The sequence below is a fragment of the Trichosurus vulpecula genome, chromosome 4, assembly GCF_011100635.1.
Source record: "Trichosurus vulpecula isolate mTriVul1 chromosome 4, mTriVul1.pri, whole genome shotgun sequence".
Lineage (NCBI taxonomy): Eukaryota > Metazoa > Chordata > Mammalia > Diprotodontia > Phalangeridae > Trichosurus > Trichosurus vulpecula.
The window spans coordinates 156,523,906-156,595,994 of NC_050576.1; the positions used below are offsets into that span (position 1 = coordinate 156,523,906).

General features: G+C 43.8%; 2 protein-coding genes across 2 annotated transcripts; both read left to right on the plus strand.

Annotated features, from left to right (window-relative positions):
* The first annotated feature begins 1,226 nt into the window (after positions 1–1,226).
* KCNJ10 (potassium inwardly rectifying channel subfamily J member 10) lies at positions 1,227–28,324 on the plus strand. Its single transcript, XM_036758256.1, has 2 exons — positions 1,227–1,492; positions 22,933–28,324. Exon 2 carries the CDS (start codon positions 22,933–22,935, stop codon positions 24,070–24,072), a length of 1,140 nt encoding a protein of 379 aa, XP_036614151.1. The 5' UTR covers positions 1,227–1,492; the 3' UTR covers positions 24,073–28,324.
* A 9,448-nt stretch (positions 28,325–37,772) lies between these two features.
* PIGM (phosphatidylinositol glycan anchor biosynthesis class M) lies at positions 37,773–40,151 on the plus strand. Its single transcript, XM_036753717.1, has one exon. It carries the CDS (start codon positions 37,902–37,904, stop codon positions 39,141–39,143), a length of 1,242 nt encoding a protein of 413 aa, XP_036609612.1. The 5' UTR covers positions 37,773–37,901; the 3' UTR covers positions 39,144–40,151.
* Positions 40,152–72,089: the final 31,938 nt, after the last annotated feature.

The window sequence follows — 72,089 nt, forward strand, 5'->3', positions numbered from 1 at the left end:
ACAGAGAGGTGCAAAACAAGACTTTGTGAGATAGAGGGGAAGGTCTCTACCACATGAGACTACCTGGAAGTCAGGGTATTTGAGTTTGGCTGTAAAGAATGCATAAGAGTTCAGCAAGCAAAAAGGGGGAAGGAGGACATTCTAGGCTTAGGAAGTGCTGTGAGCAAGATACAGGATGGAAGAGTTCAATGTATATTTGGGGCTGTGAGAGGGGCAGGGACTAAGGAGTACAGTTTAGCTGAAGCCAATGGTATGGGCGAGTATGGGATAAGGGTTGGGAAAATAGGGTGCCACCAGACTGTGGAGGGCCTTGAATGCAGGCAAACGAGTTTGAATGGAAGGAACAAGGCAATCAGGAGTCATTAAAGATTCTTAAATAGAGTAACAAAACCACATCTTAGTTTACATCAACTTTATGGCACTTTTTACGGTACAGGAAGTACCGTATTTATTTGTGCCAGTGTCCTATCTTCCCTACTGGAATGAATCACCGGATTGTAGAGCTGGAAGGCACCTTAGACATCAGCTGGTCAAACTCCCTGCCTAGTGGATGACCGCACTGCCCAGTGGCTTAACAACATCCCCGACTAGCGGTCTAAACCCCACCAGGTCAGGGATTCTGGCATATTAATTTTATTTTTTAATCTTCACACAGCCTAGCACATAGTAGGCTCTCAATGAATGAAGGAATGCCTGTCATTCTATCATATTCCCAAGGCCAGACACAAGCCCAAGCCCTGTTTCACTCCCAAGAGCTGTTCTCAGTGGAGCCTTCGGCATAACTTGGGCCCTTCCTGAATTTATTTCCACCTCATTAACTCTACCTCAATTCCACTCCTCCACACCCACATTCCCTCCCCCCCCCCCACCCCCGGCCAGCTCTGGCTTCACACCCTCCTCCGATATTCTTGCTTCCTCTTTGCTTTGATTCTCTCTACCTCTTATTGTCTCTTCATCTTTGCACTTCCCCTGTGTATTTCCCTGACTCTGTGTCTGGCAGTCTGTCTGTGCTCTCCCTCTCACTTGTCTTGTATGTGTCTCTCCGGGTCTGTTTCTCCCACTTCTGGCCCACTCACCCCACCCCCCGGCTCATCCCCCTCCAATCCCGGCAACAGGTCCTCAGCGCTCGACTCTCTTATTGGTCACTGGGGAACACCCCCCCCCCCTCCGCCTCCGCCCATTCCCCCCCACCATCCCTCAGCCGCCCCCCACCCCTTGGCCCCTCCATTCACACAAAGTTTGGCTCCATCGCTGCGGAGGGAGGGGGCGGCTCGGCCCGGCCCAGCTCTGCCCCCGGCCCGGCCCGACCTTGGCTCCGGCCCCCGGCCCCGGCCCAGCCCTTATCTGATCGACTCGTCTAGTTTAAGAGCCCGGCCCCGCCCGTCACACAGCTCCGCTCCCCTCCTCACCCTCCAGCCCGCCCCGTCAGTCAAGCCTTCAGTCCATTCTCTCGGCCACCCGGTCCGAGGTGCCTCCCTGCCCAGAACCCAAGGTAAGGGATGCGGCGACTGTGCCCCTGGGGTATCGGGGGGTGACAAACAGAAGCTGGTGTTTCCAACAGGAATCGTAGAGAGCTGCCCACCCCAACCCAGAGACTTTCAACCAGCCCTCCGCGGACTTCGGCGTCCCGTTCCTTAGCTTCGCCCTCTATAGAAGTCCTTACAAGGATCACTGAGAAGTAGTGGCTCCCCCACCACCTAGGATTGAGGTGGGGGAATCTCTGGTCCCTTGTCTCCTTTCTCCCCACCCTACCACTTCCACGGGAGCTTCAGGCGGTCCCAAACTGACGACACAGCTCCTCAGTCCGTGACAGTGACCCCCAGATGTAGCCCTCACATACATGCTCCCTGAATGACAAAGGCAGTGCCTCCCTCCTCCCAGAAACACTTAGAAGCCTCCATCCCGCTCCCCACATAGTAAAATTCGAATAGTGACAGGCACTCGGCACTCGCGCTGGACCACACACTAGGAGAAACACGGCTCTCGTTCGGGAATGAGTTAAAGTGATGACAATCTCTGCCTGGTCCAATTGCCCCATTCCTAGCTTGGGGGCTTTTCCCTAGCACGTGCACCCACTCCCCTGTGACCTCCTCTACTCCACCTCCCCATCCCCACCCGCCTCTCAGCTGCTTAGGACTGAGCTCCCCACCTGCAACCAGCGACTGCAGGCAGCTGTCTGTGTGAGGGGAGCAGTGGGACCATTTGAAGACTCCAAAAACAAGCAGGGAGAAATGGTCCACTGAGGGAGACAAGGTAGGGGGCAATTACCTCCCCTTCCCCATTATACTTCTCTTTCCTCACCTCCACCCCTTGCCAGGGACTGATCAAAGACCCTTTGGTTAACCCCTCAGTGACTGACGGAGATCAGAACTTTCAGGCTAGAGTAGGGGGAGTGAATTCAGATTGTTCCTGGCCTTTCCTTAGTTGGGATTTCAGCTCCGGTGTGGACTGGGAAGAGATTGTTCTTCCCAGAGGTGGAGAGAGGAGTGGGATCATCATAGCATCACAGATCAGGAACCGAACCTGAAGGGACTTTATAGATCCTCTAGCCTTATTGTACAGATGAGAAACTGAAGTGGTGACTCCACCACAGGTAATAAATAATGGAGCCAGCATTAGGAGCCCAGTTTCCCTGAGCTCAGATTCAGTGCCCTTTCCCACATCATATTTCTTCTCTGGGAAGGTATCCTCCTAGGAAGTCAGAGAGGAAAAATACTCCAGGAGGGGCTGAAGGGGTATTGTTTCAGAGGGTGGGCTCCAAGTCCAACCAGGACCAGGACTAGCCACAAAAATCTCAACCCTAGGTCCTAGGTATTCTGGATGGTCCAGCAAAAGCAGGGGTATAGGATCTCTAAGCACATTCCCAGCCTAACTGTGGTCACCATACTGTATTTTCGTTCAGAGGTCAGCACTGATGATCTCTGGATTTAGGTTGGGGGTTAGATAGGGGTGAAGCTCAGGGGACCTGGAAGAAAACAGGTATCTTGGCTTCCAGCAAATTCTTCAGAATTGTAGTGGGGGGGAAGTATCATGATGGGAAGAGGGGCAAGGGATAGTCTACAGAGGTAGTAGGCATAGTCTTGAGTGATGTCAGTTTCTCTTCTTCCATGTCCTCTCCCTAGCCCCTTTGGTGACCAGGGTGAAGGTAGGGAGAAAGGGGGGGCTCCAGGCCTTTCTGGCCTCCAGAAGCCCCTGCCAACCTGGGCCCTGAAAGGAGCTGCTGTTTTCAGATTCATCCCTCCTCCTCCCTCTCCCCCCCCCCTCGCCACCCTGCCTGAGCAGCCAGTTCGTCTCTGTGGATATCAAATGGCAATGACTCCACTAATGGGGAGGGGAGGGAATGGTCCAGATTCCTTATAGTAGCTTTGGCACAAAGCCTGACCCCCCACTCCTCACCCTGAGCAAAAGCCACTACTGTTTTGCCATTTATATCCTGCTCTGTCTCCACTCTTCTGAACCCCATCTGCCCCCTTGCTATGTCTGATGTGATTCCACCCACACTGCTGCACATGGTGGGTGTATATTTGGTGTGCAGGGGCAGAATTATCCTCCTCTGCTCCCCCTGCAATTACCTTATACCCTCTTGTATCACTCCCTACTCATGAAGTCAGTTCTATCATCAATTTAAGATTAAGAGCTTGGGAGTGAGAGAGAGAAGAGGCTGGCAAATTTATTCAGATGTCCATGATGCCAGTATTACTGCATCCTTTCTACTTGTTTCCCTGGCTCAAAGAATCTAAGATTTGAGGGTCAGGGCACATCAGGTCTCTCTCCCAACCTCTCCCAATTCTGTGCAGTCCTGAGATTGATGATCTTGGGGGTGGGTGGGTAAGGTAATGCAGAGTGACCATAGAGGGACCCTCCAGAATCAAGTTGGGAAGATGCCTGGATCTTAGACACAGGGCAGAGCAGGGCAGTGACCCTTTGGCATTGGCTACGAGGCTGGAGAGAATAGAACTGGGTAGTGGAGCCCCCAAAGCCTGTTGCCAAAAGTTATTTAGGACAGAAGGAAAAAACCAGCTTTTGGAACCCATTCCTCCCCCGGCCTAGATTCTCCTTCTGCCTGACTGGTTCATGGTCCTGCCAAGACAAGGGCAAGTGTTTGAGATGGCAGGGTGAGGCTGAGGACCTAGATAGAGGAAAGAGAGTATAGGAAACCAAGATACAGTGCTAAGATGGGACCACAAGAAGGTTGAGGAAGGGGATCCAAAACCCCAGTAGTGATAGGTGTGTAGACAGAGAGTAGGAAGATGTGTTCATCTGGGTCTTAGATAAATGCAAAGGAGAGGCTGAAACTAGAGTTGGTTAGGTTCTCTTGACATCATCTTGTCCATTCCCTTGTCTCTGGACCAACTCGACAGCCCCTCTCATTGGGGGATCACAGAGAGGAGGGGTGGTTTCTTCATGCTTGGAGATACCAATTTTTGCCAGACTTAGCATTCATTGTTCAGGTTGAAGCGCTCCTCCCTTTACCTTTAACTAACCCTCTCCCTGAAGTGTCTCTGTCCTAGGATGCCCTCTCTTCCTGGTCCCCTCCTGGAGCCTTTAAAAAGCACAAGGGAAAAACACTGTAGGGAAAACCTATTCCCATCAGTGAGTTCCTCTAGGAGCCTCTATTTTGTGGAGGGATTCAGACCAGCTTGCATTCATTCCCCTCCTGGTTCTGATTCTGATTTTCTCTGGATTTCAGAACCATCCTCCCTCTCCAGCCAATTCTGCTTCTGAGCTCCTTTTGGGTGTCATCTTACCTTTTAAAATGGAAGGTCCTCAAGAGCAAGGGCTCTTTCTTTTTGCTTGTATGTATATCCCCAATGCTTAGCACTGTGCATGGCACAAAGCAAATGCTAAATAAATGGGTGTTTCCTTCCTTCCTTCTTTCCATCTCTTCCCTCCCCCCTTTCTCCCTTCTCTCCCTTTCTTCCTTTCTCCTTCCCTTCCCTCCCTCCCCTCCCCTCCCATCCCTCCTTCCCTTCCTCCCTCTCTCCTTCCTCCTTTTCTTCCTTCCTCTCTCCCTCTTCCTTTCCTTCCTTCCTCCCTCCTTTCCCTCCTTCTTTCCTTTCCTTTCCTTTCCTTTCTCTTCTCTTTCCCTTCCTTCCTTCCTTCCTTCCTTCCTTCCTTCCTTCCTTCCTTCCTTCCTTCCTTCCTTCCTTTTCATGTCAAATCCATAACCCAGGCTGAGAATTACAGGTGGTTAGGAAAAGGAAGCAAATACTTAATAGAGTATTGGATCTAGAAAGGGCTTTAGACTTAATTTAACACAAAGCCTATATTTTACAGATGGGGAGACAGAGGTGCATAGAGGTAAAGTAATTTCTTTAAATTCTTTTCTACTGGGTGGGAAATAAGAGATTATAGGGCTGCTCAGTCTGGAAAGTAGAAAGTTGGGGAACCTGGAGTGAGGCAGGAAGGCTGAATGGTGGTCTTCAAAGCACTTAGAGGTTAGTGTGTGTACAATGCATAATAATTATTATTTTATATACATATGCACATATACACAAATATTTATGTATATATACATATGTGTATATATGTATATGTGTGTGAGCATGTGTGTGTGTATAACCTGAACTTTCCTTTCTCCACTGAGGACAGTAGAGTTGAGGAAATAGGAGGATGATGCATAAGAAAAAGGTATCTGAAATAGAGAGTGTAGAGAAGAGAAAAGGAAAGGGAGGCTGTGACCTCTTTGTCCCAGGTGACCTCCTGGGGAAGAAGTCATATCATCTGGCTCTGCCTCAGAGACAAAGGGATAGATGTGACCGTGGAGGACCAGCCAGTCTAGAATTATCTTAGAGACTAAAGTTCCACAGTGGTGCCCTAGGCATCCTTTCTCCTCCAGGTTTCAGGGGCCCCAATCTTTACCAGGTTCTCTTTCAGTCTCTCTAGATGTTCCTTTATCTCCTCCTCCTGACCTCTTAAAGTGGGTTTTACCCTAGACTTACTTCTCAGAGCCTTGTCTCATGGAGCACAATGCCTTGCACCCAATGGGTACATAATAAACTTTGTCTAATTCAATCACCAACTATTCAATTAGTACCTACTGTGTGCTAAGTATATGTCTGATAGATAAAGAGGTCTCATTCCTCAGTTCCACAGCTCCATTCACCTTTTCCACATCTCTGGTTCCAAATCTCCTACTGCCCACAGGGCAACGCTGTAGGTCCAAAATTAAGCACTTCAATTCCCCACCTCCCCTGCCAAAGTCCCTTATTCCATCTTCTCCATTTTGGCCAATGACATTAATCCCTGGGCTCACCATAAGATTTTAGGGCTAGATGAAACCACCAGAAAACACTTCAGCCATCATCTAGGTCACCCCCCTCATTTGACAGATGAGATAGTGCTCAAGAAATTAAGTGACTTCCCCAAGGTCACACAGATAATAAGTAGCAGATTCAGGATTCAAACCCAGGTGTCCTTGGTTCATTCCTCTACATTGCTTATCATGGAACTTTTGTGTCCTCCCTCTCTTGCCTTCCCCCAAACTTGTCAATCATTCTGCTTTTCCTGAACATGGCTTTTTGTCCTTCTATACCTTTCCATCTTCATCTAGGCCCACATTCCCTTTCTGCTTGGACACCTCAAACAACCTTCACCCAGTCTCTCTCTACTCCTCTCTACTTTATACCCCACACAGAGAATTGCCTTCCTTATTCCTTATTTAGATCCTCACAGTGACACAATCATCTCATACCCAATGAAAACTTTCTAATCATAGGTTTTCCACTGAAGGCATCATGATGTACAGAAGGAGAAAAAAAAAGCATTGCATTTGGAGCCAAGAGATCTGGTTCAAATCTCAGCTCTTCTACCTTGAGTCTTGGGATTGTAGATTTGAAGCTGGAGAGGACCTTGGAGGCCACCTACTTCAACCTCCCCATTTCACAGATGAAGAAACTGAAAATCAGAGAAGTTAAATGATTTGCCCAAAGTCATGCAGATATCCAGTGCCAAGATTTGAACCAAGGTCATCTGACTTTTCAGAGCCAGTACTCATTCCATTGTCCCATGCTGCCTCAGGGTCTGGTCTAGAGGTTACAATCACAGAATTTTAGACCCTTTAGAATCTTATGGAGCATTAGTCCAACCCCCTCCTTTTAGAGATGAGGTAATCATTTTTGAGCCTCTATTTCCTGATCTATAAAATGGAACCCCACTTTATAATGTCTGCCCCCACCTATGTGACAGTTATTGTGAAGGTCACATGTTATAATGTACCTGGAAGAGCTTCGTAAATTGTACAGGAGTACCGAATGAAGCTGTTGCTGTGTACTTGGGACCCTCTTCCCCCCTGCACTGACCTACTAGGATTTCCTCCATTTATAGACTTTTCTAGGCAAACAAACTAGACCTTTCCATTGTTCACCCATACCTCACCTTCTCCCACCCCTGAGCCTTGACAGATTCCATCACCGCTCCCCCACCCTTTCTAGGTAAGGACCCCCACCTTCCCCTTCTCTTGGCTGACCACTGACCTATTTCCTGGCAAACTGTTCCTGACTCACCTTATCCAGGAAGGCCTCCCAGACTGTTTCCACCCAAATATGTGAGTCTCTATAGCATCCCTCTTCATGCTCAGGCCCAGCTATCTTTCAGGATGTCATATGTACTAATTACGGTGTTAACATTTTAAATTATTTATATTGGGTATATGTCCCATTTTTCTCCCATGGAGTTAGCTGAGTATAACTTCTGACTGAGATAATCTCCAAGTGCCCAGCATGGACATGGGAGTAGATAAGCAGAAAGTTATAGGTTGCAGCTAGGAGCTGGGCCTGGAGTCAGGAAGATCTGAGTTCAAATGCAGCCTCAGACACTTACTAGTTGTGTGACCCTGAGCAAGTCACTTAACCCTGTTTACCTCAGTTTCCTCATCTATAAAATGAACTAGAGAAGGAAATGGCAAACCATTCCAGTATCTTTGCCAAGAAAACCCCAAATGGGGTCATGGAGAGTTGGACACGACTGAAACAATATAGGTTGCAATGTGGAAAAATGTTGGACTCCCAATCATTTTCACTGTTCATCATTCATTCATTGAACAGATATTAGTTAAACATTTTACACTGTACAAGACATTATACAAAGCTCTGGAAACGGTACAAAACTCCATAAAATGTGGTCTCTACATTCAAGGAGCTAATAATTTAGTAGTAGAAGAAGCTATAGTAAATGCATGGAGATGTGGGTTTGAAGCCCAGCTCTGCAACTTACTATTTCTGTGTCTTTAGGTGAGTCATTTCCCCCTCTCTGGGCCTCAGTTTCTTCCTCAGAAGTAAGTGGTGCATGGGAAAAGTGGGGGACTTTGAGTCGGGAAGACTAGAGTTTCAGTCCTGCCTCAGACATCAGCTGTATGATCCTGGGCAAGCTCGTGGCATCTCTTAGCTTTCCTTTTCTCGGCTGTAAATAATAGCACTTACCCCTCAGAGTTGTGGTAAAGATGAAGCGAGATAACCTAGGCGAAGGGTTTTCAAATCTTTAAGTTCTATGTAAATGTGCACTGTTGCTATTATCTTGAAATGGAGAAGTTAGACTAGATAATCTCTAACGTCCTTCCACTTCTAAATCCAATGAGTATAAAGTACAATCAGGTTATAGATTTAGAGCTGGGAGGAACCTCAGAGGTCATTTAGTCCAACCCTTTCATTTTATTGATAAAGACACTAAGGCCCAGAGAGACCACGTGGACAAAATTGATTTATCCAAGGTCACACAGAGAGTAACAGACTAAAGATCTGAACTGACTCCAAATCCAAATTGAAGGAAGAATCACTTCTAATGCCAGAAAGTAGGATCTGAGGCTCCTGGGCATCCTGGGTCTTAGGCAGGGGAGGAAGCGGTCCCTCAGGACCTCCTGGAGTAAACCTTTCTCTTCTCCCTTCTTCTTCCCACACTCCTACACTGTTTTAGTATGGGGACCTGAAATGGGGACCCTGTTACTTTTGTCATGTTGGGTCAAAATGCTGCATGTCCTTGCCCAACACCAGTCTGGTTCTAGCCTGACTTTGGAGTTCAGGACTCACTAGGCTGCTGTAATGTAGGGACAGTGAGACAGTGAAGTGGGGTCATGTTGGGACAGGTCCCCTCAAGGGCCTAGAGTTATGAAGTGGTTTGCTTGAAGTCACAGGAGGGTAATAAGGTTTTCAAGGAGCATCTCAGGATGACAGTGTGGAAAGTAATAACAATAACTTACATTTCTCTGGTGCTTCGCAGTATACAGTCTCCCCAAATATACTACTTTATTTAATCCTCAAAATAGTCCTGTGAGGTTTGTATCCCAAGTATTATCAGTCTCATTTTAAAGCATAGTAAACTGAAGCTCAGACAGGTTAGATAACTTGCCAGACACCACCAAGCTGCTAAGGAGCAGAACTGGAAATCAAGCAGGTTCGTCTTTTGTCTCCCATTCTAATGTTCTTTCCACACTGATCTGAAAAATAGCCAACCTGGTGTTTCTGGCTGGTCTGTCCCCCACCTGATATTCTTCTATTAACTTCCAAAGCCCATGCCCTTCCTTGACCTCATAGTCTGTGTAGTGCCCTGGGCTGGGGGTGATGGGAGTTTGCATTTCTTGCAACACAGCTGCCCACCTGGTTGTGCATCCTGTTTGTATGCCCTGTTTCTATGACTCAGTGCCATTCCTGGCCCCCCGTCACCTTTTCCCAGATAGTTTCCCTTAATTCTGTTCCTGGCCTTCTAGCTGTCTCACCCTTTACTGTGCCCTGCTCCATGCCAGCTGTCCCCAGTAACTACCCCTGGGTTCCCTCCCTGATTTGTGTCCTGGTGCCTGGGGTCGGGATGGAGCTGGAGGTGGGGTTGGGGATGAAGGGGCTTGTTGAATGGATGAATGGGGACAGGCCTGGACACTGACACTGCTTGCTGCTCACACAGGGTGGTTGTGGTGGATACAGAAAAAGAGAGACAGACACAGAGCATGAGCACTGATCCCCCTGGCTAAAAGCCTGGGCTCAGGTACTCTCTCTACCTTGGTCTGTCCTCATGAAGCATGTGAGAAGGGCCAACTGGGGTATGTGGGAAGGGAGACTTCTGTGGCTGTAGCGCCCTCCTTCAGGATCCCACCCTCAGACCTGACTCTGGCATTTTTAGCTTCATCTGAAGAGCTCTATTTCTCTAGCTTCTACCACCCCCTTAAAAACTGTCAGGGAAACTAAGGCAGAGAGTGGGTGGGCCCAGCTCCCCTCCCTTCCCCCATTCTAGAGGCATGCCTGGATGCTATATTTCCAAGCCCATTCCTCCCTTCCCCCCTCATCCCTAAGGGGTTTCTGTGGCATTTTTTCATTTGGAAAATCCTTTCTTGGGGCTTTTGGGGGGTTTGGATCATGAATAGCAGACTCTGTCAAGGGGTTCAACCCTTTCCTCTTTCTCTTTCCTGTTTAGTGCCTTTAAGGGAGCTCTCAAGGATCCAAGGCTTCTCATCTCTGTCCTTAGCTCTGACCCAGTCCTCCCCCACCAAGGCCCTGCATCCTCCTCCCCCCGACAACTCCCCCACAACCATACACACACATACCCTCCCAGACTGTGGGACAGGGAGCCAGAGGAGGGGCCAGCCCTGCATACTAATGCAGGGCCCATTGTCAAAGCCGCTTTGTGCCCCAGCTCTCCATTGAGGCGGCTCTGAGGCAGGCACAATGGGGGCTCTGTCCCTGAGTTCCCCCCAAACAGTCACCTGCTTTCAGAGCCTCTCCTCCCCCCCCAACAGTGTCCGGAGGGGCTGGGGAGAGTGGAGGAGTGGGCTCTGAGCCAGGGGCCTTGGGGGTGGGGGAGAATGGGCAGGGGGCACTGCCACCCCTGGGTCAGGCATGAAAGATGGGCAGTTGGCAAGTCCAGACTTCACTGGGCACAGATGCAGGCAAAGCACTGAATTCCCAGTGGGAGTTGAATTGGGGGGGGCAGCCACTCCTGCTTGGAATGTGGGTTCTCTGGGGTTGGAGGAAGGAGACACTTCCAGAGGTGCCCACCTCCATGGTCACAAATACCCAGCATGGTCTCATAACTATCATTCCTCTGTTCTCCCAAACCCCTGACATAGGATGAAAACAGACACACCACCCCCTGCCCATTTACATCCAGACACTTATATATGCACACACACACACTGGCACACACTCATACATGCAGACATGTATCCCCATATACACAAAGACATTCTCATATATGCAGACACATACACAGATATGCTTATTGAGACACCGCATGGTGTAGTGTAAAGACCTCTGACTGTGGAGTCAGAAGACTTGAGTATGAATCCTAGTTGTAAAACATCTTGGCTGTGTGACCCTGGGCAACAGACTTAACCTCTCTGAGCCTCAGTTTCCCCCTATGTCAAATAGGAATAAAAGTATTTGCATTACCTACCTCCTGGGGTTGTTGTGAGGAAAGCACTTTGTAAATCTCACAGCACTATAGAAATGTGAGTTCTTATTACACATGCCTGCTCATACATACATATACATCTGTAGGTACACACAAGACCCCACCTACAGACACAACGACATTCACATCTCTTGCCATCATTGATGGCCACACACAAACACACCTGCACATATACTCTGACACCTACTCAAATATACACACATGTCCTTTACCTCCTCCACCCCCTGACCCATCCTAACCATGTTCTTGGGTTTGGAGGCCTTGGCACCCCCTTTCTCTTCCATGGGCACTCCAGCTCCCCCCCACCCATGCCCTTGCCTGCCACCTGCTGCTCTGACACAGGTTGTAACAAGTTTGCACTTGTTGTGACCTCGAGAATGTGGCCCTGGGGCTGAGAATGTCCCACTACTCCAAGAGCCGCTTAAACTTTAACTAGAGCACACTCCCTGCGGCTCCTGAGCAAGGCATAGCAACCTCTTCCAGAATCCTCCCCCCCCCAGAAAGGGCATGGGCCCCCCTCAGCAGCAAGCCAACTCCCCACTGTGTGGTCGCTGCACCTCTCATCTGTTTCAGTCCCCAAAGCTATGTTTCAAATGAGGATTCCTCTCTCCCTTACCTGCCCCATCAACCTAGGAAGATGTGAGAGGGAATGAGAGGATGAAGGGAGACCTATTAGAGAACCCTGGAAAGGTCACCTCATCCTTGTTCTGCCTGGCCAGATGGAGAGGCTCTCCAACCCCCCAGGTTGCCCATCCCACTATCCCCGATGCTTTTGTGCTAGGAAGTCTTTTCTCATATCCAATCTCCATCCCTTCTGATGCTGGAGCTCATACAGGGCTAGGCTTCACAACCTCTCAAAGATGAAGCACCTTTTGGTGTCAAGGTTCTGGTAGTGCACACCCTCGAAGGACAGGGAGGGAAACCATAGGGGTACTCCCACCACAAGATGAGCGTCCTAGGGACTAGAGCGAGGTATCAGGGAAGGGATTCTGGCTTGGGGTAACACCCTCTAAAACACTAATGACAGTAACACCTGAACTGGAGTTCATTCGCTTGTTTGCATATTTTATACACTGCCAATGTTCCCTGTGTGGCAAAATGAAGAATGCATGGAAAGCTCCTAGGCCCAGCCCCTTCCTCAGTGTCCTCCAGGCCCTCCTCTCTCTCCTAAAGCCCCAGCCCCTTATCTCTCCCTCATTAACTCCTAGCCTTAGTCCCTTTCTCCCTCCCTGCCTTCTCCTTCTGTCTTCTCTCAGGATGGGTCTTCCCCCCAAAAATCTAATCATTGCTCCAGTCCAAAACCACTGGGGATAGTGAGGTGGTTGTGTTCTTGCTTCCACAGCTTTCTAGGCAAAAGTCTCCATTGCTTCTCTGTTCCAGGATTCCGAGCAAGGGACAATTGTGTCTGGAAGCTAAAATAAGCTTTCCAGAGATCGTTGGCTGTGGAATTTTCTGAAACTTTCTGAATTTTCTGACAGATTTTCAATATGTCCCACTATGAGATCATTTTGCCCCATTCCCCTCACTCCTGCCAACCACCCTGCCCTCAAAAGAATCAAATCTAGGTTGAGGTGGAAGGGTAGTAATATTGGACTTGCCCTCATCTTCAGTCTGGTGTGTACACTTGTAATTGTCCTTGCCATCCCCCCTAACTCCATTTGTTTTCATCTTCCCTAGTGTTGGTCCCAATCAGACAGATTCCTAATTCTTTCTCTTACCCCACTTACCTGAAATGTAGTAGAGGGAGAACATGAGATGAACCCAACCAGATGTTTTTATAGGCTGGGACAGCATAACTGGGCTCTGCAGGACCTGGGAGCCTACTCAGGGACAGAGGCCTGTGGAAAGAACAGGAAGAGAAATGGCAGCTTTGGGGGAAAGGGCAGGGATATTCCTGCCATCTTTATGTTAAAAATGAAGCAACTGAGGTGAAAAGTGGTTATTTATTGAGTTATTCCATTAGGTTGAACCAGTCTAGGAAAAGTAGCCATAGAATTCCACTTTGGAGTTTTCAGACAGGCCCCTTCTGACCCAGTTTCTTGACATGAACAATCCAGCCAAGTCGGACAATTTATTGTTCTCTATCTTGTGCTTTTCCACAACCAATCAAGCTGTTGCTACTGCCTTATTCTCCCTTCTCTCCCTCATTTTTGCCTGTGGAAAAATTCACCCATCTTTCAAAGTCCACTTATGTATACATCTGGAGGGAAAAAAAATGTAGAAACTTTGTAATCCCCAGGGACTAAGGGCTGGTCCTTCTCCCTCTCTCACCTTCCCAATCTTTCTCCCTAGGCCTCAGTTTCCCTTTCTATTGATCAAAGGGTAGGATCGTATATTTAGAATTGAAAGGAACATTAGAGATTATCTAGTCCAACACTTTCATTTTATGGATCAGGAAACAGGGGTTCAGAGGTTACAAGACTTGCCTGACGTCACACAAGTACATAAATGGCAGAGGTAGGTTGAACTTGGACCTTTACTGCCTCTCAGCTGTAGCCAGGAATCTGTATCATGGGACCACGGGCAGCCAGGGGGGTCAGGAATGCTTCCTAGGGATGCCTTCTGGGTCTGGAGGACATCTCTTGGGTCCATAGCTCTCTGGCTTTGACCTCCAGGTCCTGTAATCTGCTCATTCCCCTAAGTCCTAGCAGAGGAACCCAGGGGTCCTGCTACTGGGCCTCTTGGCTCCAGATTTGTGACTTTCTGTTTTTCAGTTTCCCCTGCAGGACTGTGACTCCTCCAGAAGCCTGGGTTCCCCAGTGACAGAGAGCTCACAAGTGTGTTGGAGAGGAGTCACTAAGAACAGATACAGAAAAAGGGAGAGAGCCAGGAGGATAGGCTCTAGGAGCAAGTGTTAAATTCAATCTGGAGGAAAGAGAGATTGAAGAGAGACTGAATTAGAATCCCCAAGTCCTTGAAAGGTTAGGCTGCAGCTGCAATAAGGGTGACTGAGGGCAGACAGAAGGAGGAACTTTCAAACAATAGGGAGTATCAGATCCTAGCATGGGTGACTGAATATGAGGGAGGAGTATATATGTAATCGTTTGCTCTCGCATAACCTCTTTCAATAAAGAAGAGGTTTTCTTGTTTGAAAGAGGTAAGGCAGGAGGATGAATGAAATGACCTCTAGAGGTCTCAGCCTGTTCTAAAAAACTTAATAAAGGAACTGATCCCACATGTACTCCTACTGGAGTGTGATCCTGCCTGCCCCTCCGCCACCCAGAAACACTCCATTCCTTAGGGTTTTCCTTCAATCTTCTATTCTTTCTCTGAAACCCCCCCACCAAGGATTTTCAAACACTTTCCTCTTACTACTTCCTTATACCCCAGAGGGTAGTTACCCAGTAGGCAGGGAAACTGAGGCATAGAATTAGGAAAACAGGGATGAGACATAGGCCAGTGCCCCTGCCCTTCTTCCCTTTTCCCTGCTGGAGGACAGTATGGCCTCATTCTGGGCCCAGGGGGCCAGGAACCCCTGAGGAGCCGGTCCGACAAGCTCAGGCCCCTCTCCGGTTTCCTGGCTCCTCCATAGGGCCATGGCCCAAGATGCTGGTGGCAGATCTGGTGACAGCTCAATAGTGCTTTGGACTCCATTCCCCTAGGCCTTATCTCCTGGGGCCTGGCCATCTCCATGCCACAGACCAGCATTCAGGGCCTGCCAGCTTCTTGGAGCTGGGAGCCTGGGGAAGGTGAAGGGTGCATGACCTGATTGGGGGTGGTGGTGACAAAAATTGGGAAGTTCAGCTCTACTTAGTATCTTAATAACTAAAAAATATACCCCTCCAATGACCCCCATGACAATTTGCAGGAGCCCCTCTTGCTAGGGAGTTATATGGGAGGAGGCACCCAGGGAAGTGAGGGAGAGGTAAAAGTAGATTGGGGATCCCTGACCTCATCAGTCTTTGTTCATCTAAGAGAATAATGTACTCTGGTCTCTTAGCCCTCTGCCCACCAGCCCCTTCTTGGGCTTGGAGATTGGTGATTCTGTGGCAGAGAAACAAGGGCTACTTGGCATAGCCCTGAGTTTCCTGGGAGCATCTGGAAATTAGATTAGGTGCTGTTTTGGGGGAGGGTTCAGGGAAGGAGAGGAGTCTGCTTGGGGCCAATGACAGTTCAAACAGCACTTATGGTGACCCCCCCCTCCCCAATCCCACGAGCCAGAGAGTCCTGCCCTCTGCTGGTGGGACACTGCTTCTCCAACAAGGAGTTCTAGTGTACTGACATCAAGGTGTCTTCTTCCTGCTCCATCCTCCAGTCCAGGCTGTCAGATCTGGGGAGAAGGAGGTTGGGGGCAAATCTCTGCAAGGGAGCTGAAATGGTAAGTGAAGCCATTAGAAAAGGCTGCTGGGTGGATGGCTGGACCTGGAATCAGGAAGACCTGAGTTCAGATTTGGCCTCAGACATTTCCTAGCTATGCGACAGAATCTGGGCAAGTCACTTAACCTCTGGCTACCTCAGTTTCTTCATCTGTAAGATGGTGATAGTAATAGCACCTCCCTCCCTAGTGTTGTGGTGGAGATAACATTTGCAAAGTGCTTTGTAAGCCTTAAAGCAGTGTTTCAATGCTAGTTATTACAGTGTCCCTGCCCTCTGTGTAGGACATCTTCTCTCTCTGTTGGTACCCTCTGCCATTTCTCTTGAAGCCTCCTCCACGCGGTCCTCCCTATGGAGAACCTCTGGAACACAGAGAGGGATGTGCTGAAGCTTAGAGAAGACTCGTCATCCCTCAGAGTATGGCTGAGAGAGAGAGAGAGGAGGCCATCTTGTCTATTCCCTTGCCTCAACCTTATTCCAGGAAGAGAATTCCTCCAGGATTCCTCCAGGAAAGGGACTCTATAATCTCCCTTTATCCAATTCAACTCAATTCAACTACTCTTAGGTCCTTCATACTGTCTATTATGTGCTTACCCCAATGACTAACTTCAGTCTTTTCTGTTTGGGATTAATCTCATTTCCTCTGACTCCTCAGTAAGAGGGACTGGAAAGGTGAGAGGCGGCAAGAACTGGAATACCATCCTCTGGGCTGCACGTGACTTCAGCCCTTTCTTTAATGAGAATGACTGATGGGACTCAAGGCTGAGAAGTTTTGTTTCCAACTTTTCCTCCTGGGCAACTGTAGCTGAGTCCTCAGTCACCCTTTAAGCCCAGGTCCACAAAAAGAACCCCAGCTGTTGCCAGGACACATAGCACTGCCGCCCTGGTATAGGGCAGATTCCTTGGTGCGGTCCCCACTGTGGCCTGGTGATCCTGGAGGGTGGGGAGGGGGTGCATAGAACCAGTATCCATCTGCTGAGTGCCCCAGGGAGCCTGCCCTCCTGGTGCCCTCAATTTACAAACTGAGAGAGGGAAGCCCTGGAGTGCCAACCTCCGGGCAACTCTCTGCAGGAACATTGTGCCCTCTTTCCAGAGGACAGAGGGCATGACCTAAAAATTGGGAATTATTGGGCTTGGGAGGGGGAAGGGGGGAAAGAGGGAGCGGCCAAGATCAGCCCATCAGACAGAGGAGCTGGATGGTTTGAGAAGAGCCTCTAGTATGGTCCCATCTCTCCTTCCCTCCTTCCCCTAACCGGAAAGCACATGGGGGAACTGAAGGGGCCAAGCAGAGGTCTCTGGCTCCCAGGAAACACTTTGAAGCCTTTTCTCTTTTTTGTTCGGGCAATGAAAACTTTCCAAACATTGACACAAGGGAAGAAAAGCCTATTCTTCTGCCATGGGCCCAGGGCCTATGTGCCAGGCTGAGGCCAAAGGATGGGAGGGAAAAGGGAGAAGGGCAGAGGATGGGGATAGAGGCAATTTTGACTCAGCCAGAAATAAGCATGAACACACACGCATACACATAACCCTCATCCTGTCCCCTCCACCCTCCCCCACTCCAAGTTTTGTTGTTCATATAATTCCATTTTTACTTCTCTATATTTCTAGAAATTAATGAAAAATGAAGCTGCCTCAAGATAATAAATCCCAAATCCAACCCCATTCTTCCCCCGAGCTGACCTAACCCACAATGCTTCTCCCTCTCCTCCCTCTCTCTCTCTCTCTCTCTCTCTCTCTCTGTATCTCCTCTCATCTGTCCATTCCCCCTTCCCAAACTTGGATGTCTTTGCAAGATCCTGCTTCACTGTACTTAATCTACTTTGGGAGCCTTTTAGGCCAGACTGATGTTTGAGTTGGAATTGGTAATCCATTAAAGATATAAAGCCAAGCCTGGCAAGATGAGATTGTGGAATGATTTCCCATTTCCCTGGATGGCAAAACAAATGGGAATGGGCTAAAATTGCACCAGACGGGATAGCCTCCCTGACCTCTGGTCTGGTCAGCCCACCCCTGGAGAAATGGGGACACATTTCAGAAAGGAAAAACTCTAGTGAGTTTGAAGCAGAGCAGGATGGTGGGAAGACTGGAAAGCGTACCATTTCTAAGATCTACTGAAAGAACTTAAGGTGTTTAGTCTGGAGAAGACAAGGGATGAGGGGGAAGACATAACCTAGTTGTTTTCATGTATTTGATGGGCTGCTGCATAGATGAGGGAACAGATTTGTGCTGATTGGCCCCAGAGGAAATAAGGAGGAGGAAAGGGTAGAAGTTGAAGAAAGGCAGATTTTAGCTCAAAATAGGGGAAAACTTTCATAATTAGAGATTTCCAAAAGTGGAACAGATACTGCCATTCAGTTTTTCCAAAATTTTCTGAAATGATATCTTTCCTATAGAGACATCATAGGGGTAGAGGATGGAGAGCTGGCCTTGAAGTCAGAAAGACCCAAGTTCAAGTTCTGCCTCTGACACATACTGACTTTGTGAATCTGGGCAGGTCAATTAACCTCTTGATGCCCAGTGAATTTTCTAAAACTCTAAGTGTAGAACTGCCAATTTACATTGTTAGTGGGAGTTAGATCCCTCACAATGAATTCCCTTCACCAAAAAAAATCACAGATATAAAGAAAAAATAGTATTATTAGCTGACATCTATACAGTACATTAAAGTTTGCAAAGAGCTTTACATAGATTGCCTCCTGTGATCCTCATAACAACCATAAACAAACATACATATATACATATATGAATATATATGTATATGAATGAGAGAGGAAGGGAAGGGAAAGAGTATGTGGGAGTATGCGTATGTGAGAAAGGATAGAAATAGAGAGGGGGGGAGAGAGAGAGAGAGAGAGAGAGAGGGAGAGAGAGAGGGGTGAGGGGGGAAGAGAGAGAGAGAGAGAGAGAGAGAGAGAGAGAGAGAGAGAGTTATTATGTAAGTTCCTTTAGGGCAAGGACTATTTCATTTTTAATTTTTATTAGTATTTCTCCAGTACCTAACATATTCTTGTCACGTAGTAGGCACTTAATAAATGCTTGTTGAATAGAACTGAGGTGCCATTTAAATTCAGGTGTTCCTGACTCCAAATCCAACACAAGAAACCGGGGAGCCCCCATGAGGAGAGGGAGGTGTAACAACAACGCCACTTGCAGCTGCTGTGGGGGTGTAAGACCAATAACACTAGCACACAGGAGGGCTGCTAGCACAGATTCTTTGATCTAAAGGAAAGCAACTTAAAAGGGGTCAGCAATTTTACTTTAATCAAACATACATATATATGTGTGTATATATATATATATATGTATATATATATATATGTATCATTCAATTAGTTGAGGGGAAAAGTTAGCACCCTGAACTTCAGAGGAAACACAAACAGAAATTACAAGCAGAAATATATAAACAGAGCAAACAGAAACAGCAAAGACCAACGGACAGGATTTCCAACTGTCTGACCAAAAGCAATGCATACATAGTCACCAGAGAAAGAAGCACCACCATCTGGGTTTTTCAAAGCTGGGGGGCTCCTTAATGGCTACCCAGAGTCTCATCTGGCTAAGTCATAGGAACACTTCCAATGAGTGAGCCCCAAAGCAAAATGCTAACCTCAGAGTATATATCTACACTTCTTCAGGGTCAGGGGACATCACAACCCTAGTGACCCAGGCTTATGTGACTCGGATTCATGTGACTTAGGCTTCCACGTGACTTAAGAAGGTCACATGGGCCTATTAATGGATGGGAAAGATCTTCCCATTAAGCAAAAATACATTAACAATACAGGAGGGGAAGACAGAGACAAAGGAGGAGAGAGACAAAGAAGAAGGAGAAACTAGGAAAGGGGAGAAAACATACCCAAGGAGATGACAGGATGGATGAGAAACAAAGGACACAACACAAAAATCAGAAAATAAGGGGGGGTAAGTGGACTCATAGAAGAAAAGTGGGGAGAATAAAGAAGACTGAAAAAACAATAGAAGAAAGCTGGAGAACACTGAGCATAGGAAACAAAAAAGAATGCTGTCACATCTAATTACCCATGTCATTCATCCAGGGCATTAGCCCTGAGTAAAGTCTTCCTACCAACCTGGCTCCCACTGGTCTCTCAGCATGCTTTGATCAAGAACTCCCCTGGTTGTCAGGGTGGGAAGAGGAGGTAACCTAATTTTAATAGGAGTTTCAACAAAATAGCATTAAGAAGGCAAATCCATTGCTAAAAAATATAATTGTGATAAATGCATTCTGTGGCTGGCTTACATAGCTGGTTAGAACACGAAGCTTTTAGTTCTTGACCTTGTGTTTGATTCCCCTGTGTATGGAGGTATGTGGAATTCGTTCACAGGTACAGATTGCTTCCTTAATCCTGTCCATTCACTTTTAGAGGTCCAATGGTTAGTGAAAAAGAGTCAGGAAAACTAGGTTCAAATCATGATTTCAAAACTTATGATCCCTGGTAGATTAGCTCCTGGAAGGCTGGGACTAATTTGATCTTTGTCTCTGTAGAGGGACGCTTAAGCCATGTTTGTTGCATTGACTTGGACAGCTGTGTGATAACAGTAAAGTTATTTTACTCCACTGACCCTCAGTTTCCTCTTCTGTAAAATGGAGACAAAAACGGATTTGAAAACGTACTAGCTGAATGACCAAGGGGGAAAATTCCCTTTACGACTCTGAGCCAGAGCTTTATAGATTAAGATATCTGGGTAAATTAGAGGACCCTCCCTAGTATAGTTAAGGGTGTGAGGAATTTGGAGGTGAGCGTTGTGGTTAAGACTAGCTGTTTTATTCCACCTCACAGGAAGGGGGGGGGAGGAGCATTGAGAAGCACCTGTGCAGAATCTGGTTATGACCACCCACTATAGCCTGGGACAAGAGTCAGCTGCCCTACATTCAAGTGCCAGCTCTTTCACTTCCTGTGTGACCTTGGCCTGGTTCTTTCATCTTTCTGGGCCTCATTGTTCTCATCTGTATGACAAGGGGAGTTAGAATATATAACATCTAAAGCTCCTTGCAGCTCGAAATCTATGATCCTGTGATCTCTGTGGTCCCTTCCCAGCTCTAAAGTCCTGTGATTCTTCTGATGTTGATCTCTCTTAGCCTTCTCTGAGCTTGACTTTGGTTTGAGTCCTGAAGAGTAGGACAACATCACCCTCTGGTGGTAGAAGTGGGAGCAAAGTGGGGACAGAGCCTCTATGTCATTGGAGCTTTGGCCTGCTTGCCTTGCCACATGTCTGGGTCCAGTTTGAAGGTGGAGGGGATGAGAGGGAGATCCTTTCGCAGCCACTCTTGGCCCTGGCTCTCCATGAGGAGCCAAGTCACTGGGGTGTGGGAGGTGGCAGACACAACAGCTGGGGGCATCAGATAACAGATGAAGGAGGCAGATAAAACAGCTGGCACCAGCAGATACAACAACTGGAGGTGGCAGACACAACAGGCGGAGGTGGCAAAAAGGCCAGCTAGAAGCCAAGGGCCCTAGTGCCCATGAGGATGAAGCTGAGTGAGATGGGCTATTGAGGCTGTGTTTGTCCTGGTTTTTCTAGGGTCACTACACATGCAGCAGAGATATTTCCCCTTGGAAGCTTGAGACCAATGAGAAAAACCCTCCTAGGAAGTTTGGGCATAATTGTCATTACTTTGATTATGCTCCAGGAGGAATCATCCTTAATCTCTCTTTAAAATTTTTTTCAAACAAGGGAAGGCAAAAGCAGCAGCAATCTAGACCCCTGGGTGCTCTGAAAGTCTTAGTGACTTGTCTTCCTGGGAGTACTGCTTCTCAAGATGAAATTATCTCCCCAGGGCAGGGCCAGGACATCCCCAGGAGGCCAGGCCCCCAGGCAGAATGTAGAGGCTCAGTTCACCAATGCTTCTTTACCCCTGGAAAAGTACAAGTTACTCCACAGGTAGGCAGGGGTGCCACATATCCAATCTAGAGGAGATGGTCTCCTATTTCAGTGCTTTGTTCACTTTTCTACTGGCAGGATGCACAGCAGTCCCGAACTTAAGTCTGGTCAGACACCATCAGTAGTTAGCACTCAATCCCTCTTCCACCTTCCTCCCTGGGCCAGAACAATTCTTCAGTTTGAAATCTACCAGTCTTACCCAGGGGCCCCTTAAGAAATTGCCCCACCACCTTCAGAAGAGCTCCTTCCTTCATTGTTGCTTCCTTTGTCCTATGTGCATCTGTGAATCCTGTCCATACCTTTACCTGTTACATGCGGAGTCCCTCAGGCACGAGATTAACCACCAAGCATTATTTGGGGACAAGCGGAACAGAGGAGAGGGAGACCAGCTTCTGAGATGTTGTGATGTAGTAGACCAAGGGCTGGACTTTGGGTCAGGAGGGACTTGGGTTTAAAAGCCACCTCTGAGCCTCAGTTTCTTCAGCTATCAAACAGGGATAATGAAATCTGCAGTATCTACGTGGGTTTTGTAAAGCTCAAGTGACACAACCTAAAAAAAGGCACAGGGACAGGACCTGATATATGAGGAACTCCTAGATGGAAAAATTCCTTATGCTAATGCAGGTCAGCACCTTCTCTACAATTTATAGTCTTTTAAAACCACCCACAGCACTGAGAAGCTAAGTGACTTGTCCAGGATCACACATCCAGCATGATTTGGATGTGGACCTTAAAGTACTATATAAATGTCAGCTGTTATTATTTTTTAGACAGCTAAATATCTCTGTGTCTTCACTAGGTTTAGGAATGGGGACAATCATAGACATAGACTGAGAGCTGGAAGGGATCTTAGAGACATCTCCATTTGACAGGGGAGGAGATTGAGGCCCAGAGAGATTGTGAATTTGCCCTAAGTCATGCCAGGAGTGGCAGGGGCAGAATTCAAGCCCCGGTGCTGATACAAAATCAGTGTTCTCTGTACTGGGGTAGTGGGCAGGCCTGGAGATGCTCTCATAGGATTGCCTTTCTTGCTCATGACATACACCAGCATAGGCAGAATCCTACCTTAGAAGCAAAAGCTCCAGAGGATTTGTTATGGGGCCTAATGGAGATTAGGGCTATTTAGAAGCAGTGGGTCCCATTTCAGTCTCTCCTCACTCCCATATGGGGATGGTGGGATGAGACTGTGGTCAAATCTGAGGCCAGGCTGATGGTAGCATCACCCTCAGAAAAGTATAGAATTTTCAGAGACCCTCTTGGCGTGGCTGCCAGAGGATGGCCAGAGTCTTATATAAATCTCTGTCATGCTGTCTTCCTCTCCAGATGACTTCAGTTGCAAAGGTGTACTACAGCCAGACCACCCAGACAGAGAGCCGGCCCCTGATGGGTCCGGGGTTGCGCCGCCGGCGGGTACTGACCAAGGATGGCCGCAGTAACATCCGCATGGAACACATTGCTGACAAGCGCTTCCTCTACCTCAAGGACCTATGGACCACCTTCATTGACATGCAGTGGCGCTACAAGCTGCTATTGTTCTCTGCCACCTTTGCAGGAACCTGGTTTCTGTTTGGTGTGGTATGGTACCTGGTAGCTGTGGTCCATGGAGACCTGCTGGAGCTAGGGCCTCCTGCTAACCACACACCCTGTGTGGTACAAGTACACACGCTCACAGGTGCCTTTCTCTTCTCTCTCGAGTCACAGACCACCATTGGCTACGGGTTCCGCTATATTAGTGAAGAGTGTCCACTGGCCATTGTCCTCCTCATTGCCCAGCTGGTGCTCACTACCATCCTGGAGATCTTTATCACAGGCACTTTCCTGGCCAAAATTGCCCGGCCCAAGAAGAGGGCTGAGACCATCCGTTTCAGCCAGCATGCTGTGGTGGCCACTCATGATGGCAAACCCTGCCTTATGATCCGTGTTGCCAACATGCGCAAAAGCCTTCTCATTGGCTGCCAGGTGACAGGTAAGCTGCTCCAGACCCATTTAACCAAGGAAGGGGAGAGCATCCGGCTCAATCAAGTCAATGTGGCTTTCCAGGTGGATACAGCCTCTGACAGCCCATTCCTCATCCTACCCCTTACTTTCTACCATGTGGTGGATGAATCCAGCCCTCTGCGTGACCTGCCCCTGCGAAGTGGTGAGGGGGACTTTGAGTTGGTTCTGATCCTCAGTGGGACAGTGGAATCCACCAGTGCCACCTGCCAAGTGCGCACATCCTATTTGCCGGAGGAGATCCTCTGGGGTTATGAATTCACACCTGCCATCTCACTCTCTGCTAGTGGCAAGTACGTGGCTGATTTCAGCCTCTTTGACCAGGTTGTGAAGGTGACGCCCCCCGGCAGCCTCCGAGATACCACTGTCCGTTATGGGGACCCTGAAAAGCTCAAGCTAGAGGAATCTTTCCGGGAACAGGAAGGGAAGGAGGGCAGTGCCCTCAGTGTACGAATCAGCAATGTCTGACTGCTTTGACTCCCACTTCCCTCACCCCTTCTGGCCAGAGGAGATATTCTCTGGTTCGACCCTACCCCCTGACTCATGCCTGTTCTCTCTCTCCCAGCTCCCAGGTGGGGTGACCTGCCCAGGCTCATTGGAGAGAGCCCCAGAATCACCCTTCTCCCAATCCCATCTCCCTATACCCAGTGGCCTATAATTTGCCTAGGCCAGCCTGAGGGAACAGTCCCTCTTTGGACTGAGTACCACCTCCAAGCCAAGGTTTGGGGTATTTGGGACAGAGTAGATTGGGCTGAAGAGGATTAGAAAATCTCAGCCATTACTGGAGACTCCATAAGAGAACTGTGCAGTTGGATGGATGGACTCTGCTCCATTTATGAAACTTGGTGCCTTGAGGATGGAGGACTTCTTTTCTACCTTCCTACCCAGCTAGTTCCCTGAGCCCAGGCTCTCTCTGCTGGTCACTCTGGGAACTACACTCTTAGATATGCCTGATACTGGGACCTGGCAGTGGATAAAGCATCAACCTGTCCTAGTATCCCTGCTATACCCCAACAGAGTACACTACTTCCTCTTCTGATGAGACTGATTCCCCTTCTGGCCCAAACCTATGGGCTTGATCACCACCATTTGCTCCTTCACAATTCCCCAAGTGGACCCTCCCCACTATGTCCCAGATCTGACTTGTCCTTCCTTTGATGCCTATATCCCCAAAGATTGGGATTGATCATAATAAATGACCACAACATATAGTCATACCACAATCACACACTCACAGAGTTTAAAAGTCTTCAAATTGAGGATCCAGGTGCTTATCTCCCTAGGCTATTCAAGGAAGGGTTCTCCAAGGAAGGGTTCAGGTGTCTGAAGCCTCAGGAGAGGGTCTGAGATGATGTTTCAGACAGAAGCTGCACCTAGGTATCCCTCCCTTCCAACCAGTTTGTTCAATGTCCCTTTTCCCTTACCATACTGGCTCTATTTCCCAAGGTGAATGGGAAGTGGAGAGGACTTTTCTTTATTCTTTGCTACATTGAAGACAAGATCTCAGGGCCGAGAAACTCTAGTGAAAATTGGACCAATTTCACCAAGTGGGAAGTTCTCCATATGACAGGCCTTTGGGTAAAGCAGCTTGGGTATACGTTCAAGGAACTGGTGATATGCTGTTGAGGACTGGATAGAAATCAAGATCTATGGTTGGAAGTCACTATTACCACCCCCACTCACCCTGTACTCCTCTGAAAAGCACAAGTTATTTCCTGGGTCATTAGGTAAACACCTGAATGCTCTCAGAAAGAAGAACATGACATTCCTGGGGCCCAGAGGAAAGTGAAGAGGATCCACTTTGTCCCAACCCTCCTGTTCTCCTAGAACTCAGTCCCAGATGCTTAGTGGGCAAGTCTTCTCAAAGAAACAGGACTGGATTACAGCCCACCCAAGGAAGGCAGTGTGATGCAATAGAAAGAATGCTGGATTTGGAGTCAGAGAACCTGAGTTCAAATGCTGGTTCTGTCACTTACTACCTGTGTGACCTAGAGCAAATCACTTAAACTCTCTGGGTCTCACTTCCTTGATCTGCAAATCAGGTGGGCTAACTGGCCTCTCAAGTCTTTTCTAGCTCCGAATCTGTGATTCATTCCCTGGTTAGAGAGCCACCGAAGAAAGCCTCCATATCCATGGAGGGTAGCCCTATTGGCAGGTAATGGACAAGTTTTGCAGAGTTCTTGTGGAATGTCATTAAATGAGGTACCTGAGAGAAGACCCTGTCTCTACATCAGGAGAGAGTAGGCTATAGCAGAAGCAACTATCTGGTGGTTTATATAAGCCTATGCCCAGCTAATCACATTCCAACCTATAGTTTTACCAAAAATGTGTTTGCATCCAACTGTCCTATGTACACTCATCCTGTAGCCCTGTAGACAGGCTCCCAGTAGCTCCAGGCTGGCCCCAGAATCACAAAATGACCACACCTCCATAAGCTCCACCCATGAAGAGCCTTTTGGACTTGGCTAATCACAACCGTTAAGTGGAGCCTGATACCACCTCTCCATCGATCTCTACCTATAATAAACCCCTCTAGAGGTCCCTGGCCTAGGTGGAGTTTAGACAGAGTTGAAGCTTGCAGATACTTGAAAGACTTCCACAGGGACCAGAAGGGAGGGGGCCATCTTCTGGCCAATCAGACTTTCCTGATTTCTTCTGTACGTGTGTCTATATACAGAAAGGGACACTTACACACTGACATATAATGTCCTTACCTATATGTTATTCCTAATCAGTCCCCATCCATCTGGTTTCTTCTGCACATAGCTGCCACCCCCTTACATGAGTCATTCCTCCTCCCTCCCTCCACTCCCTTAGTCTTAGTCCCAACTCTTTGGACAGTAAGCAAACTTGAGAAATTGACTGGAACCCAATTCACTGGTTTCCCTCAGTGGCCCTTTCCCTACTTTCGTCCTGTCCCTAGCTCCAGGCCTCCATGTAACTTGCACTTTATTTGGCATGTTCTCCTTTGGTCTGATCTGGCACTCATCCCCTCACCCACATGCCAGGGATCCCACTCTCCTACCCAACCCTGAATGCCTTCAACAGAGGGCAGTCTCTCCCCAGATGAGTCTTATTTCTCTTCTAAACTGTGAGATGTGCCTCCAGATATGGGCAGTTCTTAAGAAAATGGATCATATCTCCACTAACCATATCTGGGAATTTGGGGAAAAAGGAAGAGTTAGGGATACAGATGGGGAATGCTTCAGAGGATGGTCTGGTAACTCCCGCAAGGGGTGGGGTCCTTGAGGTGGCTGGGGTGAGAAAACAGAAGAAGGTGGTGGTAATGAGGGAACCCACTGAAACCATGAAAAAAACCACCAAACTTGTATGCCTTACATTCACCTCCTTACAACACTAGACACCTTAGATAAGGGGGGAAAGGTCATATGACATGTATAGAAGGTTTACCTATGGAAGAGAGATAGAATAAATAATATATAATATATACATATCTGCATGTGTAAATATGTATACAGAAAAGTGCACAAAGAACTTACAGTGAGGGGCAGGACACAGGGCAGGTTGGGAGAGGGATGGGTGGGATGCCCCGGACTCCCTGTCTCATGATGGCCACTGCTTCTGGTCACAGTCTAAAGTTGGGGGATTGGCTCTGAGGTCACTGGAGATTGAGAAAGGGTGGAATGGGCTGATCTTGTGGGAAATAGAGGCATCTATTGTGAGCTTGTGATATTCAGAAAACTAATCATTCCCCACAGCCCAGTGCTGCTGCTAGGGCCTGAAGGGGGCCTACTGGTGGGTAGGGGAAGAAGCAGAGAAAGTAAGAAAGGAGAGCTCTTGGGGAGGAGGCTTTTTGGGTTCTCACTCTTAGTGTAGAGGCTAAGTGTGGAAAATGTCTTATCTCTGTTTCTGAATCCTAGCAGTTGGCTCCTGGCCCACATGCACTATTTTTTTAAGTATAGTCCAATCCAATTTGTCCCTCTTAGTAGTCCATATTCTTTTCTATTCACAGAGGTGATGGCAACTACAACCTGAGCTGTTAGGGGTAATGACCATCATCACCGAGATTCTATCATGGCCTCCCTATCATGTAAGCTGGGGGTGGGGGCAGGGGAGCTGGGGTAGGAAGATTCTGCCTTGCCCTTGTGGCTCCCTCATCTCAACCCTCCAATGGAGGGTACCAGTGGTACTCCTAAGATAGATGCTTAAGCATCTAAGTGCTGGTTGAAAGCAGCACTTAGGAGGATGATGCCTCCAAAGGCAGGTAGACCCTAATCCTGTCATGAGTGAAGATAGGTTGCTTCTGTATAGCTAGGAGAAGAGGGTACAATTGCTCTGGGGAAGAGCCAGCTGCATCTTTCACACTATGCTTAGTCCCTCAGCGTCTCCCAAATCTAATGAGACTACCTGGGGATTTCATATGTGGCCTGAAGGAAAGGAAGAGGTTACCTACAACTCCCCTACCCTGCGTGGCAGGAATATTATTCCCTTCCCCAGGCTGTTACCCTAGTCCTTCTCCCTCACTTGGCTTATCTAGTTTGTTTTTAAAGTAACATGCTGCTGCCTTCACTATAAAGCTAGCTTGGGCCTCTGGCCCAGTAATGGCCCATTCTACTGAATCAGAAGTATTTAGGAAAAGGTGTTTCCATTCATTACGCTAAAAACTAAACCAGGTCAGATTTATCCAGGAAAAAGATGCTTGAGTATTTTTTTTTTCTGTACAGAATAAGCTACTAAATAAAATACTTCATCACCATAATTTGTATCCAGGTTGTCCTTGGAAAACAAGCCTCTTAGCAGTAATAAAAAAATTTTAATGGGGGCAGTTGTCGGGGGTGGGGTATGGAGAGAAAGAGATAGAGAAGCCTGGGAGTGGTTAGGATTTGACCAGATTAACAAACACTAACGGTTTTCTGGTTTCTTGGTCTGACCGCGCCTCCCCCCCCCCCCCCCCCCCGCCCCCCATCTCCACTAAGCCTTTGGCCAAGGCCACTCACTCTTTCACCTACCCTCCCACTTTTAACACCTTCAACAACCTATTGAGATACCCCATATGACTTGGGTGGGGAAAAGGGGAAGTCACTGGTTTTCTCAGAAAAGATAAAAGAAGTATTTCCTACACCCTTTGAAGTCCTCTCTGGCATCATGCTCCCAAAGGTCATTTCACCTTTGATACTAGGTACTCTTTTCATCCAGCAATTAGCACAAAACCATTTTTTCCCTCTTCTAAACCAATCAGTTGGCCTGTTGCCTGCATTTGTGGATGAATCTTCACAGAATCACAGAGTTGGAAAGGAGATCAAAGGTCCATGGTCCTATTTCCCTGGCTTAGACTAGGGATCTGCCTCAGATCTCAGAGAGATTGATCTCTTTTCTGCTTTCACAATTGAAGTGCTGAGATAGAGCTGTATATTCCCAGCCAGCAAAAGAAGGTTTCTTTTACCAAGAGAAGAAATAGATTGAAGAGCCCCTGTTCCACACAACAGGTACGGAAGGAAGAGAGGGAAAATGGAGTCTCATAAATAAACATTTAACAATAACAATAAACATTTATTGAGTACCTATTATGTATGTATAAAGCACTGCAGTTATAATAATACATAAAGCCCAGTTTCTGCCCTCAAGGTACTTATAAAGTAGGTGGGGGGGAAGGGAAATATAGGTAAAATAATAAATACTGGAAATTAAGTACCAAATGAATGATACTCCCATTTCTATTGTGTTCTAGGGTTTACAAAGCATTTTGCTCACAACAATCTTGTGAGGTAGGGAAAGAAAGTATTACTATCTCTATTTTACGTATGGTAAAACTGAGGCTCAAAAAAGTTAAGTGATTTGCCCAGAGTAATAAAGCTAGGAAGTATTGGAGTTGGGACTTGGCCCCGAGTCTTCTGACTCCAAGTCTTTGTTCTTTCCATGAAGAGATAATTATGCTTAGGAGGTTTCAAGGACAGAGATGTCACTTTGGAAAAGGCTTCATAAAGCAGGTGATGCCTGAGCAGGCCTTTGAAAACGGATAGAATTTAGATAAGTGGAAGGGAATAGGGAGTGCATTCTGAGTGGAAAAATAGCATGAGCAAAGACTGGAGGATAAAAATGTACAAAGGTGTATTTAGAAGTGGGCAGCTAGGTAGAGCAGTGGATAGAGTACAAGGCCTTGAGTCAGCAAGACTCATCTTCGTGAGTTCAAATCTGGCCTCAGATACTTACTAGCTGTGTGACCCTGGGCAAATCATTTAACCCCATTGTCCTCAGTTTCTTCATCTGTCAAATGAGCTGGAGAAGGAAATGGCAAACCACTCCAGTATCTTTGCCAAGAAAAATGCCAAATGAGGTCATGAAGAGTAGGAAACAACTGAACAACAAAAATATTTAGGAGTCACTAAAAAGATGAACTTGGATGGAGAAGAGAATTTTTTTGGGAGAGAGGAGTGGAATATAAGCCTAAAAGAATATTTGAGGTTGGATTGTAGAGTCCTGAATGTTGAATGCCCAGTTAATGAACGAATGAAAAAAGCATTTATGAACTGTGTGCAAAGTGGAGTGCTAAGTACTGAAATTACACATAGGAAAACATCACAGTCCTTGATCTCAAGTAACTCACATTCTAATAAGGGAAGGCAGCATATATAGGAGATTTCAGCTTCAAGTAGTCCTTAAGGAATGTGGATTTTATTCTGTAGGCCAAGGATCTTTAACCAAGAAACCAGAGTCTACCAGCGAACCTCTAAATATCCCCATCATTGGGATTTCCACCTGTGGGCACAAAACTTGGCCTTTCCTTGTCCTAGTTAAAGATTTAGCATGACAGGTTACTCCCAGTGATCTTGACACTTTGGGACAAATTCATTAAATAAACATTTATTGAAGCCTACTAGGCACAAGATGCTGCACTGGGTACTTTGGGGTTGGGGGCAGGGGCCATCGAGATTATTTAGATGCAACTTCTGCCCTCATGAAGAGTGCCATGTGGATGGTCCAGATTATAAGTGATGTACAATTAATGATAGAACAAAGACCAACTACAATTCCAGAGGACTTGTGATGAAACATGTGCCAGAGTACCAGAGTGAGTACACATTTTTTATAACAGGGGTACTGGTTTTCTTCCTTTATCAACTGGAAGGGAAGAAGTGGACAGGAATCAGAGAACGTGGATCTGAAAATAAAATAAAATTTAATTAGTTTTTTAAAAATAAAGTAGTGGCTTAGTAGAAAAAGCATTGGTCTGGGAGTTAGGACATCTGTTTTCTGGTTCCTGCTTTGCCATTTTTATCTGGGCCCACAAAGATTAGACAATTCAGGTTGAGACAAATGACACTGCTCCAAGTATGAGATTTAGAGTATATAACATTGTCGTGGCTTCTGGTAGGTTATTTTGTCAAAGTCTGGACAACCCTGGAACAGCTAAGTGGTGTAGTAGATAGAGTGCTAGGCCTGAAGTCAGGAAGACTCATTTCCTGAGTTCAAATCTGGCCTCAGACATTTATTGTGTGACCCTGGGCAAGTTACTTAACCTCATTTGCCTCAGTTTTCTCATCTGTCAGATGAGCTGGAGAAGGAAATGGCAAACCACGCCAGTATCTTTGCCATTTCTGTTGTTCAGTTGTGTCCAACTTTGTGACCCCATTTGGGGTTTTCTTGGCAAAGATACTAGAGTAGTTTGTCATCCCCTTCTCCAATTCATTTTACAGATGGGAAAACTGAGGCAAATGGGGTTAAGTGACTTGCCCAGGGTCACATGGTCTGAAGCCACATTTGAACTCAAGAAGATGAGTCCTTCTGACTCCAGGCTCAGAACTCTATCCACTGTGCCACCCAGCTTTGCCAAGAAAACCTCATATGGGGTCACGAAGAGTCAGAATTGAAATAACTTTGCAAGAACAATAACTTCCTGAATCCAGGCCTGGTGCTCTAACCACTGTGCCACCTACCTACCCCAAAAGGGCTCACAGAGAATCAGAAAGGAGTGAAAAACCACTGAGCAACAGCAAAGAGAACTCTGGCTCAATATATTAGCTTAAGGAGGGCCTCCAAGTCTGAGACTAGGTAGATTTCTCTTTGTAGTAACACTCTATACCCACTCACCTTGGCATAGTTTTCATAGTTTCCATTCATAGTTTTATGTTTCAAGAATCCATGGTTTTGTTGATAAAGATTCTCTCTCTAATGCTGCAGATCACAACCCCTCTTTGACTTGGTTGGCTGTCTTTGAGAGTTCTTGGTATTCAAAAACCCATCACCTTGCTGCCAACCTGGTGATGAGCCCTGCAAAGTTAACTAGGCTGTTCTTTGAAAACAGGTATACAGTCTATCACCTTCAAAGCCTTGATTGCTCTGCTGGCGGAGCTTCTAAGAGTCCCTCCATGACAAGATCACCTCCATGACAAGAGGCATCAGAAAAAGACTTAACTGGTCTGGGAAAAACCATGATCAGAGAGACAGCTTTCCCAGGGTGAATGAAGCTCATGCACTGCATTCTGGGTATGCTTAGTCCTGCTGTACAGTTTAGAAAACACACTCTTATGGTCTAGAACACTGGTGTCAAACTAAAAATGGAGGGTTCACTAAATATGTATACACACAGGAAGTTATATACAGGATAAATAGGAAATAATTAAAAGAGGGAAGGCACTGGAATTAAAAGTGATTGGGGAAGCCTTCCTCAAAGAGGTGGAATTTTAGTTGGGACTTAAAGGAAATCGGGGGATTCGTAGTCAGAGGTGAGGAGGGAGAGCTTTCTAGGAATGGGGGACAGTCAGAAAAAATGTGTGGAAAGATGGAGTGTCTTGTTTGCTCAACACTCAGCAGACCAGTGTCACTGAATTGGGGAGTAAGGTTTAAGAAGACTGGAAAGGCAGGAGGGGGCTAGGTTATAAAGGGCTTTGAATACCAAACAGAGCATTTTGTATTGGGTCCTGGAGGCAATAGGAAGCCACTGAAGTTTATTGAGTAGGGGGGATGACGTGATCACACCTGGGTTATGTACCTATTATGTGTCAGCCACTATGCAGAGTATTAGACCTAGAAAGACAAAAAAATAATGAAAATCTCTGCTTTCATGGAGTTTAAAATTCAACTGGGAAAAAAACAAAAACATGTACAAGAACAAATAGATACAAACTATATCCAAAATATAAGGACGATATATTTGGTTCTTCCCCTCCATTTCTCTAGCTGATGCAATCTCAGAAAGCAATAAATAGATAACAGACATAGAGGATTTGACAGGTTAATACTCAATGACCCTTTGAAAATCTGAGTATCTTTTTCTGAGTGAATTAGATGAGGCCACATGATTTTCAGGGCTGAAAATGAGCCACATGCCTGGTGGCTTTAAATAGCTAAAAGAATTGACCAGTTTGGTTAAATGAAGACTGCACATTACTTTTGAAGGAGACCCCCCTCCTTGGAGAAGACTTCTCTTTCCATACCATCCCATTCTATTGGCTAAGGAGTATAGCCTCAGAGCTATTTGTCCAAAAAGATTCACCCATAATGCAGTAGGAGAATTAGTTCAGGAAAATTCAACGCATAGTAGAGGCAGCAGAACCACATACTCTATAGCATGTGGCCTCGAGGCCGAAGGTCCCCTATTCCTGCTCTAGACAGAAATAAATCCTGAGAGAAGTCACAATTGAGGAATTGGACCCCAAGCAGCGGAAAAGTGAAGCATCTATGGAGTCAAGAAATTTGAGAGTTGATATGTGGAGAAAAGCAGACCTTGGAAGCCTAACCAGCAGACATACTGCATCCAGGGGACTGCTGTGAGGACTCCACGGGAGAGAAAAGACTTCCAGGCCCTGCCATTCTGTAGCTATGAATTGCTCTGGCCACATGTTTAATACACATCTGGCACACTACCAGAATACTCTGTTCATGGCCACTCTTCCATAGACACTGTGTATTTCTGAGAGAATATGTTCCTGGGGTTATGGGGAGAAGGTTTTGTAGCCACTGTTTTATACTATTCAGTCTTGGTAAATAAATGCCTTTGCTAAGAGTTGACCATGTATACTGGCTGATTGTTCATGGGAAGGATACCACAACCAAGTGGTGACTTGGGTTTTATAGTTTTAGAAATGAGTATCCACAGGATAATCCTAGATAACCTGAAGTGGTAGGTGTTTGGGGGGAACCAAACTCAAACTGAGTGCAGGTTAAATGAGTATCCCATGAGATGACCGAGAAATAAATATGAAGTAATTTCAAAGGGGAAAAAGGAGGTGCTAAAATCTTGAAAAATCATGAAAGGCTTTTTTTAAGAGATGGTACTTGAGCTGAACTTTAGAGAGAGCTAAGGATTCCTGGAGTTGGAAGTACAGAAGCAAAGCATAGAGGACATAGGGGACAGCCTATGGAAAAACATGGAGGTAGGAGATGTAATGTCATGCATGTAGGGGTGTTTTAAGGCTCAAATGAGATAAGAGATGTAAAATATTTTCCAAACCTCAAAGCACTTTATAAATGCGAATCGTTGTTGTTAGCTTATGGTCATCTCTCTCCATTTCCTGAGCCTCTACTGCACTTCTCTTGAGTTCAAGAATGTTTATACAGCAATACAGCTATACGATGGTAAAGGTTTAACAACCAGGCTCTTTGGGGGGAGAAAGTATTCATATACACTTTTACTTTAATCCATATTATTAATATTTCCCCCATCACTTTCTTAAATCTAGAAATCAACACAATAATTAATCAAGGACTGATTCCTAGCAATTGATAATTTCTAAGGTGTTAATGCTCAAATGAATAATTAACAATAAGCTCTTGCAAACTGGTTAGAGCTGGCTCCAGTCATAGTCCATGCATAGAAAACAGCAAAAAGGACAATTTAACTGGCATGTAAAGTATGTGAAAACAATCAGGAAAAGTAGATTGGAACTAGATTGTAAAAGGTTTTGATTTTGGGGGTGTTTTTTTTTAATGCCAAAAAGGGAGCTTGTATTTCATCCTAGAGGCAATAGGGAGTTAATAAGAATAGCTAACATTTATATAATGCTTACTATGTGCCAGGCACTGTGCTAAGTGCTTTACAATGAAGAACCCGGGGAGGTAGATGATATTATTATCCCCATTTCACAGGTGAGGAAACTGAGGCAAACAGAAGTTAAGTGACTTGCCCAGAGTCACACAGCTAGTAAGGGTCTAAGGACACATTTGAACTCTGGTCTTTCTGATTTCCAGACCAGGAACTCTATTGTGTCACCTAGCTGTCTAGGAGCCATGGAAACTTCCTGAGTAGGAGAATGGCATCATAAGACATCATAAGACTTTCTGAATATCCATATTGTAGCTTTGTGGGGGTGCTTTGAAGAGGGTAGAGACGGGAGACAGCAAGAATTTTGATAGCTCCAGTGAGACATCAATAGTGGAAGTAGAGAATCTAGCAAGTAGGAGTTTTGGTCAATAGTTTGGTCAGGCAATAGCCAGGATGTTTAACTTAGAAAAGAGAAGATTGAGGGGAAAGACATGGAAAGCCTAATTGAAGGCTGTTCCACGGAAGAAGGATTAAACTTGGGCTACTTGGCCCTAAAGAGCAGAACTAGGAACAGATAGAAGTTACAGGGAGGCTGACTGAGGCTCAAAGAAAAACGTACTACCTGTAACCAGGGATGCTCCAACTCTTATATCTATTTGAACTTGAAGAGCCAGGAAACTGTGATTGAAAGCTCACATCCCCCTGTCCCTAAAGGAGAAGAGAAGATCAGGAGCTATCTGCACAGACAAAATGTAAGTGTGTGGTGAGGGTGGCCATAAGGCCCTCGAGGATCACCAAAACTTGGACAGAAGAGATTGTAGCCTCTGCAGTGTGAGGAAGCAGGGGTCTGTCCCCAGCCCCCAAAAGGAGACTATCAGCTATTCTGGTTACCCTCTGGAAGTCCCCAGCTCATCAATGTCCTTCTTAAAATGTGTGGCACTCAGGTTAATAAAAGCTGACAATTATATGGCACTTTAAGGTTTGGGAAGTACTTTTGAACTATGCTCTCTCTCCGTTAGCCAACAACTTCTTCCCCTCCCCCTCCCCACTGACTCCTTTTCTATCTCCCACATTGAAGCTGTGCCTTTCCTCATCAGAATGTAAGTAGAGGGGACCCTTTTGTTTGTAGTTGTAATCCCAGCACTTACAACAGTGCGTTGAACTTGGTGGGCACTTAACAAGTACTTACTAAGAATGTCTGATCATTCATCATCATCATTCATTCATGTTACCTTTTTTTTACTGGGTAAAAGAGGCCATTCTTTGCCTCACCTCTCACCGAGCCGAAGTCACTGAATGGACATTGTCTCAGTCAAACAGACCTGTTAAAGACTTTAGCTTAAAAAGGCCATGTTCTAACCCTGCACCTGGGGCCATCTCCCTTGCCCTAATCTATGTCTGGCCACTGGACCCAGAAGGTTCTGGGAGAGAAAGTCAGGCTGGTGACTTTGCACAGGCCTCCCTCACTTAAATCCAATTCACTCGCAAGTCACGACATCACCTTTCTGAGGTCACAGTCCTCTTTGAGAACAAAGGACAAACAACAGCAATCTGAACACAATGCTCCAGATATCTGAAAAAGCTAGAGCAGTGAAAACACCACCTCCCTCCCTCTGGGCATTATGATATTTGTAACGTGTTTAGAACAATGCCTGGCATATAGTAGGTGCTCTAAGTTAGCCATATATAAATGTAATAATAGCTACCGCATTTATATAGTGTCTATTATGTACCAAGTTCTTCACAAATAGTATCTCATTTAATCCTCACAACTCTGTGAGGTAGGGGCTATTGTTATCTCCATTTTTACAATGAAAGAAACTGAGGCAAACAGGTTAAGTGATCTGCCCAGGGTCTTATTGCTCCAACACTCATTTCACTATGCCACCTAGCTGTCCCATGATAGGTATACTATCTGTCTTTTTGTCCATGTCCCTCATAAAAATGTTAAAATCACAGGTCAAGCACAGATCCTAAGGGCTACTGCTCTGGAAACCTTGAAAGTTGATCTCCAGTCATTCAAGCACTTTGGAAACTACCCAATTCTTCTAACGTTTAGCCTACATTTAAAAAAATTTTTTTTTAATTTTTAAAAAATTTTTATGCAGAAAATAGTATGAGATTTTTTTATCCAGTGACTTGCTAAATAAAGCTAGCTGGTAATAGTAGAAAGAGCAGTGGATTCTGAACCAGAGGATCTGGGTTCTAATGCGGTGTCCTACATGTTCTACTTGTGAGACCCTGGCAAGTCTCTTAACCTTTGAGCTTCAGTTTCCTTACCTGTAAAAGGGGTTTTTCAGGGGTTCTTAACCTGGGATCCATGAATTTTAAAAACATGTATTTTGGTAATTATTTCAATATAATCGGTTTCCTCTGTAATCCTCTATTTTATTTTGTGTACTTAAAAAACGTTATTCTGAGAAGGGGTTCATAGGCTTCATCAGCCTGCCAAAGGCGACTATGACACACACACAAAAGGATAAGAACCCCTGAAGTAAAAGCCCTTTAAGGTCTAAATTAATAAGTCTGTGATTCTGTGACTGCAGGTAATCCGGTAACTGCAGTATTCCCCCATTTCCCCGGTTTGGTAAGCTAGATGCGCGAGGATCAAATAAGATAATACTGTAAAACGCTTTGTAAGCTTTAGAATTCCACTTAAATGCTAGCTGTCATTCGTTACCTAGATTAAATGAGGAATGAGGTTAGATCTGCATGGTCTGTTCCTTGAGGAAGCCACGCTGGATCTTAGGGAGTCACAGCTCCTCTTTGGATGCTCACTAATCATCCTTTTTATAATTCAATTCAGAAGTCTAGCGCGCTAGCCCCTAGTTTGCAGAGTACAGAGCATCTCTTCCACTTTTTTTAAAATCACGACATCTGCCCTCCTCCAATCCTGTTTTTCACCATCTTTCAAAGTTAGAGGCTCACCAATCTCAGGCGGCGGGCGGTTCTAATCAGGGCCTACCAGCAGCAGGAATTCAAGCTTCATCTTGCTTCACCACGCCCACACGCAGGCCACGCCCCTTCTTGCTTCTGCGGGCCAGTGGAAGGGCTTCTCACCTTGCTCCTTTGAACGCGGCACACTCGCGAGACAGGAAGTCCTGCCCTTTCCCTGGAAAGTGGCCGGGGCGCGAGAGGCCTATGAACCAATCAACAACGCTAGACTGGTACCGGAAGTAGGTCCTAGGGGCGGGACTATCTTCCCGGAAGCTTCCGTTGTGGGTGCTCTGCTTTACTGTGCTCCGCTGTGATATGCGGCAAGGAGAACCATGTCCGGGGTGCGAGGCCGGTATCCAAACGAGCGCCGCTACAAAGGTCGGGTGAGGGGCTGCGGGAGGCGCCGGGGCTGCCGAGGATGAAGGCGAGGCTCTTCGCTGGGCCCGCCGCGGTGTTCGGCGTCGCGTTGGTGGTCCGCGTCGCCCTGGTCTTCTACGGTCTCTACCAGGACCGGACCCTGGTGGTGAAGTTCACGGACATCGACTACCGGGTGTTCACGGACGCGGCGCGCTTGGTGACGGAGGGCCGCTCCCCCTACCAGAGAGCCACGTACCGCTACACGCCGCTGCTGGCCTGGCTCCTCACGCCCAACGTCTGGCTCAGCGAGCTCTTCGGCAAGTTTCTCTTCGTCAGCTGCGACCTGCTCGCTGGCTTCCTAATGCTCCGTCTGCTGCTCCTCGCCGGCCTGAGCCCTCGCCAGGCCTGCCGCTCCTGCGCCTGGTGGCTGCTCAACCCGCTGCCCCTGGTGGTGTCCAGCCGGGGCAACGCCGAGTCGGTCATCGCCGCCCTGGTGCTGACCGCCCTGTACCTCTTGGAGCGGAGGCGCGTGGCCTGGGCTGCGGCGGTCTACGGGCTGGCGGTGCACATGAAAGTGTACCCGGGCACCTACATCCTTCCCATAGCCCTGTCTCTGCAGATTGCGCCCGACCGGGCCGAGGAAGACAGCTCCCAGAAGAGCCTCCGGACCCGGCTCTGGGCGCTGGCTCGGAGGCTCTGGAATCGGGATGTGCTGCTCTTTGCAGGGGTGGCCGGACTCACGTTTTTAGCGCTGGCCTTAGGGTTTTATTACAAATACGGCTGGGAGTTTTTGGAGCACACTTATCTCTACCACCTGACCAGACGTGACATCCGGCACAATTTTTCCCCTTACTTCTACATGCTCTATCTGACGGCAGAAAGCAAATGGAGTTTTTCACTGGGACTGGCGGCGTTTCTTCCGCAGTTGTTGTTACTTGTGGTTGTATCTTTTGCTTACTATAGGGACCTTCCCTTCTGTTGTTTCCTTCACACTGCCATTTTTGTGAGTTTTAATAAGGTCTGCACTTCCCAGTATTTTTTATGGTACCTCTGCTTACTACCTCTTGTGATGCCACAAATAAGGATGTCCTGGAAGAGAGCTGTGCTCCTCCTTGGGCTGTGGTTTATGGGACAGGCCTTATGGCTGGCTCCTGCATATTTCCTTGAGTTCCAAGGGAAAAACACCTTTCTGCTCATTTGGTTAGCTGGTTTACTCTTTCTTTTTATTAACTGTTATATACTGGTTCAGATTATTTCTCATTATCACTTGAGACATTTGGCCAACAAAATCAAATCCCAGTAATGGGTAATATTGATGATGGGTTTCTGTGATTTATGCCCATTATATGGGCCACTAAAGTGCTTTTAAAATGTTTTAAGCTTTGAGCATTTATATCACTCCCAAAGAGGCCCAGTTTGGGTCACCCTCAGTTTAAGCCAGAGATCTCAAGTAGAATGGAAGGAGAAACTTGGAGAAATTGTTGCTTCTTGTGGATGCAGTTCCTTTGGAGAATACTTGCAAAGGAAAATTACACATTTGAATACAGGATGTCCTCAAAGTCTTAGTGCAGTGTCGATCTTTAATATATTAACCCCACACTAAGACTTTGGGGGCACTTTGTATTGTAAAGGATGAATGAATGTGTATTCAGTTGCCAAAGAAATTCTTGGTAGAAAAAATAGGAATCCTTTACTACAAGATTCATGCCAATTGGAATTTGGCCCACTTTAACCTCCAAGTATTCTCATTTGTAAAATGGAATTAGCCTTCACCGGCCTGACAGACTTGTGATAACAAGTGCTAAATAAAACAGTAGTTAGGTAAAATATTTTTCCTTTTAAGTAAAGTTGAGTGGGAATTTGTGGGGCATAGGTGATGAGTAAAACATTTAAACTTTTGATCAGAGACCTTTCCATTTGACTTGAAGCTGCGTTGCTAAAGCCTCATATATGTGTTCTCTTTCCTTATTAGAATGTGAACTCCTTGAGAGCTAGGACTGTTGTGTTTTTCTTTTTGTATGTCTGAGCTCAGCACAATGTAAGTGCTTAATGAATGCTTTTTCATTTGTTAATCATGTTATTTCAGTGCTTGTTTGGCTTGGTTTGTTTTGTCACTGGGTCTTTTCTGCATCTTAACACTAGTGTTATTGACATGCAATTGATTTTTTACGAACAAAGAAAAATTATTGCGTATTTAAATTGTGAAAAAACTTATATTTTTGTAATACATCTTTATAGTTTCAGATTGTGTGTGTGTGTTTCTGGAGAAGGGAAGTGGTAAATAAACTCTTTTAGGGGTATTTTAAAACAATCCTGTAGCACATTTTTAGTTCCTTATTGTTAAAAAATGCTTTCTCTTTTAAAAGTTAATCTCTAAAGTGTTTATAGTTTGAATGGTCAAAACAACTGCATAGTTTTAAATGAGCTTTACAAATATGAGCACAATTCTACTTAAGACCTTTCTTTAGTTTATATGGTTGAAAATGAACTGACTGACCAGTAGGGGGCAGGCTTCCACAAGAGAGTAGAAAGTATTCTCTGAGTCACCCTGTTACCTTTTTATTGAGTGCCAGAAAATTCATTTCCCCATTTGAATTCTGTTAGGAATGATTCTTTGGGTCCCAGGCTAGTGAATTAAAAATCTGTTGAAGCCATAGTTTAGATAAAATTTTTCTCTAGTATTAAGATTTCAAGATAGCACATACATTATTTTCAACACTAATCTGGGCTATCAACTTGCTGCAATAGGCAGGCATATTTATTTCCTTGAATAAGATCAGACTACACACGAGCATATCTAGAAGTTTAGGCTCTCTAATTACCATGCCCTTTATATAAAAGAAGCCACACTTTTTATAATGTTAATTTTCAAAATGCCTTGTAGCATTTCTAAGGAGTGTTTAAAGCTCAGTTCATCCACAAAAGGATTTTCAACCTTTCTACCCATCAAATTATTCTGTCAGTCTGCCAAATATTCCTAAATCTCAATACATCATCATAATAATCCATTCAGAGTGAACATAAAGAATCTAAAGTAGAACCCACATGGGGTCAAATTTTTGATTTGTAATAAAATTCTTCCCTACAATTCAAGAGATTTTAGGTCCAGTCCAATTTATTTAGGCTTCTGAGCAACGAATTTGAATGTGTAATATTATGGATGAAAAAAAAAACATTGCTAAGCATTTAATTTTAGTGGTCTCCTTGGTTTCTTTGAGGCTGGGGATTAGGAGATCACCAGCAAACTGGAAGCTAATAAAGCAAGTGCACCTGGAATGTGGTTATTAGAAATGATGCTTTCACATGTATGCCTTGTGCATACTAAACACAATAAATGTTTATTGAATTGGATTAATTGCCATGATTTCAAATTGTTCAAAATCACAGCCTCTGGAGTAACCCTAGAGGAGCTTTGGAACGAGGCTGCAACATTGTTAGAAATTTGTAGTGTCATGATGCTGATAAAATTCAGCAAAAAAAAAATCCTAGGATTTATTGCTGCAAGGGATCTTAGAGGTCCTCCAGCCCAATCCCCTCATTTTATAGATGATAGGATAGTCTTAGAGCAGGGTTGGGGAACCTACAACCTCAAGACCACATGTGGCCCTCTAGGTCCTCAAGTATAACCCTTTGAATCCAAACTTCACCGAACAAGTCCTTTTATTAAGGGTATTTGCTCTGTGAAGTTTGGGTTCAAAGGGCTGCACTTGAGGACCTAGAGGGCCACGTGTGACCTCTCAAGGCCTCAGGTTCCCTAACCCTGGGCTAGAAAAATCAAGTAATTTACTGAAATTCATATAGCAAGTAAGTCGCAGAGCTGAAATTGTGGATATCAGAGATACAACCAATATGAGCCACCAAGGTAACATGGCATCGCACCCATAAAAGCAAATTTCAATCAGCTGCTTTAAAAAGGTCATAGTGCTTAAAACAAGGGAGATGGTACTGTAGTTCCCCCATACCTGGTAACTGTTCTGGCCACCACATTTTAAGAAGGGCTTTAATAAACTGAAGAACATTGAGAGGAGGACAGCCAAGATAGTGGGTAGATGCAATGTAATATACGTTCCAATTGAAGGAACCGCATGTTTCAGTCCTGCAGAAGAGAAATTTTGGGAGAGTGATAATGACAATTCATATATTCGAAGGCTGTGATGGGAAAGAGGAAAATGATAAAGATATTAAAGGCTCTATTCTGAATTGTGCAGCAAGTGTTATCTTGAAAAGGAAGCAGAGTGACTTCAACAACTTGCAATGTTATTTTAAACTCAAAATAAGACTTTTAACAGTATACATCTGGATTATCAGCAAGGAGCGTGCTGCATCTTTGAAGTTCCTTGAGTTTGTTGGGTTTTCCCCTCAAGCTGTTAATGGTGGTAATAAATAGCCTTTGTTCTCTTTGGAATGTATAAAAACATCTCTGAGAATCTCATGGGGGAGAGAAGCTGAGTGTCTAAATTCTGGCCACATTCTTTCTCTGCAGTTGTAGACTAACATTATCCTTGAGCTAATTCACTTTGTTAGGAGAATTATTTGTATTTTTTAGAGGGGTTCTCTTTGGTTCCAGAGGCAGAATTAGAAGCAAGAGGAGGAAGTTGCAAGAAGTAGATGGAGTGAGTAGGAACAGAACAGCCCAGCTTTTTCACAACTGATCAAGTGCCCAGTAGGGGCATAACTGAATTTACCCTCACAACCCTGCAAGGCAGATATTATAATCCTCATTTTGCAAATGAGGAAACTGGTTTTAAGAGGCCAAATAACTTGTTCAGTGCTATTCACTTAATATGTAGTAGAGGGAAGACTCAGCCAGACTTCTCTGGTATCAAGTCTAATATTCTTTCTAGTATAGCATACTACTGATCCTAACAAGCCTTTCAGAGGAGCAATCCTGAAGGAATTGGGGGTGGGAGACAGGGGGACAATGTCCTTTAGCTCCTTAAAAATACGCTGGGGACTTTCAGTCTGATATTACCAACTATGGGAGCTGGGATATCTAGAGTCATGAAGGCCAGGTAGGTCAGAACACATGGATTCAGGACTCGGTTTCACCATTTGCTAGCTTGGCCAAGTCTCAATCTCTTTCCTCGTTGGTAAAATGGAGATAGATACCTGCCTTCTTTACTTTATGTTAAAGTACTTCGTGATTGTAAAGCATTATGACAATAGAAGAATTCGTTAATGTTAGTATCTTTAAAACATTATTCTCCAGGCTATGAATCATACAATACCATGATGTCAGAAGGATATCAAAGATACAAATACCTCAAAGGAAAATGGAAAGATTCATGGTTGGTAAAAGCTGGCTATAAAATATTATCAGTGGACAAGTTGCATACAATTAATATTAACTAAGCACCTACTATGTGCCAGTCACCCCGCTAAGCTTGGGGGATATAAAAAGAGACAAAAGAGAGTACCCACTTTTGAGGAGCTCATGCTGTGATTGAGACAACAAGCAAACAAATATGTACAAACAAGCTATATTTGTAGGATAAGTAGGAAAGAAGAGGAAAGGCACTGGAATTGAGGGGTTGAGAAAGGCTTCCTGCAAAAGATGGGGTTTTTAACTGGGTCTTGGAGACCGAGACCAGGGAAGTCAGAGATGAGGAGGGAGAACATTCTAGGCATGGGGGACGGTCAGAGAAAATTCTGGGAGGCAGGAAAGAGATGGAGTGTCTTGTTTATGAAATAGCCCGGAAGCCAGTATCACTGGATCAAGAAGTAGGTGACTGCTAGTAAGGTGTAAGAAGGTCGGAAAGGTAGGGGGGGTTTAGGTTGTAAAGGTCTTAGAACTTCAAACAGTGAATTTTGTGTTTGATCCTGGTTGTGATAGGGAGCCTGTGGGGGAAAGTGGGGAGGTGACATGGTCAGACCTGGGCTTTATATAATATAAAATACATGTGTATATATATAATCACTTTACTAGCTGAATGGAGGATGGATTGGAATAGGGAGAGACTTGAGGCAGGCTGGCCCACCAGTAAGTAATTGCAATATTGAAAACCCCTGTCTTATGAAGAATTTTACAAAGGTTTACATCCTCAGATACTTTAAATATGGAAAAGATTTCATCTTTCTCTTCATACCTCCTACTTAATAATTCACGTTTCTTTGCATTTTTAATAGCATCTTGTAAATATCTTTAACATCTTTGTTTCTTAGATTAGGTGGTATTCCTTTGGTAGAAGACTGTCTGCATTGCTAAGTGCCAGTACTCTAAACATACTATATCATTATTACTGATATTAACATTCATACTTAGTAGGTTAATAAATCAAAAGACAGAAGTAACTAATTATTAAATCAAAATTATATCAAATAAACTGGTTTGTCTTATAGAGAAAAACTTCAAAAAATTCCAATATTTTATTTTTCTAGTAGATTCTTGGGAAATTATTTAATAAATCCTCTCTCCGGTGGGTCTCTGCCCATGTAAATGGTGGCATAATAAATCCCAGATGAACTCTGCAGCATACACTAGATGCGGCACTGACCACAATCCTCCTCAGGGCTGGGTGGGGCTTGCTTGTTCACCCCTTATTTTGTGGTTCCTCAGAGGGGTGACCATATAGCTATTATTCACTCTCGGAGTCCTAGGGATAACTACTCATTGCTGCGTGTAGCTTTTGAGCCCCACCGGTGTGCTTTCCATTTATACAAAATTAGTTCCAATGACACCATTGACTTTGAGACATGAAACATTTACTAAATGATCAGATACAAATAACAACCAAAGCATTTACTCAGTAAAAGGCAAGAGAAAGAATAATCAAACCATAGTGGTCTACCTAGAAATCTGGGTTTCTATCACCTAAGCATGAGGTGCGTGTGTGAAGGGGGAAGATAGGGGAGGCAGAGTGGATACAAGTATATACTTATACAGAAACCTAGCAATGAGGCACATGAGAAGGAAATTCCATGTGTGCAGGACAAATCATGAATTTGGACTATTAGAGCGAAGGCTTAGAAGTTGGTGATCCTTTTCAGGGAATAGTCTGCTGGATAAAGTCACTTGTCTGGCCTGGCACTGTCAGGCCACTGTGTGTGTGTGTGTGTGTGTGTGTGTGAATAAAGCAGAAGCACTATATTCTTTCAGTGAGGCTGTAGCCTGGGGTTTGCAGCTTTCCAAATATGATGTTTCTTTGGTTAGGCACTGAAGCAGTATTAAGCTATTTCAGTGATAAGCAGTCCCCCTTAAGCTAGAGGACTGCAAAGCTCCTCACGTCTGCTCTCTGGGCCTCTGAGGAATTTGCTCATTATCAAGTCTGCAAGGGCAGTAAGTAGGCAATGCAGCCAACCACCTGACACGTTTTCCCTGTCTCAGCCTGTAGATGGTGCTAGAAGTCAATAAGCCAGCTACAGCAGTCTCAGCAGCAGCACGTGTCCCGCTTCAGTCTAACGCGGCTCAAAGCCACTGCTCTCATCTTTCATTTCTTCCATTCAGATTCTCTCAAGCATCAAGGGACAGTCAGCCCTCTTAAGGCAGCTGCTCTGTCTTCTCGTTTCTCTGATCATTGGCTTTCTCATTTCTTGGGCTTCTAATGACCATAAATAGTGACCCATCTCTAATTCAGGTTGATAAACCCCAAATTCACAGTTGAATCAGATATAATACAAATAAATAAAATACGATTTTCCCATAGTCCCCAAACAGTTCTTCTATTTATAGTTTTTCAGCTATATTTGGAAACCAGATTGTCACATGTAAATTAGCTGATGGACAATGTCCTGCGGCCATTTCCACCTTCAGTCAATATTTGTGCCTTTAAGCTGCTTTCAGACAGGTCTTTTCAGTACACTTATCTGAGAGGTAATTTTCTCTCCTGTACTCAGAGCTGTCTCAAGCTGCTTGCTTTTGTCACAGGAATGCCCCCCCCCCCACCCTTTTTCCTCCTTTCAGCAAACTAAATGTCCACATTTAGAGGGTGAAGCACCTTAGATAAGATTTTTCCATAACAATGGAGGACTAGTATCACTGGTGGGAGGACTTGCCAAGCCCTTTTTGGGACTGCTTATCCAACTTTGGGGTCCACTTGTCATCTAACTCTCCAAGAAGCTGTAGCATGCACAATGGCCACACCGCTGTAAAATCGTCTCAACAGACTGGCTAAACCAGGTTGAGGATAAGCAACAAGCCTCAAACCACCAGTGAGGTAGGGGGATGTCTATCTCGAGCATGTGAAGACATCCCTCAGTGGAATGAGTGGATGAAAACAATTTGTTCCATTGGCCATGAAGGTGGTTGGAAGCAGGCTCTGTGGAGAATTTAGAGCTCGATCAGACATCGAAGATTCCAAATAATCCACTGCATCCCAGGCCCTCACCAGTCATCCTAACTTTTGTCTTGCCACTAGACTTCAATAACTAGGAGAGTGAAACTGACGACTTTGTGCGACTCTGCCTCACTTAAATCCAATTCACATGCTAGTCAGGACTCGAAAATGAAGAACGAACAATAACCCAGCCCAAAACCTTTGGGGCCTTCCTTTCTCCCCTCCCTTCTTTCCTCCATCTCTTCTTTTTTCCCCTTTCTCTTTCCCCTCTCCCTCCCTCCCTTCCTCCCTTCTTTCCTTCCTTCCTTCCTCCCTCCCTCCCTTCCTTCTTTCCTCCCTTCCTTCCTTCCTTCCTTCTTTCCTTCCTTCCTCCCTCCCTCCCTTCCTTCTTTCCTCCCTTCCTTCCTTCCTTCCTTCTTTCCTTCCTTCCTCCCTCCCTCCCTTCCTTCCTCCCTTCCTTCCTTCCTCCCTCCCTCCCTCCCTTCCTTCCTTCCTTCCTCCCTCCCTCCCTCCCTTCCCTTCTCTCTTCCTTCCTCTATCCTATCCCAAGTCACCCCAGTTCAGTTCCCATCATCTTCCATGGATATCTTCAAGCTTAGGACTCCAATTTAACTCTCCAGCTCATTATTGGATTAAAAAATGGCACTCAGGACAAGAATCAAACTAAACCTACTAGGTACATGTGAAAAATAATACCAATGATTGTCTGCATTAAGGTATTATACAGGCTAGATTTGGAGGAAGTTTGCTTGCAAACTTATTATAAGATCTACAAAAGGAAGGAATATTGAATTATTTTAAAATCACACAAAATATATGGTAGTTTAAAGTTAATTACTAAGATGATCATTATCAGTCTTATTCCTCATAAGTCTTCTTGATAATTGTTTAATTCCTTTTGCTAAACTACTAGCTTTCTGCATTCAGTTAATAAATATTTATTAAATGTCTCCTATGTGCTGGACACTGTGCTTAGCACTTGGGATATAAAGGCAAAAGGGAGATAGTCTCTGTCCCCAAGTTTACATTCTACTGGGGAGAGACAACATGTTCATGCTGTTGTTCAGTTGTTTCCAACTCTTTGTGACTCCATTTGGGGTTTTCTTGGTAGAGATACTGGGGTAGTTTTCCATTTCTTTCTCCAGCTCAGTTGACACATGAAGAAATGGAGGCAAGCAAGGTTAAGTGACTTGTTCAGGGTCAACCAGCTAGTAAGTGTCTGAGGCCACATTTGAACTCAGGTCTTCCTGACTCCAAGGCCAGCACTCCATCTGCTATGCCACTTAGTTGCAAATACACAGATCATCCTATCATCACATGCTTTTTATCATACTACTTTCCTTATGTTTACATATGTATTTGAGATAATTTGTTTTCCTTTTTTTATTTTTGTAGCTGAAGGTACCAAAGTGCTATTCCATTTTACCGGCATCTAGGATGCTTGCCTTTCCTTAACCTGAAGTACTTCCTTTTTCAGCATGGCAAATACAGCTTCTGAAATGCCATTTTCTGCGTAATCCTATATGAAAGGGGCAGGAGCAATCATAAAAAGGGTTGCTCATAGCTTGTCTGTTAGGGGAGTATGATTTTTTTTAGGTGGCTTAAATGAAGTGCATGACATAATGAGTGACAGGTCTAATCTAGAAGAGGAAGCTTTTTGGACAAGCTCTATACAGCAAAGCGAAACGACTTTAGGTGGATATTGTTTAATCAGGATTTGAGTGGCAAGGAAGGAAGATCCAATTTCTGACTTGAAGATGAAGAGTAGGCCTGGAACCAAAATAAGAAGGCAGTTTCATTCTTTTTTAGTGACCAAAGGCCTTGAAATAATTGACAAATAAAATGTTGGAGAAAGGGGCAGGTTAAACATACTGACCAGGAAGAACAGAATGAACTAAGACTTAAACTGTAATAAGACATTATTTGTTTAATTCATCTAATCTGTATAGCTTTGTCTGTATAGGGAGTCTCCTAGTTAAGAGGTTAGGTAACTATTTCATCAGGCAATGCAGAGAGTACCAGGAACTCTTCCTGAGTTCAAATGTGGCCTCAGACACTAGCTGTGTGACTCTAGGCAAGTCACTTAACCCTGTTTGCTTCAGTTTCCACATCTGAAAATGAATTGGAGGAGGAAATGGCAAACCACTCCAGTGTCTTTGTCAAGAAAACCCCAAATGGGGTCATGAAGAATTGGACGTGACTAAAAAATGACTGAATAAATATGCATATATAGGTATAATAGACTTTGTAGTGACTATGTGTGCATGAGTCAGACAGCCACATTAATCCTCAGTCCGTCTAGTCCTGCTACCAGCTTGCATTTCCATATTAATTCTCTACTTGAATTCTAAGGCAGTCTATTCTGATATTTCTTCATAAATCAATAGACATGTACAATATCACTTATTAATTAATCAGGTAGCTCTGAGCCCCTACCCCAGTTTATAAATAAAACAAAGAACTCTCTTTTCCCATAAGCTTTTGCTCTTATCTCAAACTTTTTTTGGTCTCACAGGCTTGCTCATGTAATTTATTACAGATGAAAAGAATAATGCAGATAAACAAATATTTGCAGTGTATTGGCAGTGAGTAATGTTTGCAGCCTGTTACCTTTGTGCTCCTAAAAAGCAGCCGGAATAGAAGAGAATATTCTTCTACGCTGACTGATTCCTCCTCAATTCATTAAACAGAGGTCACTGAGAATTGTAATTCATTTTTCTGAAATTCTCTTCCAAATGTCTCTTTACAAAATAAGAGTTAAATGCCTTTCTCTCACAATGTTTCTTCAGATTCATTTGCAAGATAACAGCTACCTCTCTCTAAGATTAAGAAACAGTTTAGCTTTCACAAGAATAACTGCTAAACCGTCTCTTAATCTTCTAAGAGATGACAGTTTTAACTCTCAGTTGCTTTCCTCATGAAACAACAGTTGACATTTCGTTATCTCCTAAGTCTTCCATATTTAAATTTGTCATTCCTTATAAAAATAATATTACATTTTATTCATGCACTACAATTTATTCAGCCATTCCCCAAACATTAGGCACAGTTTAAAAAAATTAGTATAAATAGTGCAGATATAAGTTTTTTTTGCATAAATAGGTCTTTTCTTCCTGTCAGTGACATCCTTATGGTATAAATCCATTTATTACTGTTATTGAAGGGTTGGAGGGTATGAATAATTCTGTAATTTTTATTTCCTAGTTCCATTTTGTTTTCCAAAATTGTCAGACTAATTCATAGCACCACTAGAATTAATATGCCTCTTTTTTCCCTCACAGGCCTACCAGCATTGATTTTTTTTCACCTTTTGCCATCTTTGCCAAGTTAATGGACTTAAGATTCTACCTTAGTTGTTTTAGATTGTAGCTGTAAGTAAGGTCTCTGAGGGCACGATCTAGCTGACACTTATATTTGTATCCTTAGCATCTAGTACAGTGCCTGGCACATAGTAGTTTCTTTAAAAATGAATGTTAGTTTATTTTAATGTACATTTCTTTGATTATTAACAATTCTGAACTTTTTTTTTTCAAATGAATATTATCAACTTCTTCTTCTGGCTGTTTGTGAATTCTTTTTAGTTTCTTTCTGTGTTCCTGGAAGGCCAAGAGTAAGTCACATTATCAGTGTTATCTACTACCACCGGATACAGCAATTGTTTGTCCTTCATTTTCAAAGAAGACCAATGACATCCTGGGGAGATGCCTTGACTTGAGCATTAACTGGATTTAAGTGAGGCAGAGTTGCACGAAGTCTGAGGACTCATCCTTTTTTTCAGTCATTGAAGTCTGCTGGCAAGACAAAAGTCAGGATGGCTGGTGATGGCTCGAGATATAGTAGATGACCTTGGCATCTCTGATTTCTGACCAGTGTCTAAGTTCTCCACAGTACCAGCTTCAGCTGCCTTCATGGCCATTGGAACAACGTGTCCTCATTTGCTCATTCCACTGGAGAAAGTCTTCACATACTTGGAGCAGACATTCCCCCAACTCAAAGACATGTTTGAGACCTCTGGTTACCCTCAATCTAGGTTAGTCCATCTGGTGAGACAGTTTACTGGGGTGTGGGCTCTGTGCATGCTGCAGCTTCTCGGAGTCAGAGGTAAGAGCTAGGGGACAAGTGGACACCAAAGTTGGATGAGTACTCCTCAAAAGGGCTTGCTTGACGAGCCTTCATATCAGAGGTGCTAGTGCTGCTTGAACACTCCACACACACCAAGGATAGAGCAATATTCCGTATACAGAGGGCCTAGATGCTTCAATCAATTACTCTCTGGACCTACATTGGTTTCTTTCTTTCACTTCTCCCATTTACTGGGTTTCCTTCCCTACTATTAGTTAACAGCCCAAATTAATTGTAGCAATACCCTAAGTAAAACTATTGGGAAGGAAATCGGCTGCCTAGACACACAAACACACATATTCCCATATATGGAGAAATACACAACACATTCCAAAGTAAAATATATACTGTCTGCAGTATTTCAGATTTTCGTTTTCTAAATTTGAATAAATAGATGACAACTGGTAGAAATCATATCTTTTGATCTTGGAGCTTTTACTTTAAAAACCTGTTCATATCTATCACCTTATTTTCTCCTGACAACATCCTTCCCCATACCATAGAAAGGGCTAGGGTTACAGCTATTCAGTCTAGACCAGTGGTTCTTAAAGGTTTTGTGTGTGTGTGTGTGTATATGTGTGTGTGTGAGAGAGAGAGAGAGAGAGAGAGAGAGAGAGAGAGAGAGAGAGAGAGAAATGGACCACTCTGGGAGTCTGGTAAAACTTATGGACCTCTTCTCAGAATAATGTTTTTAAATGTGTAAAATAGGATTACAAAGGCAATGATATTACAATACAGTTACCAAATATATGTGTGTGTGTTTTCGTGTATGTGTATACACACACATACATATCTATGTATCTATATACATATAAATTTTAAAAAGAGTTCATGGTTCCCGGGTTAAGAACTGTTTGTCCAGTCTGATTGGGTAGCAGTCCTTATTCACACCCCCAGGCCTGACATCCACAATGTCTCACTGACATTAAGGTCAGATCATACCAGATTAACTCTGATAGAGTTCCTGAAGTGGTAGATGAAGGAAGTGCCGTAGATATAATTTATCTATATTTCAGCAAAGCATTTGGCAAAACCTCTCATGCTAGTATTTTGAGAAAAGGTAGAAATATAGACTTGAATATAGTACGATTAGATTAACTCAGAACATACTGAATGAATCAACCAAAAAATAGTCACTAATGGTCTGATGACCTAGGGATTTGTACTTGGCACTGTACTTGTTTAACATTTTTATCAATGACGTGGATAAACACACAGATGGTGTACTTACCAAAGTTTATGAGAAAGATAGCCAACACACTGGATGGCAGAGTCAGTGCCCCACTTACAGCTTGAGGAGTCTTTTGTCACGTTACATAGCTGTGCTCTGGGCTTACCTCTGACAGCACCTTAGGCCCTCATTGCTATCTAGTTCCATTAATGCCGCAGTCACCTAACCTCCTAACAGGTAATAGTATCATCAATACATAACTAGAAAGCTCTTTGGATAACATTTAGTCATCCAAAACTTTATTTTACAAATGAAGAAACAGGCCCCGGGGAATTTGGGGTGACTTGCCTCAGGTGACGCAAATAGTAAGAGTTAAAGGCAAGATATTCTTGCCCCTTTTTTTTAAAATCTCACCTTCCAGTTCAATTGGACTATGCATATTATTCATAATATCTATACATACTATTCCTTATGCGTAGATACGGTTATGTCAGCACCCTACCCCAAACCTGTAGTGGTCTTCTTACCCGAATAAATCTTAAATTCCTCTGCTTGGCATCCAACTTCTTCATGTTCCGGGTGCATTCTCCTTTCCCAGCATTATTTAACATTATTGTTCCCTCGCACACGTTGTACACCCTGGCCAAACTGGACTCTTGTTTTTCCTGGCAGACCAGCTCTGTTCTTTCCTCTCTAGACGCCTTTCTTTGCTCATTATACTCTTTGTCTGGATTGTTCATTCTTCCTCTGCTCACTGAATTCTTACCTATTCTTTAAAGTTCATTTCAAGAGGAAGAAGGCAGGGAATAAACATTTATTAAGCACCTGCTATGGGCTGGGTACTGTGCTAATTTACAATTAGTATCTCATTTGACCCTCCCAAAAACCCTGTGAAGGAAGTGTTATTGTCACCGCCTTCTCACAGTGGAGGAATCCAGAGGCAGCCAGAGGTCAAGTAACCAGCCCAGGATCACCCAGCTAAGAAGTGTCTGACTCTTTAAAAAAAAAAAAAAAAGACCCTTCTTCTCCATGAAGCCTTCCCAGATCTCTCCTAGAGCACCTCATTTTACATCTCTCCAGTGCACTTATCATGTAATTGTGCATATTTAAGTTACTTGTGTTGGTGTCATCCATCCTATGCATAGGTTCCCAAAGTGTTTCTGCCCCCTGGGAGATGCTGGAATGATCCGGGGGCGGATGGTAGTAGCCTTGGGTGCAATTGGAGGGTGTTAAATAAAAATAAGAGGGCAGTGGAAACATAAGGAAAGCAGAGAAGAGAAGAAAATTTAGAAAAAAACCATTCTTACATAGTTCATCTGTTGTGTAACAGAGTTAAAGTCATAGTGATTACATTATTTTCCAAATAAACACACAAAATGAAACTTGTAACCAATCAGTGGTCAAGTCTCCAAACAGGTCTTAACAAGCAAGTGTTGGCAGGTGAGCATTCATGCATTGTTGGGAAGTCCAGCATACATCTGGAGGAATATGTACATGTAATGACTTGTTTACAGTATGATACTATATGGTTACATGACATAATATTGCATCATCAAAATTTCAATGCAGGAAAAAACCCATAAATTTATAATAAATTATTAAATTTAAGATATCATTTAAAAATATATAATTTATATATTTTCAAATGATGAAAATAAAAAAAAACCATTAAAAGGTTAAAGAAAGTAGATTTCCAGGGGAATTCTGAGTCATTTTTTTTTTTAAAAGGGTAGGTCAAATAAGTTTGGAGACCTCTGCTTATAGAGTGATGAAGCCAGGGTCTTGTCTTTTCTAAATTTCTTATCTCCCTCTGGGACTAGCACAGTATTTTACACACAGTAAGAGCTTCAGAAATGTTTGTTGACCAGTGGTGAATTTCTCTGAGCCAGAGGATGAGGGCTCAGGCAGCTAAGCTGTAGCCTGTACCTGAACCTGTATCTGTATCTCTTTTTCCCTGGTTAAAAAGTCTTTCCTGGGCCGGAGCTAAACACCCTTCTCCTCCCTCTCCCTTTATTACCAGACAGCTCTCTAAGCATAGAAACAAGGTCATATCTTTCCCTTCAGGGGCCTGAGACACTCCCTGTTCACCTCTAGTTTCTTTTCTCTGGGGTTGTCACTAGGCCCCTCTGTCTTCTACCCCAAACTCTTAGGACATTTGTGGCTGGGGTAGGGTGGGATGGGAGTGGGAGGGGAGGAAGGGGATATAGTGTTGGATAGACCATAGGAGACTTTAGGGATGGCAATCAGTTAACAAGCATTTTTTAAGTGTCCGTGATGTGCCAGGCACTGTGCTAAACACTGGGGATACAAAGAGAAAGAAACAGACAAAAAACCCAAAACAACAACAACAAAAAGTCCCTGTCTCAAGGTGCTCAGGATGATGACAGTCAACCCAGCACCTTCTAATGTTGGGAGACATGCTGATTGGATGGCCTAGTTCCTCAACAGATTTTGATCTGGCCAACTGAAGATATGTTTTAGAATATTCTAGACTAGACTCAATTGAGAAAACTGAAGCTGGAGCATAGAATATACAATAGGATACAAACTCGTGTCTTCTATCTCCAAATCCTGTGTTTTTTCCTACACTTTCTTGTCTACTTAAACCTGGTTCCCTCCTGTTCTTACTTCCCCACTAAGTCACAAAATTTCAGAAGTGGTTAGAGTTGGGGGCCATCTAATCCAGTCTATAGTGCAACAAAAAATTCCCTTTTACAACATAGCAGAGAAGTAAGTGCTTGTCCAACCTTTGCTGGAAGACCTCCAATTAGTAGTACCTCACTACTTCCCAAGGCAGCCCTTTCAACTCATGGACAACACTGTTATTAGGGAGCTTTTTACTTCTTATCAGGCTAAAATCTACCTCTCTGCAACTTTTACTCATTTACTCCCATGTTTGTTCTGGAGCCAAGAAGAACAATAGTCCTCTTGTATAGGGCAAATCTAAAAATACTCCAAGAGAGCGATCATGCCCCTAGAAAGATGTTTATAAACTTTAAAGCATTATATAAATGTCAGTGATTGTTGTTCTCATTCTCATGTTCTTCTCCAGGCTAAACATCTCTAGATCCTTTCAAGTAATCATCATATGACAGGGTTTCTAGTCCTCTCTCCATACTGGTTGCCATCCCCCTCCCCGTCCAGACATACACCAATTGTCAAAATTCTTTCGCAATATCATTTACGGAGCTGAACAGAATACAGCAGAAGTGGTCTGATGGGGATTGATGTGGTTGTTTGGAATTTTGGCATCTAGGTCAAGAATAGAAGACAGCTCAGATAAATCGGTTAGCCATAAAGGAGAGACTATGGGAGACTATACCTCCTTGTCCTCAGATGGCTCCCCAAACAGTTCAATCCCATTGTTGGAGGGGCCACTGTCAGGGAGGAGTAGAGTGGGATGGGACAGGATGGAACTCACCTGATGTGGGGCCGCAGCACACAATCTGGTAGCTTTCAAGTTTAATGAGTTATTCTTGTTATCTAGTTTTTATGTGGCTGAAAGGGTGAAAGTACTGCCAAAATGTAAATGGTACATTTTACATTGTGTGATCTTTTAAGATCATTCAATTTTTGAGCCCTCTAAATTTTGGTGCCCTGGAGCAAAGCCCTGACTGCCCTACTCTGTGTTCAACTTTGAACAAGGAAGAGGGTAGTGGGGTTATTAAATCTCTTATTCTGAACATTATGCCTCAATTAATACAGTTTAAGATTGTTAGATGTTTAAAAATCTACTGTCACTTTATTAGCTTTTATCAAACTTGCAGTCCACTAAGACTCCCAGATCTTTTTCACATAAACTGTTGTCTGTGCATTTTCCCCTTATCCTGTGCTTATGCATTCTATTTTTTTAAACACAAGAGTAGGTGTTTCATCTTGTTAGATTTAGACCATCAGCCTCTCCTTTCCAAACTTTTGGGGATCCAGATATATATTTTGTGATATATTAGCTAGTCTTCCCAGCTTTGCTTCACTTGTAAATGTGATGATCATGTCATATGTGCATTTATCCATGTCATTGATAAGAAGGTCAAACAGCACAGAACTAAGTAGAGATCCCTGAGGTACCACATTAGAGACCTATCTCCAGGTTGACATCAATCTGTTTTTAAAAATTGAGTTTATTGGTTCATCTATTTCCAACTCTACCTAGTTATACTATCTTCTAACTCATATATCTTCATCTTATTCACAAAAGACATCACAAGAGACTATCAAATGGCTTGCTAAAATGTAAATATTCTGGGTCAATGGCATTCTTCTCATATACTAGTCTAATAGCCTATAAAAAAATTATATTGAAGAACCCATTCTGGCTCTTTTTGATCACCCTTTTCTTTTCTAAAAGGTTACAAATCACCACCACTTAATTGTAAGTTCTAAAATGCTTCCAGGAATTGAAGTCTGCCTCACCAGCCTATAAACTTCTTTTCAGAGGTTTGAGACTGAGAAAACAGAGGGACACAGGTATGTTCCATCACAGAAGATTTCTACCCTCCATTTTCTGCTGTGTCAGAGATTAGAAAGTGAGATTCGGGAGGAAGAATAAAGGGAAACAAAGTTTGGAAATTGTAGCTTCTTATTTGGATTTGGTGAGAACTGAGGGAGTAATCCAAGAAAGTGTGTGATTGAAAGTTTGAATAGCTGTAGTACATTTCATAATTGGCCCAAGAGGGACAGTGGGGTGCAAAGAGAGCTGTGTAGGTAGGCTTATGACATGGTTGCTAGTGTCCTCCCCATCTTCCCTCCCCTCAATACCCTACACAGCACGAATCAGTGAAGAGTGAACTGTGATAAAAGATGGGGAGGTCAAATTCTGTCAGGTATGGAATTTCTGAATTCTGAATTCTCTCTTATTCTCTGCAGTTTAGTGAAAGATTGCACAGTCAGAGAAGTTCAGAGTAACCTTGGACACTAGACATCAGGACATCTTTTCTTCAAAACCATGACATTTGCCAGCCTCAAATCCCATGGTATCTTTTGTGTTCTCCATAATCTTTAAAGATGAGATTATCAGTTACTCAGCAGTCAAAATAGTGAGTTCTTTCATTACTTTCAGAAGGAATTTCTTTGGGACTGAATTCACAAATGAATTTTCTTTCAAAACTTCAAAGGTAAAGCTGCAAAATCATAGTTCAACTTCTTTCCGTTTCTCATGCATTATCCTCCATCTCCTCTCTCCATGTCTTTGCAAAAGCCAGCCCCCATTCTTGGATCCTCATCTTCTCAATCTCTTAGAATTCCATGAGAGGTGGGTGCTGTTATACTTTTCCATTAGACAGCGGAATATTAAGTCACTTGCCCCATGTCACACAGCTAGCAAGTATCTGAGCCTGGACTTGAACTCAGGACTTCCTGACTTCAGGCTTAGTGCTCTATCCACTGTGCTACCTAGCTGCCTACCTTGCATTTACTTTGTATATCTGAAGATTATACCCAGCTTCTGGGCCTGGAGGGATAAAGGGTGATTGACTTCTTATTCTCTAAGGGGCCTTATGCTCTGGACCTACACATCAATTTATTAAAAGTCTTTTTTTTTCCTTTTTTTAGTTTGTTGATTCAACAATTTCTACCTCTGGAGGAATTCAGTCTTGGGAGAACTTGGTCTTTGATGAAAAGGGATAGCTGGAGTGTGCTGGTGCTAGTTTGAGCCTGCCTCTGGGAGCAAATTGTTAAATTTTTAGTGTAAACATTTATAACTTGGAAATTGGCAAATGCTACAAGTCGGGGTTTGAGTTATTGTTATGTTGATTGTCTATACTTAAGAAAGTGATGAAGAAAATAATAATACAGATTGAACTTTAAAGTGTCTTCTGCTCAGAAGACACAGTCCTCTCAGAGAGCTGTTATTAAACATTCATCATCACTCCACCGAGGGAGGGGTGGAGCTAGTCTTTTTTTCCATCCTCTTTAACTCCTTACACCACCCCAGGACTTCAGGTTAAAAATTATTTAAAGCTTAAATGTTGGCTCATGTCTAGGATCTCCTCAAAAGGAGAAGTAGAAAGGTACTCAACATACAATGTAGATCAAGCATAGGACAGCTATTTAGTTCTATGCATAAGAAATGCTTAACACATGTCCCATAAGCACATATTGATTAAAATTTGAACAAAAAATAATTTACAGCTCCTATTCAATTTTCCTAAGAGGTAATTACTTAAAATATTTAGACATGAATACAGTTTGCTGGACTGCTGAAAAGGCGTTTTTTATTTCACCATGGCTCTGCATTGTACAATATTTTTTTAAAAATGCTTTCCTATTTATAGGTAGCTTATATTAGTCTAGAGGATGTGCTTATGGTGTATCTCTATTGCTCAGTTGTTTCAGTTGGACTTTTTCGGGCAAAGATACTGAAGTGGTTTGCCATTTGCTTTTCCAGCTCATTTGTCAGATGAGGAAAACAGGCCAACAGGGTTAAGTGACTTGTCCAGGGTTGCACAACTAGTAAGCATCTAAGACTGGATTTGAACTTAGGTCCTCCTGACTCCAGGCTCAGTGCTCTATCCACTGTGCCACTTAGCTGTCCATTGACAGATATATATCTCCACTCTAGGAACATTTCTTCTGAACTTGAGCAGTTGAGCCTATTGTCTTAAACCAGATGTGGCTCACTAGGACAGTGTGTGGCCCTTGAGGCAAAAAGTCTTGTCTCCTTGCCCTAGGGAGAGAAATTGGAAAAGAGTGTAGTGGCCAAAAAGGAAAGATCCTACTCTGAGCTAGCCCCTGTGGACTAGCTTCATGGCCTGAGAGGATTCCTACGCAACTTTGTTCTCTGCAGCGACATCTAGTGGTTAGTGCATACTAAAGGCAGGTATGTTGGGTAGAGAATAATGATCTAGTCTCTTCACTTATCTTTTGTTTTCTGTCTCAAATTCATTAGTATGTCAAGGCAAAGAGGATCTTGATATTCTCTAACCCTAAAATAATGATCTTTATCTAAAATACTGGGTTTAGAAGAAAGGATTTAATCTTAGTCTGAGGTCCTGGGTTTGTTTTTTGTTAGTTGGGTGTGGTCTATGACTAAGGAGCTATCCACTTGACCTGATAAGGGAGAGTTTTTCTAAACCTGACACCCTCTGAGTTAGGAGCAGAGATGATAAGCAGAGGTCTATGAAGAGATAAGCTGGTAGCAGGGAGCAAGAACTCCAAGACTAGCCGAGTGATGTACCCAGGGGAGAGGACAGAAACTCAGAAGATAGCTTGTTGTTTGTCCTTCATTCACAAAGAGGACCATGACATCAGGGAGGTGATGCCATGACATGCAAGTGAGTTGGATTTAAGTAAGGGAGGCCTGTGCAAAGTCACCAGCCTCACTTTCTCCTCCAGAGCCATCTGGGTCTAGTGGCAGGATACAGATCAGGACAAATGGAAATGGCCCAGGATGCATTGGGGGACCTTGGCCCTTTCAAGCTAAGATCTTTAACAGGTCTCAGTTGCCCAGCTGCAGGCCCACCAGAAACAGGCCCAGAGAGAGCAACACAATGACATCACCTTGAAGACATCAGGAGTCCAGGAGAAGGAATGTTCTTATGTTACTTTATTCTTATGCTATTTCATTAAATGCCTTTAAACAAAATTATGTCTTTTGACTTTAAAAAAAAAAAGCAACCCCCTAATGGAGACACTTGAATTATGGTTGATACGGACCCACCAAATATCTTGAACCCGGGGTAGCTTTTCTGGGTGTTTCTTGCCTCATTGGCTTCACTTATGTTGAATAGTTTATGTATAGATATTCTACATGGTCCCGCATGGTATGGGGAGGGAAAGGACTGGTATGAGTTGACAACTACAGTAATAACCTTCTTTCCACCTCCCTTTCTAGCCTGTTTTGGCCTGTACAGAGTGGGGAAGATGAGAATGGATCGAATATGGTTTGCCAAGTTGTAAATGGTTGTAGCTCAGTCTCAACACATTCTATTTATTTTGCTTTTTAGTCTGTCTGGAAGTAAACTTTCCAGAGCTGAAGATTTTATATTTGTCAGCCTTCCTTTCTCACTCCAAAGTAAAGGTTGATGTTCCTACCTTTCCTCATGGTGCCCTAAGATTGTCCTAACTTTCTTCATCCCAACTGAGACTAGAGAAGTCCCAGTTTTCTCAGTATTCTGTAAAGTCATGTGTCCATCTCTGTGTGGCTGTGATTGATTCCAAATTTTAACTTCCTATTGTCGTGATACCTCTTTTCAAATGTATGCCATTTCCCCATCAGAATAAGAGTCCCGGAGGTTGGGGACAATGTCTTATTCTTCTGATTCTCTCTATACTAGTACACAGGACAGGGGTCTAAGTATCCCACAAGGGGACACTTAGTCGAACACATTGTGTATGTAATGGCATGGGCTTCTACCCCCACCCCAATTGTTGTTGTTGGTCCTTCATTCTTGAAGAGGACCATGACATCAGGGAGGTGATACCATGACTTGCAAGTAAATTGGATTTAAGTGAGGGAGGGCTATGCAAAGTCATCAGCTTCACTTTCTCCTCCAGAGCCATCCGGGTCCAGTGGCAAGATATGGATCAGGACAACTGGAGATGGCCCTCCCCAATTAATGGAATCACAGAAGGCCCGGGACATTTCACATGAAACAATTTAAAACATTAACTACATGTGAATAGATCTTTTATCAATTTGAAAAGATCATAGGTGCTTTGGGGTCGTTGGATATAAGCAGATGATACCACTCAAGGAATATCTTGCAGCTGGTTGAAATACCCTTCTGGGTCCAAATATTATATGGTAAGCATTCCAGCAGAAAGCCAGTCAAGTGGTGGTAAAAATCCATTTGTGAAGGATTCCTGAGAATTGCCCTTGGAAGAAGAGAGAGTTTTCTCTTTCCTTCTTTCCCTCCATTGATCAGGTGATGACCTTGTGAATGATGAAAGGTCAGAAGATTTTGAGTGTCCACTAGCATATGCAACATCACCCTGGACTGCAATGACTGATAGCCTTCTGTATCAAGTACTGAAAGAGATACTGAGAACAAACTAAACACGGCAAAGGAAGCTTCAAGACTCTACAAGGATACTGACTCTCAGAGCCCAGAATAAAGCTCCACCTAAGAGTAACTTCATGAGGTCTTCTCAAAGGGAGAAAGGGAATTTGGGAAATCAGGAGCTATTAGTTTACCCTGTGACCAAATGTGCTCTCTGGGTTTGAGCCCATCCTCCCTAGGGATGTTGTGTGTATAAGGGGACAGTATATCTCCAGTTTGAGAAAATTATTTTATAGCTACTGTTGTTGCCGCTATACCTTCTCAATAAATCCCTTCTCTAAAAGCAAATACATTTCTACTGGTTGATTGTTAATGGAGAGCAGACTGGATAGTGACTCATAAGCAACAATAAAAAACACCATCCTCTTAGAGTTAGTTACTACCCCCCTGAAGGGAGAATAGTCGTGACTCTCTAGGAATTCAGCCTGCCAGGACTTGTAGAAGTTGGGAGAGAACTGTGAGGGAGAAGAGGGCAGGGAGACTGCATACAGCTGACCAATTATTTGATTGATTCTAAATTGTATGTGTCTTTCAGTGTCCTAGAGATGTGGCCTAGGTTTGGGCTTTCTGGGTAAGAGGGCATGGGAGGTGGGTGGGGGAAGGGTTTGTTGTCATGTCTGACCATGATACCATTTTAGCAAAGATACTGGAGCGGTTTGCCATTTCCTTCTCCAAGATGAGGAAACTGAGGCAAACAGGGTTAAGTGATTTGCACAGGATCATATAGCTAGTAACTGTTGGAGGCTGGATTTGAACTTAAGTAGATGAATCATCCTGACTCCAGGCCCAGTGCTCCCTCCACTGTGCCACCCAGTTGCCCCTGGGGGAGGGGGTGTGGAATTTATAATTTCATTTATTTCCCCAGAAATCTTAAGATTTTTCTATCAATAAGATTTAAAGCTTAGAGACCACCTAGTCCAGATCTCTCATCTTATAGAGAAATCACTGGCCTAAACCCACTCCCAGTCAAAATGGAACATGTATCAAAGTCAGGATTTGAACATGTGTTATTTGACTTTCAATCCACTGCATTTGCTATTAATTACACTGTAGATGTTTCTTAAACTTTTGCCCCTCTGATGATTTTTGTCCATTTTTCATTAAGGAGAGCTGGGGAAATCCCTGAGCCCTGGCTGTCTCCACTCCTGGAATACCCTCTCTCCTTACCTCCATTTCTTCAAATCCCTGCTTTCCTTCAAGGCTCAGCTCAAATGCCACCTTTTGCAAGCCTTTCCCAGTCACTTCTATGGGACCCTCCCAGTGCCTTCAATACTCTGTATGTATCTTATACTTACCTATTTACGTAGATGTTGTCTCCCTAACTAGAATGTAAACTCCTTGAGGGTAAGGCCTATTATTTTTTTCTTTTTCTTTGTATTCCCTTTACTCCACACCGTGTTTAGCACATAGAGTACACTCAATAAATGCTTATTGACTTTGTAACAAGGACTCAGAGCTGCCCTTTTTTTGGCATTCTTTTTTTAAATTTAAAAAATACTTTATTGCTAAAAAATGCTATCATCTGAGCCTTCAGCAAGTCATAATTTTTTTGCTGGTGGAAGGTCTTGCCTCGATGTTGATGGCTGCTGGCCAGTCAGGGTGGTAGTTGCTAAAGGTTAGGATGACTGTGGCAGTTTCTTTTTCTCCCCCCAATTTTTTAACATTTTTATCTAAAGTTTTGAGTTCCAGATTCTACCCTTTTCTCCCTTCCCTCCCCTCTCCCATTCCCTGAGATGGCAAAATATCAGATCTAGTTTATACAAGTGCAATTATGTAAAACATTTCCATTTTAGTCATTTTGTACAAGAAGACTTGAATAAAAGGAAAAAAAAACGAAGGAAAGAGAAAAATGGCATGCTTTAGTCTGCATTCAATCAATATCGGTTCTTTCCCTGGAGGAGGATAATATGTTTCATCGTTAGTCCTTTGGGATTGTCTTGGATCATTGTGTTGCTGAGAATAGTTAAGTCATACACAGTTATTCATAGAATATGAATTACTGTGTACAGCGTTCTGGTTCTGTTCACTTCACAGAGCAGCCCTTCTTGGTTGAAGTTGAAAATGTGGAAGTTTGGGTGCTATGTGTTACTCAGGGCAAAACGTATCACATTCCTAATTGACAAAAAAAATCTCCTGTCGAACTGGAGGGATTGGTGGCTCAGTGGACCTTTTAAAAGAAGAAATAAGCTTAGTTTGGCTGGGTCTCTCTTAGTTGTGATTCTCCAGGTGGCACCATGTGACTTCAGTAATGGGTGGGGAAAATGGATCCTCCTCTACTCTGGTATCCTGGTGACCCCAATGCTGTTCTCTGTATGGAATGCAGACTCAACTAAGCAGTCATAGATTGCCAAACCTTTTAAAAGAGAGCCCTAGCTAGAAAATGTCTCCTCTTTGTAAAGGTCCATTGAGCAGCCAATAAGGAGACACTTTGTCACATCAGAGTAAAAGCCCTTTAGCCTTGAGTCATATGTGTCCAGAAGCCAGCACCACAGTTCCCACATTGATTGATTGGAGAGAACAGATTTCAAAAGGTTCGGAGAGAGGACATGTAGAATCCCATGGTCTAAAATTCTGCAAGGAAAGTTATCTCAGCAGGGTTAGGAGATGCTTAAGAATGGAAATCTGAAAACACAAAGAGGACCAATTCTGATGAGGAGGCAAAGGAGTTTTCTAAAGGGACCAGGGTGGATACACAGGGAAGTCAAAGGCTGGCAGAACCTCAAAGGTAGAAAGCTCTTCAGAGGGAGCCTTGTCCCATTCATCCCTTAAGATCCCCTCAGGAAGCTTTGCTTGAAGGCTCCTGAGTCCATCCTCTTGGTAGAGAGGTGACAGACTCTGCCATGGAATGCTAGATGAGCTCTCAGACATTGTCAATGTGTCTATTTTGATTTTAACTGTTTTTCTTTGTTACAAGAGACAGGTATATGAGGGAAGTGGTATTGAGAAGTGCTAATGCAAAAATCCTCCCTAAATCAATAGAATATATTTTTTAGAAATTTCATGCCAAAAATAAAAGATCTCCACTGAAGGGGATTTCATTGTCCCTTGAGGCACTTCACTCTACTTTGTAATAACTACTTTCAGCAAAGTATTTTCCTTTTCTCAAGTCTCAATTTGCCTCTTTGCAACACCTATTATGCCTAGTTTTTCCCTCTGGGGAAAAGCAGAACAAGTCTGATCTAATTTCTTTTCCATGTGACAGCCCGTTAAATACTTGGAGACAGCTATCATATCCTTCTCTGAGTGTTCTCTTCTCCAGGCTAAACACCCCCAGTTCCTTTAGACAATCTTTATAGGACACAAACTCAAGGGCCTTTATCATCCTTGTCTTTTTCTAGGCAGACATATTATTCCAAATGTGGATTGCTCTAGGTAGTGTACAGTGAATTATCACGATTTCCCTAGTTCTGAAACTATGCCTTCCTTAATACAGCCCAAAGTCACATTACCCTGTCACATCCCTCTATTGACTCACATTGGAAGGCAGAAATTTTGTTGCTGTGTAGAAAGAGGGGAAAGGTCACAGCCCTTTCTGCCATCTTTACCCATTCTAGTCTCTGGGATTGACATGGAATGTCAAGGGTATATGTGAGAATTGAAAGGCGTTTCCTCATGATCATTTCATCCAACTTCTTTGCAGTTTTGCTAAGAATGCTATCCTGGAACCAGAGAATGAATTAAGAAGATATAACTTCCATGTTCTTCTAATTTTTTTCTAAAATCTCTCTTTATATCTAAGTCATGTACCCATTTTGACTTTTATCTTGGTAAATGATGTGAGATATCAGTCCATGCCCAGTTTCTGCCATACTGCTTTCCAGTTTTCCCAACAATTTTTTTTTTACCAAATAATGAATTCTTATCCCCAAATCTTGTCTTTGCACTTGTCAAATACAAGGTTATTATGTTTATTTGCTGCTGTAAATTGTATGTCTGCTCTATTCCTTTGCTCTACCTTTCTATTTCTTAGCCAGTACCAGATAGTTTTATATGTACTACCTTATAATGCAGTTTAAGTTCTGCTCCTGCTAAACCTCCTTCCTTCTAGGGTAGGGGATGAGGGGAGGGAAGAACAAAAAGGAAAAGGAGGGTGTTGACTTTCAGGAGCCAAGATGGCAGAGTAAGCCATAAGTCACTCTCACTCTCCCTTATTGACCTTGAAAAATCCAGAAAATACCACCCCAGGAAAAATCCTGGAATAGTGGAGGCAGCAGAAAGAGGGAATGCAGCAGCTTTTTAGCTTGTGAGGCTGGGGGGATTAATGGGAAAGTTCCCTCTTGCTGTGGCTGCAGGAAACCAGTACAGGATGGGAGGTGTCCCATCAAGCCAGTGGCAAGCCCCACCTCAACAAACCAGGGGAGATCCTGAGTCCCATGGTGGTGGAGCAGGCAAGCACCAATACCAGGACCCCACCTCGTGCCTTTGCATAGCCAGGGGAACCGGCAGATGCCAGTGTGGAGAACCACCACTTGCCAGGCAGATGGGTGTCCACCAGGGGCTGAGGCTACCCATGTTCTAGTGCAGCCCAAGGCTAGGAGGTGACCTCCAGGGGGCCAGACCACCCCTCCCCCACACCTCACCCAGGGAGCTTCAGTGTAACCTGGGGAAAGGCAGTAAAACCCCACTTGGCATAGGCATACAGCAGCTCCAGCACCAGGAAAACTACAGTTTCTACTTCCTCTCGCTGCCAGAACCTGAGGCCCCAGCACCCAAAGCCAGTAATCAGTGCGCTATCCCCCAGCACAAGAAGTGTGGGACAGTGCTCCCTGTGCCCCAGAAGCAGAGATCAATTTTAAAAAGCCAGGAAAAAGGCAAACACCATGAGCAAAAAGCATCATAGAAAAAGACCATAGATTCTTATTTTGGGACAGGGAAGATCAAAATACAAATTCAGAAGAGGACAGCATTGTCATTATACCCACATGAAACCTCAAAGGGGAATATGAACTGGTCTCAAGACCTAAAAGCCTTCTTGGAAGAACTCAGGAAGGATTTTTAAAAGTCAAATTAGAGAAGTGGAAGAAAAATCGAACAATTCCTTTAAAAATGCAATTGACAAGATGGAAAAAAAGTACACTGAAGAAAACAACTCCTTAAAAAGTAGAATTGGCCAAGTGGAAAAGGAGGCACGAAAGCTAACTGAAGAAAACAATTTGTTTTCAGAGATTAGAATTAGGCAAGTGGAAGCTAATGATTTCATGAGACATCAAGAAAAAAAAAAGGAAAAAAATAGAAATTTATATGATAATTTTGTTGCATATTTGAAAGGAATAGCAAGTTTTGTATAGTAGCTTTGCAATTTCATGTGCAATCATCATTTTTTATTATACTATATTATGGAAATGTTTATTTTATTCCATAAATTAAAAAAAGAAGATATAACTTCTAGTCTCCTTGTGGTCCTGCAGTTAGATAGTCTGAGAGTTAGCTCTTATCTTAGGCCAACTCATTCTAACAATCCCTCAAATCTAGATAGGAAGACTTGAGTGACTCAGAATAACAAGGTAGGGTAGGGACTTTCAGGAATGGCTTAAATTTGTGTAGAAAGGTTTTCTATTGCCTCAGTCCCAGATGTCTTCACGCAGTCTCACTAATACCCCATAGGCTGACGTCATCTTTTTGTTTCCAAAGACCTCATGTTTCAAAAGACATGTCCAAAGCTCCTATGGAAAGAATATCACCACCTTCTTGCCCCCTAACATGGTGGTGGGCACAATTCCCAGAGCACTCATTTGTATGAACAGCCCATTTTACTTGAAAAATTGCTGAAGCTGCTTCAGTCTCCTGCTCAAACTTCAACAGCTGATCTCCCAGCCAGTCTGGCAGGGAGGGTCAGATCTCCCTGGGGCCATAGCTAAAACCTGATTCCAATCATAGAGATCTCTGCCAAAAAGACAGGATCTATTGTACTTAAAGTAGTTTTTTTTTTTGGGGGGGGAGGGAGAGGGGTGTCAGATGACCATGCAAAGAGGACATAAATCCAGTTGACTAAAGCCATCTCTTTAAAATATTTCACCCCTTTTCTAAGCTTTCTCTCCCATTGTGGAAGCAGCTTCAGAGGGAATTCATCTTTGTGGGACCAATGATACAGAATTCTCCATTTTAACCATCAAAAAATGGAGAAAAGGTGGTTTCATTCTAGGACCTCTAATAGATTCAGTTGTTTTACAAGAGTAAGTGCCCATAATCTTTCCAGATGACAGAAGTATGAAATGGACAAAACTCCTGTATTTTCCCCATTAGACCACATCCTCATGATCATTCTTTAATGATTCATTCGCTTGAGGCTTAAAAATATCCCGAAACCTTCCAAGTCCCTTGGTTGTGAAAGCCCACCAACCTCAGACTCCTGGTGAAGGAAATGATTCCCCAGGGAATAATAATATGTGGGGGATAGTGAGGTAGGCCCAAAGTTATCTTTCCTTTATCCTTATCACTCCTTTTTAAATTATTTCCCTTAGATCTCTAATCTCAGCAGGATCTGACATGTTTTCCAGCAAAACCTTTCCATTAGAGATCATACTTTCTATCTGCAGCCTGTTGATTCCTACTTTCCTTTGCACTGCCCCTTTCACTTATGCAGTTACTAAATCTAAGAATCTATAAAAGCAACTTTTCTGCCTTCTGGGCACAGTACTTAAAATTGGAAACATTCACCTCTGCCTCTAATGGCCAAATATGAAAATACAATTTATTTTCATCTTCTTACACTGGTGATCCTTCTTTTTTAAAATTAATAAAAGCTAGGGAATGCTTAACTTTGCTATATGTCAACTGTCTTCTTAAGCTCCTTAAGCATTTGTTTGGCTAAATAGGGTCAGTGGAAGTTCCCTCCTTATTCTACTGAGAAGGCTCCCCGTGTACGTCTAACCATGCTGTAGCCACAGAATACCAGGATCCTGTATCTGGCCATTATATCACTTGAGGCTCCTTTTCTTCTAAGCATCTTTCCCCCACTTGAACATAGAAATTAGCCCTGACGTTATGGCAATCAGCCTTGGCTAATACCAAATATTTGGGGCTGGACCTAGCTCAGGCCAGTCCAGTGATTAGGGCTTGGGATTAGAATGCAGTGAGATCCTGGCCAATCATAAAATTCAATAAAAACAATTTTACTCAGAATAAGGTTTTAAGAGAGATAATTCCTAGTTGAACTCAAATAAAACATTACCTTGCTTTAGCCTCAATAGTTGCAATACTAGGTTGGAAAGTCATCCTTACAAGGGAGTGGAAATTCCACTAAATCTCTGACACCCACTCCCCATAGGCTGAACCTTTTATGCCTCAGGCAAGAAAGAAGCCAAACCAATGAGGATACTAAGAATAGTCTTCCCTTGTCTTTAAAGGAAAAACAACCCACTCTACATCTCCCACCTTACCACCTATTCCATTTAAGGATATCTCTGTCAGAAAATTCTTCTTTATAACAAGTCTACATTTCCCCCTTTGTACTTCTACCCATTGCTCCTAGTTTTGCTTTCTACAGTCAAACAGGACAGTTCTAATACTTCTTCCACATGGCAGACCTTCAAAGACTTGAAGACAGCTATCATGATGTAACCCTGAGCCTTCCTTTCTCCAACTAAACATCCCTAGCTCCTTCATGGCATGAACTCAAGACTCTTCACCATACCACCTTCTCTGCTGATCCTGCACTGATCCAAAAAAGGCCACAAAAGACCTAAGATCCACAGGTATGGTCATCTGGAGTCTGGGCAAGCAAGCAGACTGTCTGCAGTGAGGAAGCCCCCAGATGTCAGTATCTGAATCAAAGTAGTAGTTGTTCTATGCTATTTTTGGCTCTGTTGTAGAGATGGAAGATACCCTAGAGAAGATACCCTAGGATAGAGACTCAGGGTATATTCTTCATTGAAGGGTGGGATATAGATGATGATCTAGCACAGTAGACTAAGAAAGAGCTGCCAGACAGGTATAGGAGAAACAGGAGAAAACAATGAGAGGAGAGAATATTCAGTAGGTGGTCAATAGTGTCAAAAAGTGAAGAGGTCAAAGGGGAAGAGAACTGAGAAAAGACCTTCAGATTCAGTTATTAAGAAAGGCCTTCAAGGAGATGCTCATCAATTAGGAAATGACTGAACAAGTTGCGGCAGATGATTGTGATGAAGTACTATTCTGCTGTGGGAAATGGTGAGGGGGTGGTTTCAGAAAAACATGGTAAGACCTTTATGAACTGATGCAAAGTGAAATGAGAAGAACCAGGACATCACTGTGTACAGTAACAGCAATGTTGTAGTGATGATCAACTGTGAAAGACTTGGCTACTCTGATCAGTACAATGATCCAAGACAATTTCAAAGGAATCATGTTGAAAAATGCTATCCACCTCCAGAGAAATACAGAGTGAGATAAGAGAGAGAGAGAGAGAGAGAGAGAGAGAGAGAGAGTGAGAGAGAGAGAGAGATATCTGATGAACTTGGTGCAAATAGAAGCGTAATTTTCTTGCTTTGTTTTATTTTTTGCTTTGTTTTGTTATATGTGTGACTAATATGGAAATATGTTTCACATGATTTCACATGTATAGTTGAAGTCATATTGTTTGCTTTCTTGGTGGTGGATGGGGGAATAGTGAGAGGGAGGGAAAGAATCTAGAATTCAACATTTAAAAACAAAAGAATGTTTAAAATAAATACATTAAAATGTTTTTCATATGCTTCATTCAACATCTATAGTCCACCACCTCTACTGATAGGAAACATCCTTTACCTTTAATCCTTTGAAGTCAGTCAACAGACAATTATTAATTATGTTCTGTGTGCTGGGCTCTATGATAATCTAGCCTCTCAAGTGCCACCTACATGGTCTTTCTTTATACCCTTCCCCTCACCCCTAGCCCCCATGATACTAGGGAGTCCACTGAACTACCTCATTGGAATTTTGAGTTTACTTTGATGTGTATCTTTTGTTTCCCACCAGTAAAATGTTAAGATCCTTAATGTTTGGGACCGTTGTTTGTGTCTTTGTATTCCTAGGGCATAGCACCAAGTAGTAAATACTTGTTTGCTTGATTGGTTTATCAGACTGGCACAAAGGTATAGAAAATATAAAACCATGTAAAATGGTTTTGTAAAAGAAGCATTGAATAAGGAAGAAGAGAGAACTTATGGTAGAGTTGGTGGTGAGCTGATAAGTGATTAACAAACAGCTCTCTGGGGAGGAAAAATGTATCCATGACACGATTTTAAATTGAATCTGCATTATTAAAATTTTCTCCAGTCTATACAATTGACAAAACATTAACTCAAGCCCTGAAGTTTACTGATTTCCAAGGTGTAAATACTGACACTGATAATGTTACCAGTTGCCTCTCAGGAATGGGATGGCTCCTAGAAGCCCCTGGCAACGTCTTTATTTTCTTAAGGAGGATTAATTGGAGATATTTAATTCAGTGAGAAGATGTGGAGGGTGTGGGGTGGAGAGAGGAAACAAAGTCTATTGTCACATATCTGAATGCCTCTCATGGAGAATAGAGTTTATATTTGTACTGCTTGGCTCCAGAGGACAAACTTAGAAACAATGTGTGAAAATTGCAGATTGAGGCTACATTCGTAATAATTAGAGCTAAGAACGGAATGAAGCAGTGGGTTCCCACTTACTAGAGCTCTTTAAATTGTAGACTGAGTGGTCATGGAGTACACATATTACAGAAGGGATTCTTATTTTGGGGAAGGGTAGGTGGCCTTTTAGGCCCTGTCCAACTTTAAGGATAGTTTGGTTTCTGGAATTCTGAACACCAGAGGGCACCATACAGCCATCCACAAGGTTTGAAAATTGAGTGAGATACTGAGAAAAGTGAATTTAGGGTTAGGGAAGAATTGGGAAATCTATGAAGAAGGGATCAGTGTGCCTAAAAGAAGAGTCCTCTGACCACCCTGGATGTGATAGTGCTGGGAAACAAGGGTAGAGGAGGTGGGAATCATCTGGAGAATAGGAAAGAAGTCCCAGCCACTGTATGCCTGCCAGTTAGGGCAGCCTTTCCAGAATCTCAGAGCTAGAAGGGAAACTAGAGACATCCAGCTTAGTCCACCTGGACAAGAATCAAAGACAACAAGGCTGTGATTGAAGACCTTTAAGGGGGAGGGGGCAGAGAGAATTGCTGCCTCCTAAGGTGAGCTCTACTTTGGGATACCTAATTGGACGTTTTTCCTTATATCAAGCAGTGTGGGCACAAGGAAGTATCAAGGTACATAGAAAACATGGTGGATTTTGAGTCTGAGGACCTGAGCTCTAATTCTAACTCTTAATCTCTCTGGGAATTAGTTTGCCATTGGTAACAGGAGAGGGTTTGTCTAGATGGCCACATCAGGGGTATCCTGGTAAATGTTTAACACCCAGCTCTCTGGGGAAAAAAATGTATAATACTTTTTTGATATTCAAGTGTAATCTATAATTCAGCGCTTCTTAAACTGTGGGTCATAGGCCCCAAAATTTGGCAACAATAAAAGGTTTCTGAATAAGCAATGACCAAAAATTAATTAAAAATCAAACACATAATGAATCCGAAGTGTTTCTGGCAGTGCTTGCCTGTGTTCCATCACTTCTCTGCAGCCTTGGTATTGAGCACACAGCATGTGCACTTTGTACTGTGTATGCTCTCAGGCCATGCAATGCCAATGAAAGCTGACAAAACAAAAAGGGGTAGCAAATGGAAAAAGTTTAAGAAGCCCTGAATTGTTAATTTTTCTCCATCACTTCCTCAAGTCTATGCACTCCACAAAATAAACCAAGCCTTGATTTATATCTTTGCCAATTTCTAAAGTATAAATGCTCACGCTGAAAATTTAATAATCTGCATTCCAGTGACATAGTTCTAAATCTATGAGCCTGTGAGAAACCTAAATCTGTCTCTCTGCAGCTGTTCCCTATTGCTCCTGGGTACTCCTTCTGAAGCCAAGCAGATTGTCTTCTTCTAGCATAACTCTTCAGATTTTTGGAGAGAGCTATCATGTCCCACTTAGGTCTTCTCTTCTCTAGGCTAAACATCCCTTACTTAGTTCCTTCAGCTGATAAATTATCTCCTAGAATTATAGAATTTCAGAGTTGAAATGACCTCAGTAGTCACCTGGTCCAATCTATACTTGAACAAGAATCCCCTCCACGACACATCTAATTTAGCCACCCAGCCTTTGCTTAAAGGCCTAGTAGAGTGAGGGTCAGTTAGCTAACATTTAAGTGCCTCCTTTGTGCTAGGCTCTCTGCTAAGAGCTGTGAATTAAAAGAAAGGGGTGGGGGGGGGAAGTTCATGATCTCAAGAGGTCCACAGTCTAACGAGGAAGACAACATACAGCTGGTGGTACAGTGGATAGAGTGCCAGGCCTAGAGTCAGGACCCAAATTCAAATCCAGTTTCTGACACTTAATAGTGTGACCCTGGGCAAGGCACTTAATTTGTTTGACTCAGTTTCCTATTTGTAAAATGGGGTTAATAATAGTACCTACCTCCCACGTTCCTTGTGAGGCTCAACTGAACTCATACTGAACTGTAAGGCACTTAGCACAGTGCCTAGAACATACTAAGTGCTATATACATGCTAATATTATGTACAAACAAGATATATACAGGACAAATTGAAGATAAATCCTATCAGAAGGAAGGTATTGATATTAAGAACTGGAACTGCTTCTTGCAGGAGTCAGGATTTTAGCAGATACCTGGAGATAAGGAAG

Excerpts from the sequence above, each read along its gene's own strand:
- KCNJ10 (XM_036758256.1), top strand. The coding sequence starts at position 22,933 with ATGACTTCAGTTGCAAAGGTGTACTACAGCCAGACCACCCAGACAGAG.
- PIGM (XM_036753717.1), top strand. The coding sequence starts at position 37,902 with ATGAAGGCGAGGCTCTTCGCTGGGCCCGCCGCGGTGTTCGGCGTCGCG.